General features: G+C 50.5%; 3 protein-coding genes and 1 long non-coding RNA gene across 14 annotated transcripts; 1 reads left to right on the forward strand and 3 right to left on the reverse strand.

Moving 5' to 3' along the window:
• The first annotated feature begins 221 nt into the window (after nt 1-221).
• LOC122387003 (glycine-rich cell wall structural protein 1.8-like) lies at nt 222-3,274 on the forward strand. Its single transcript, XM_043376785.1, has 2 exons — nt 222-385; nt 656-3,274. Exons 1-2 carry the CDS (start codon nt 371-373, stop codon nt 2,882-2,884), a joined length of 2,244 nt encoding a protein of 747 aa, XP_043232720.1. The 5' UTR covers nt 222-370; the 3' UTR covers nt 2,885-3,274.
• A 1,213-nt stretch (nt 3,275-4,487) lies between these two features.
• On the reverse strand, nt 4,488-14,334 carry LOC122387004 (microtubule-associated protein RP/EB family member 1-like). Of its 6 annotated transcripts, none has more exons than XM_043376792.1 (7): nt 14,121-14,334; nt 12,110-12,280; nt 11,217-11,323; nt 8,273-8,492; nt 5,979-6,076; nt 5,385-5,558; nt 4,488-5,039 (listed from the first exon to the last, which is right to left on the reverse strand). In XM_043376792.1, exons 2-7 carry the CDS (start codon nt 12,267-12,269, stop codon nt 4,974-4,976), a joined length of 825 nt encoding a protein of 274 aa, XP_043232727.1. In that variant the 5' UTR covers nt 12,270-12,280; nt 14,121-14,334; the 3' UTR covers nt 4,488-4,973. The 6 variants fall into 6 exon arrangements, with proteins under 6 accessions (XP_043232727.1, XP_043232725.1, XP_043232721.1 ...); XM_043376790.1 differs by having other exon boundaries at nt 5,979-6,079; nt 14,121-14,299; XM_043376786.1 differs by lacking the exon at nt 8,273-8,492 and adding an exon at nt 8,684-8,906 and having other exon boundaries at nt 5,979-6,079; nt 14,121-14,282.
• A 5,447-nt stretch (nt 14,335-19,781) lies between these two features.
• Nucleotides 19,782-30,629, reverse strand: LOC122387005 (cytoplasmic aconitate hydratase-like). 5 transcript variants are annotated; one of them, XM_043376796.1, is made up of 18 exons: nt 30,493-30,629; nt 29,494-29,548; nt 29,108-29,203; nt 28,486-28,655; nt 28,034-28,179; nt 27,657-27,726; nt 27,031-27,354; nt 26,480-26,651; nt 25,956-26,173; nt 25,444-25,603; nt 24,686-24,906; nt 24,125-24,281; nt 23,660-23,788; nt 23,259-23,365; nt 22,394-22,530; nt 21,521-21,791; nt 20,862-21,053; nt 19,782-20,427 (listed from the first exon to the last, which is right to left on the reverse strand). In XM_043376796.1, the coding sequence occupies exons 2-18, from the start codon at nt 29,504-29,506 to the stop codon at nt 20,317-20,319; spliced, it is 2,694 nt and encodes an 897-aa protein (XP_043232731.1). In that variant the 5' UTR covers nt 29,507-29,548; nt 30,493-30,629; the 3' UTR covers nt 19,782-20,316. The 5 variants fall into 5 exon arrangements, with proteins under 5 accessions (XP_043232731.1, XP_043232729.1, XP_043232728.1 ...); XM_043376794.1 differs by having other exon boundaries at nt 30,027-30,592; XM_043376793.1 differs by having other exon boundaries at nt 30,486-30,512.
• A 1,465-nt stretch (nt 30,630-32,094) lies between these two features.
• LOC122387006 lies at nt 32,095-35,345 on the reverse strand. 2 transcript variants are annotated; one of them, XR_006257473.1, is made up of 3 exons: nt 35,109-35,345; nt 33,702-33,823; nt 32,095-32,974 (listed from the first exon to the last, which is right to left on the reverse strand). It is a non-coding gene; the product is annotated as an uncharacterized LOC122387006 (long non-coding RNA). The 2 variants fall into 2 exon arrangements; XR_006257474.1 differs by lacking the exon at nt 35,109-35,345 and adding an exon at nt 34,370-34,496.
• Between the last annotated feature and the right edge of the window lie 35,163 nt (nt 35,346-70,508).

The raw sequence follows: 70,508 nt of genomic DNA on the forward strand, positions 1-70,508 counted from the left end.
GAAAGAGACATAAAAAAGACCCAAGCTACAGGACAAAGATAAGTATTGAGATGAGAATCCATACAAAGCCCCTAGGCACATGGAGGCAACGAACAGCACAATTGACGCGAGTTTCTGCGTGAACGGTCTCTGCTGATAGCTTCCATACTGATAACCGGCCTTGAGCAGCCCGGAGTGCACAACACAGCAAGTGGTGACTGGGTCACGTTTGGCGTCGAAGAGCCGCGTGGGGGAGAGGGGGCGTGGCGTGGCAGTGGCTCTCCCCAGCCGTGACCGTCTCTCTGGGCCGGCACTATATAACGGCGGCCCGCGGTCGGTGGCGGCACAGCTGCACTCAGCGGCCCAAACAGCCGTCCAAAGCAGCTCCAGCATGGCCTTCAGACAGGTGAGCCGGCACCGCAAAAACATTTCGCGCCAGGCTCCCATTGATACTTTATCATCTAGCCTGGCTCTATTTCCGCTACGTCAACGTAACGGCAAATCCAGCACTGAGAACTAATCAATAATGTGTTTTCATTCAGTACCAGGGATCTTACTGCATCTTTACTTCTAAATAAAGCGTACATTTTCCCCAAATCCAAATAACTCCGCCATACCTAATAGCCCTCAAAGCACCACCAAAAGCATCCTCTTACAACGCCGTGCTCCTTCTCAGGTGTGCACGGTGGCCCTCCTGGCCGGCCTTTGCCTGGCCGACGGAGGAGGACATGGCGGAGGAGGGTTCTCCGGAGGCGGAGGACATGGCGGAGGAGGATTCTCCGGAGGCGGAGGACATGGTGGAGGAGGATTCTCCGGAGGTGGAGGACATGGCGGAGGAGGCGGCGGTGGATACAGCAGTGGAGGCGGCGGAGGCGGCGGTGGATATGGTGGTGGCTCCAGCGTCTCTTCGGGTTACGGAGCTCCCAGCAAGGGAAGCGGAGGCGGCGGTGGATATGGTGGTGGCTCCAGCGTCTCTTCAGGCTACGGAGCTCCCAGCGTCTCTTCAGGTTACGGAGCTCCCAGCAAGGGAAGCGGAGGCGGCGGTGGATATGGCGGTGGCTCCAGCGTCTCTTCAGGCTATGGAGCTCCCAGCAAGGGAAGCGGAGGCGGCGGTGGATATGGTGGTGGCTCCAGCGTCTCTTCGGGTTACGGAGCTCCCAGCGTCTCTTCAGGTTACGGAGCTCCCAGCAAGGGAAGCGGAGGCGGCGGTGGATATGGCGGTGGCTCCAGCGTCTCTTCAGGCTATGGAGCTCCCAGCAAGGGAAGCGGAGGCGGCGGTGGATATGGTGGTGGCTCCAGCGTCTCTTCGGGTTACGGAGCTCCCAGCGTCTCTTCAGGTTACGGAGCTCCCAGCAAGGGAAGCGGAGGCGGCGGTGGATATGGTGGTGGCTCCAGCGTCTCTTCGGGTTACGGAGCTCCCAGCAAGGGAAGCGGAGGCGGCGGTGGATATGGTGGTGGCTCCAGCGTCTCTTCAGGCTACGGAGCTCCCAGCGTCTCTTCAGGCTACGGAGCCCCCAGCAAAGGAAGCGGAGGCGGCGGTGGATATAGTGGTGGCTCCAGCGTCTCTTCAGGGTACGGAGCTCCCAGCAAGGGAAGCGGAGGCGGCGGTGGATATGGCGGTGGCTCCAGCGTCTCTTCAGGCTATGGAGCTCCCAGCAAGGGAAGCGGAGGCGGCGGTGGATATGGTGGTGGCTCCAGCGTCTCTTCGGGTTACGGAGCTCCCAGCGTCTCTTCAGGTTACGGAGCTCCCAGCAAGGGAAGCGGAGGCGGCGGCGGATACAGCAGTGGAGGAAGCGGAGGCGGCGGTGGATATGGTGGTGGCTCCAGCGTCTCTTCGGGTTACGGAGCTCCCAGCAAGGGAAGCGGAGGCGGCGGTGGATATGGTGGTGGCTCCAGCGTCTCTTCAGGCTACGGAGCTCCCAGCGTCTCTTCAGGTTACGGAGCTCCCAGCAAGGGAAGCGGAGGCGGCGGTGGATATGGCGGTGGCTCCAGCGTCTCTTCAGGCTATGGAGCTCCCAGCAAGGGAAGCGGAGGCGGCGGTGGATATGGTGGTGGCTCCAGCGTCTCTTCGGGTTACGGAGCTCCCAGCGTCTCTTCAGGTTACGGAGCTCCCAGCAAGGGAAGCGGAGGCGGCGGTGGATACAGCAGTGGAGGAGGCGGAGGCGGCGGTGGATATGGTGGTGGCTCCAGCGTCTCTTCAGGTTACGGAGCTCCCAGCAAGGGAAGCGGAGGCGGCGGTGGATACAGCAGTGGAGGAAGCGGAGGCGGCGGTGGATATGGTGGTGGCTCCAGCGTCTCTTCGGGTTACGGAGCTCCCAGCAAGGGAAGCGGAGGCGGCGGTGGATATGGTGGTGGCTCCAGCGTCTCTTCAGGCTACGGAGCTCCCAGCGTCTCTTCAGGTTACGGAGCTCCCAGCAAGGGAAGCGGAGGCGGCGGTGGATATGGCGGTGGCTCCAGCGTCTCTTCAGGCTATGGAGCTCCCAGCAAGGGAAGCGGAGGCGGCGGTGGATATGGCGGAGGCTCTAGCGTCTCTTCGGGTTACGGAGCTCCCAGCGTCTCTTCAGGCTACGGAGCTCCCAGTAAGGGAAGCGGAGGCGGCGGTGGATATGGTGGTGGCTCTAGCGTCTCTTCAGGCTATGGAGCTCCCAGCGTCTCTTCAGGTTACGGAGCTCCCAGCAAAGGAAGCGGAGGCGGCGGTGGATATGGCGGCGGCCCCAGCGTCTCTTCAGGTTACGGAGCTCCCAGCGTCTCATCAGGTTACGGAGCTCCCAGCAAGGGAAGCGGAGGCGGCGGCGGCTACAGCAGTGGAGGAGGCGGAGGCTCCAGTTACGGAAGCATCCCAAGCTCCAGTGGCGGTGGAGGAAAGTACGAGCCAAGGAGGTCATCATCTCACTACTCTGGATAATTTTGCCTACACTATGGTGAGCTCCAGGTCATGGATGAGGAAGGCTCCTAAGGTATTAAGCATTTCGCAAAACCTGCTGACTCTTGTCGGCGGATGCAGTTATCAGATAACCGTCAACACCGGCGGAACATAAATGGGCGCTTATGAGACGCATCAAACCGGAGTACCTTTCATACCTTCAGGGAGTGTGTTTTGTCTTTCATGTGTATACTATATCTTGTTCGGTTACTGGTTAGCGCAAAAATGCAAGGAGCGTAAAAAGTGATGTCGGACTACTTGACTCGATAGCTACAGCTGAGGTGCTCAGTCCCGGTCAGTTATGCATGAGGGATGTTTTGCATGGTGCGTAATTTGTAAATAAACATGTTTACAGTAGAACAGTGACGAAAAGGTATGTGTTTACGCTGCACTGAACAATCAATGAGCATAGCTAGGTGTGCACAAGATGCGCACAGAGATGACCACCTAGAACAAGTCAAGTAGGGAAGGAGACTGTCTGAGGCTCGTCGAATGGTCCACTCGGAAATCATCCACCGTTCCCTCTGTCACAACAAAGGAAAGCTGTCGTCCACTTTCTCCTTTCATTCGACGCGACTTTCAGCAATGAAAACGGCATCCGCGTATAAGACAATGCTGTCATCGTTTCGGTATGCGCTGCTGTAGCTCGGAAATGCCTGGTTTTGTGACACAACAATTACAGCTTTAGGACCCGGCGTGCGCTGCTTTGTAAACACATCTGATACGCAGGTGTCATGAACAAACACATCAAACCGCTATCGAGTCGGCCAAGCTAACGTGCGCGCGCGACCATGGATAAAACGTGCTTTTCAGTTCCGGGGAAAGCACCACGCTCAAATAAAACAGTGATACAATAGCATAGCATAGAGACAGGCCCAAGCATCAGTCGAATCGCCAATTCCCCACACAAGATCTAGGTATCCGGATCCGGCCGTATCTCAGCAGCCAGGTACTTTGTAGAGTAGCTACCGGTGGAGCCAGAGTATATAGAAACAACGCGAAGCCAGCCATCCGGGACGGACACTCTCAGAGAGCGGCGACACCCCACGACACGGCAGCGAGGGTGGAACGGGGCGGGGCGGGGCTGCTCCCGAAGGTAGGTAGGTGGCGGCGCGGATGGAGATAGATGAAAGTACCCAGATTGCATGCTATATTTCCGCCATGAAGTGGGTTATTAGCAGTAATGCACAATACTAAATCACGCCCCGTGCCCACATCTATTGAAATTATCATGCGATGGAAGGGCACGCGAGCTAGTCTGTTAACGAGGAAAAGGTGACGAATTTCTAGTGTAAACTGGTGGACGCGTCGGCGTAGGAAATGTTTCCGGAAAATGGACAGTGGACACTCTATCTAAAAACGATTAGGTTGAAGACTAAAGAATGGAACATAGGAAGCATCCTTTCCAATACTTGTGGATGAAGTTATTACGAAGTTAGGTTTAACTCCAACTTTTCAAGATAAATATCTTTAAAGCGAATCCCAAATGCAGGATGCCGATTGTGCAGTTTGGAAAAAATAAGAACTTAATTTCTTTCCATGAATTGTCTTCTTTAGAACAAAATGGATATGAAAAAGACGTCTCTGTACAATGTAATTATATATTTCGATAATTAAATTAGAAGGCTTAAAGCGCCGCCAGTAAAACGGTGGCCGACACAACATGGCGCCCGTCGGCCGGCCCGGTCGGGCTCGGCGACGGGCGCAACCTCACAACCACAAACACACACGGCACACGGGCGGTAACGGCAGGTGACCGCGGTAATATCGTCCTCTGGGCGGCGGCGGCGGCTGGGCCGGGCCACTGTCTGTGAGCGGTGTTAGCGGGTTAGCCGCTGAGGCAGGCGGACGGCGGACGGCCGCACCGGGCGGCCCACACTGGAATGGCGCCGAGCGCGAGACGGCCGGCCGGCTCAGATCGGAGCTCTGCGGGGCAGCATGGAGTGACGTCTCCGGGCAGAGCGCAGAGCTGAACACGCTCCTCAGTCGGATAGAGCTATCGGGCAGTCCGGTTGAGCTGAGCTCTCATGCTGAGCCGGCCCTTTGGAATGCAGCGGCGGTCGGCGGTCGACTAGTATTCGTCGTCGCCTGGAGGTGGCGGGACCTCCTCCTCGTCGTCTGGCACGGCGAAACCGTCCTGGGGAGGGTATAATACGGGCCTTAAAAAACGTCCCGGGGAAACCGCACTGTGGATAGAACACACAACACGACAGGTGTGGAAAGGCTCTTAGTAACTGCACCACACACTGATCACCAAACGGTCCTGAATGTGGAACTACAGAGTTAAACGCGCTAAGTTTCGAGATCCTCCTAGCGGGAATTCGCCACCAACGACGCGAACACATTGTGAACTGTATTAATCCTACCCTAAATTTGAGACAATTTCAGTTTTCAAGCGTCATTTCAGCTGATAGTTTGTCAGGTAACTGCCTCGGCTCCCTTGCGTCATAAATGCCGGAGAATCATTCGCCCGGGTACGTACCGCTGTGGCGTACAATATGGCGAGGATCCTCTGGATGAGGTCGCTGTTGGTGCCTTCTTCCTCTTGGCAGATGACTTCAATGTCCCTCAGTTTGCCGAAGTAAAAGTCTCGCTCCTTTTCCAAGTCCTCCAAGGTCAGTTGCATCGTCTGGACTTGTGTTGTCAGCTCGTCCACCTGGAAACAATGCAAAATTGCTGAGCTGCCAGAGAGGTTAAAGACCTCGAAAGCCCGTTACCCCCGGGACAAGTACCAGACACAAATGGATAAAACGGAAAAGGGCAAACTCAAACAGTCGTTAATAATAACCTGCACAATACTGCATTCTTCAAGCTCCTAGACAACTTTGTGTAATTCGTAAAGAGACATCCGCCTTACGCAAAAAACGCCCTGTTTTAAACACAAACGCGAAAACCGCATCTTGGAGGGCCTGAAGGCATCGCCCACACGCCGCATCCGCCAATAGAGACTCACCAAACCTGTTGTAAGTATTGCCCTGATTATACCTATCCTCCTATCCCTAGCTCCGCTATCCCGGCCCAGTACCAGTACCTCTCCGTCCCTCTAGCGTCACCCCAACCCTCTAGCGTCACCCACCTCCGCCTGTCGGCTGTCACCGGCGGCTGACCTGGCGGCAGGGGCCGCGCGAGGCGCTGCAGGTCGAGCAGCCGGCGCCGACCGGGCCGCCGGGGCCGCTGCTGCGGAACGACAATCGGTCACAGACAGGGAGAGGGCGAGACGGCACGCGAGACAGGCATCAAATTCAGGCAGCGGGTCTGACTTGCCACGCAAGCACTGCAGCGCTTGGTAGCTGTAGGTATGGTGACTAGGTATGGAAAATAGAAACAAACAGAGCGAATGTGAAGGACCAAATTTTAATTTAATTCATTTTAGGTAATGGCCACAATGGTGTAAAATCCATTTCGATGGTTTTTATCCAGAACACAATGCGGCTAATTGGTGCTGGGCAAACACGCATCAGCACGTGCACACAAAACATATGCAAATATACTACCTGGCAGTGTCTACAAAATGTGATTGCAAGAAGAACAAGCATGCATAATGCATATTAGCTCCAAATCTATAAACATGTTGAGAGAACGGCCAATACCAAGGTACCTTACCAAAACTAAAAAGAAAAATACAAGGAATTAACTACGAATAACACATTTCAAATATGCCACCCGAGTCACTGACAACCTGACTGCAAACGCCAAAAACAGAATGCATATTGCCCAAAGATACTGAGACCCCATACCTAGATGAACACTGATAAACGGTTGAACACATTTATACACAAGAAGTGAACATATTGAGGAGCCACTAATCAACGTTTTGAAATACAGAACAACTTGCAAGACGCCCAGCACAAACACACCATTCCATCATCAATTAATTAATTCAACTTGTGCCATGTGCCAAAGAAGAAGCGTAGGAATATGAGAAAGCCTCCGCAGAATGCGTTGGTAGTTAGGCCCGGCGGCAGTCGGTAAGAGGCGGGTGGCGGACAGGGCAGCGACAGGACAGGACAGCGTACGAAGCGCAGTGTACAGCACTAGCCGGCAGACCCAGCTATAGGACTGGTTGTCAAAGTCCCTCACCCTTCCCAGCAGCATTAGTTAAAAGCAGTTAGCGCTACATGAAATGGCGCGCTAAAAGGGCTTATCGAGAACGAGAGACGCTGATAGATGAGTCAGGGGGTAAGCTCATATGATGATCTATGGACAACTCTACGCCATTTACGCCAGACTTGTCGCATTTCAAGCAGAATCCGTTTCATAAAGCTGAAGAGCGGTATTAGTTACACCGACGTATATGAAACGAGGCCCTGGCATTGCGTGCCAGGGCCTCGTTTCGTGTGACCGCTGACTAGCCTGCTTCTACCCCATGGCGAATGCATGCACCGTGGTGTAAATTCACTCACCGCTGACCACGGGAGCTCCTGCTATCAAAACCAATATATTGATGAGCCGGAAAGTCAACTTCTCACGGCAAGGCCGCTCCCTAAATGAGCGAAACAACGAGAGCATCTCAGTCTCTCTCTCTCTCTCTCTCTCTCTCTCTCTCTCTCTCTCTCTCTCTCTCTCTCTCTCTCTCTCTCTCTCTCTCTCTCTCTCTCTCTCTCTCTCTCTCTCTCTCTCTCTCTCTCTCTCTCTCTCTCTCTCTCTCTCTCTCTCTCTCTCTCTCTCTCTCTCTCTCTCTCTCTCTCTCTCTCTCTCTCTCTCTCTCTCTCTCTCTCTCTCTCTCTCTCTCTCTCTCTCTCTCTCTCTCTCTCTCTCTCTCTCTCTCTCTCTCTCTCTCTCTCTCTCTCTCTCTCTCTCTCTCTCTCTCTCTCTCTCTCTCTCTCTCTCTCTCTCTCTCTCTCTCTCTCTCTCTCTCTCTCTCTCTCTCTCTCTCTCTCTCTCTCTCTCTCTCTCTCTCTCTCTCTCTCTCTCTCTCTCTCTCTCTCTCTCTCTCTCTCTCTCTCTCTCTCTCTCTCTCTCTCTCTCTCTCTCTCTCTCTCTCTCTCTCTCTCTCTCTCTCTCTCTCTCTCTCTCTCTCTCTCTCTCTCTCTCTCTCTCTCTCTCTCTCTCTCTCTCTCTCTCTCTCCTAAGGCAGTGCGACTTAAAGCCTCGCGGATTGTTGAGACAGCTATCACAAGCCCGTGGGCCGTGAGGCCTACAGGTAGAGAACGCCCTCCACCAAAGCACCACTAAAATAACGTCAGCTAGCAAACTCAGATATACCGAGAACAATTATTTGTCGGCACACTACTATGCCGGCTATGCGCCGTCCCAACTTCACCAGTGGCTCTCTGACGCCCTCTTCCCTCTCTATCAGCCGCAGAGATAACGTCGGCCGACCGACTACCTCTGCCGGACTACATCCCAAAGTTTGTCTACGTTTCTGACCGGACGCTGAGCCGGTGGATCTCGAGGAGCCGGTTCGGGCTACGTTGGCTCGCTGCTGGCTCCACAGGCGACCCATCACAGAGCCGCCCCTCGCCGACAGCGCGTCGTACTCGGCTGCCGCCTGTGCGCCCCCGTTGGCTTCGAAGAACCGATGGAACCACTGGCAAAACTCAAAGTTGTCTTGGAACTTGCCCCGCACCAGCTGTTTGATGCTCACCACCTATCGCGAACAGGGTCAGCGGGGTGAGAGAGTGCGTGAGCGGGGACAGAGCGGTGTCAGGGTGTCAGTGATGTCTGGCTACTGAGTGCGCGTGCCGGCAGTGCCCAGCATGCAGCGAGCGCGCGCGCGCGGCGCGCCCGGTCCCGACATGCACGTTAGCGTGCGGCACGCGGGGGCGCCGGTCCGGTTACCGGGTCTGTGAGGGGCGCGCGCCGCCGGCCGCGCCATCTGACTGCGCCGTGGCGCGCCGCCGCCGCCGCCGCCGCCGCCGCCGCCCAGCGGCAGGCCGCCGCGCGCCTCCAGCGCCTGGTACTCGCTGCCGTCGTAGTTGGAGTCAAAGAAGCGTTTGAACCACTGCAGGAACTCAAAGTTGTCTTGGAACTTGCCCTTGATCAGCTTGTCAACGGGGATGACCTGTAATAGGGGACCAGGGCGCTGAGGATGTCGACCAGAGCTCACGGCGGAACCAAATAATGCTACGACGAACTGACTAAATCAGCGCCTACGGGAGAAATAAGGAATGTCCCCCATATAAAACGAGCCCGTAACGTAATGCATTATGCAAACGTGTTCAGTGAAACACTTCGATTTACTACTGCAGAAGTATTGTAATAACTGAAGGCTAACAAATATAAACGATTGAACCCCACAGCCCCATAATCCACTCTATAACTACAACCCTTGCCGGGTGCAAGATAAGATAAAACCGAGTCATTAAAATGTACGCTAGGTCCCCGTCAAATACAACGTAAAGGGTGCGGTGCGCAAGCGAATCGTGACTGAAATTGATTTTTTTTTTTATAAATTTAGTCCGAACCTTTTGATAGGAAGGATTCACAAGGACAAAGCCACCGCTAAGCGAAGCTTGTTGCGGTGACCCTGCCCTCTACCCTCCGGTCGCGCAATTCCGGTACTATGGCAGAATTTAGAGTCCAAAGTTTAACGTGCGCACATAGCCGCGCACGGCCGGTCCCCTCACTGACTTCGCCTGGCTACGGCCTGCCACCAACCGCAACCATACCTGTCAGGAGGCCCATAAATGTCAAGCGCCCGTCGCGCTTCGAACCCGGACTGTTATAACCGGGAACGCGTGCTCTCACCACGCGGAGTCCAACGCTCTACCAACTGAGCTACGGGACCGGCGTAGCGGCGATACAACAATTGTCCAAACGCGACGGATGCGTGAGCCACCTGAACAAATGTGTCATATTTCATAACTGCATTCAAGAACGTTTATTCCCTTTAGCATCAAAACTCATAAGCCTGACAAACCACTTGACGAAAACCCCGTCACCTCTCCGCTATTGGTAGCTTTGTAATCTCCCAGTACTCAACACCCACCTACCCACCCCTTCCCCTGCCGTAGCTGGTCGGACTCTCGCACTGCACACGGGCCGCGCCGCTGTGGCCAATACCAGGGGTGAGAGGTCGGCACTGCAGACTCCGAGTGGCGCACTGACAGACGACCATCGAGGTCAAGACGGGGGGGGGGGGGGGGGTGCGACAAAGGGTGGGAGGTGGAGACGGGAGTGTCTGACGCCCCATCAGGGACACCCCATCGCCTCACAGTGTGAGAGGAGAGGACGGCACGCCGCGCGAAATGTGGCCTTGTCTGAGGATGTCGGGCTTTGGGGAGTGACTGGACAGTAAGCGTCACCTAACCGGCCGTCAATATTGGCCGTACTTACTAACGAAGGCCACCGTCGCAATCAAAATATTACGCTGATCGAATGGTCTAGTTGAAGACCAGCCGAGAGGTATCTGGCATCGGGACCAAAAGATGTGCGTTAAATTAGAGCAAACTTCAGGCGCGCTACCAGCCATTATTGCTCATTATGTGAACAGCTTCATACGCAAAGTTAGGTACAGCGCGTAAAACTTTTGTTCAGCAATGCACTACTTTCAAGATATGGTAAGAGACATCCTTTAACTTCTTTCGAATCACTTGGTTTGATCGCCTATCACCAAAACTTTCGGTGAGAGATCACTCAGGGCTGCGGAGTCGGAGTCGGAGTCGGAGTCGGTCGGAGTCGACAGTTGTGACCGGAGTCGGAGTCGGAGTCGGAGTGGATTTTAGAAACCCGAGCCGGAGTCGGAGTCGGAGTCACCGAAAATCTGTCGACTCCGCAGCCCTGCTAGGTCTGCGGAGTCGGAGTCGGGAGTTGGAGTCGGTAGGAGTCGACAATTCTGCCCGGAGTCGGAGTCGGAGTCGGAGCTGGTTTTTGAAAGCCGGAGTCGGAGTCGGAGTCGGAGTCGCCGAAAATCCATCGACTCCGCAGCCCTGGATCACATACATAATACCTATTCCAAATGGAAATTAAAAGCAAGGTAAGGTTTGATGCAACATATAGTATTTATGGTGGCATTGCAAGCATGGACAATACTGATTTGCAGCAAGCAGAAACCCTGCCACTAAGGGGGTCTACTTACCACACGGGGCTGTTTCGTGACAGTGTCCCGCCTGTTATACTCAGCCCCACCCCGTTTTCGTCCCGGCTGGCCAGCTCTGCCGGGCATGCCGACAGAGCCTGGGGAGGCAATCCGCCCAGCCAGCCCAGCGCAGCGCCAAGCCGCGCAACACAACAGGCAGGCGAGGCGCAGCGGCTCGCAGCATCGCAGTACAGAGCACGGCGTGCGATTATATACAACTCCGAGGGGCGGGCGGCAAAACACACGGCAACTCTGCGGCACAGCGCGGCAAGCAGCCGCGGCCCGCTCACTCACCTTGTCCACACTCATCTTCTTGAAGGAGGCCTGCAGAGTTTTGAAGTTTTGGATGTACTCGTGCTCGAGATTTGTTTGGAATTTAACCTTCTTCATCAAGACGGATCCTGAAACATAAAGCGTTGCATGAAGCAGCGTGTTCGTATGACACTCGCTGTATCGTAAGTCGATGCAGAAAGATAGGTAGCTAGAGGTCGCATTGGTCACGTCTGTGACGTTTACAATTTACATCGAGTATACTCGATTGTAATAAACGAAAACTACGAGCTCAGTACGAAACAGTCGATATGTGACTAAAAAAGCAGCATGATGCAAGTAGCCACAGTTCATTCCAGGAAACAGACAGCGATGCAATCTGACTCCACCCAGCAACAAAGCATTGTAAAAATAATCGTGGGACAATCCAGAACACCGGTGCCTGCGAGATGACTGCTGGTGAATCAAAGGTCAGAACCGAGTTCCACAGATGTGAGAGGTCACCCAGTTGAAGGACGATGATTCAGCATGGTAACCAAGTGTTTGCTTTCCATACAAGGGAACAATGGACGTTTCTGGGGCCACGTCGACAACACTGTAGCCTGATTCAAATGTATATTCAAACTGAATTGAATCGCGAAATATTTAGCGCATGGTAAATGTTCCCTGTGTATTGTAAATAACCACTGCAGTGATCTGGGGGTGCGGATTCCATGTTAGCGTCTTGCGAGCTAGTTTCTCAGCAGCCCCAATCAGTCTGATGCGTGGTCAGAAGGTAGCTCGAAGTTCAGCAGAAAACGTATCCGCTACATCTCAAGTACATGTCAGCTTACTTCCAAAGACAATTGTGACCTACACAATTTACAGTTAAGTGCCGATGGTCACTGCAAAACCGACCTCCTCTGCCACTGTCTCACCTGGGAACATCATGTCCATGAACTGGCAGTAGGCAGCGCCCGTGCAGAGTTCCTCAATCTTGCCGAAGTTGGCCTCCAGGCAGTTGTTGACCCAGGCCAGCATGTCGTGTCGACTCATGTTGTCAGTGGTCTGACCGGTGGCGTACACATTCACGGCCATGGCGACTGGACCTGCGAGAGAGCACACAAAGATGAAACAGCAGATCAGCTCCCTGGCGAGGGATGGATTAATAGCTACGTCTGCAGTCAGCAGCGTGCGCTGGTGGGAGCACACACAGAAGGGGAAACCCTCCTGTTCTCCGGGTTTAATCGCGAGACCTGCTGGCCGCTCAGGGCCGCGGTAATGTTTTTGATGCTCACCCCAGTCAGGATACAAAGTTAATAGTCACAGGAAGCTTAGTAGCGGCCCCTGAATATACGATACCAAAATTAACCCTGGCCTGTGGGCGGTGTCTTCCAGCGTCTAGCGTGTCACGGAACGGTTTCGGCCCTGCCGTTGGGCCCCTGATGAGCTACAGCTTCGCGGAAAAAAAACAGCATGTTGGCCGTGACGAGAGGAGGCCGATGATACCCGATTTTAAGGTCATAGGTCATTGACTGACCTTCCAGGTCAGGTGAATGACGCAAGAGTCGGGAAAATCGGATTTGGGACACATTAGAACCTCATAAGGTAAGATTGTTTTCGGGCTGCTGATCACAAATTTCATGATGGTTTTGATCAAAGATGATGTCTTAATGCATTTAGGCCAGGTCGGGTCAAGTCAACCAGAAGACGTAGAACCAGGTTATCATAAAAGGTGTCAACTACACACACAGCTTTGTAACATGATACAAAGGCATCAAAACTACTTCATAAATGTTCAAATGGACCCATCGCTGGTCCCTGTAGTCCACATCAAGGTATACAAAAAACTTGGCAATGATCTGCATTTCCCATGGTGCAGTGCAGATTTTGAGTGGTGGGGCCTAAGCCAGCACTGCGTTGTATCACCCTGATGGTGCAGCCTAGTCAAACGTAATGGCATACATGATACACTTATGTACGGTCAACCAGGGAATATTTACATTATTTGAAGTTTTTTTTTCTCACCAGGAACAAAAGGGTCTTCAAAATTTTAAAGTAATTTTATAACCCTTGCTCAGAGCAGCCTGGTGTAAATTTTGAGCCTGGTTCTTACAGGCTTGTGGCTACCCAGTGCAGGCCATAGAACCAATGAATCATAGGGCTGAGGGCATATTGATATGCCATATAATCAATGAGATTGAGTGAATGCATGTTGAAATGTACCTGCTGGATTTAAATCACAGCAATCCTAAAATCAGCTGCGGCTTGTTGATCCCTGCCATGCTTTGCAGTCTGGGGAATGGCCAATGGAGATGACTGATCACATTCAGAGGGGAAGTCAGACATGCAGCAATTGCAACACATGTAATGTACTGCACAGATTTGATAAATATGAAGATCAACAAAAACTCATCCCCTTAGGTGCAGAGGGGTCTGAAATCTGAGGGGTGTTTACGGACACCGCAAACTGCTGAGTGTGGTATGTGCGGTGTGTGCAGCAGGCATGGGGGTAGGGGATGGGTAGGCAGTTATGAAGTCATGGCTGTGTGCGGTGGAGAGTCTGCTGTGGCCAGTCCCGAGCCCAACCGGCCACAGCGGTCGCTGTGTGCAGTGACGAAAGGCTGTCGTAGGGGTGCAGTGGGTGGAGCTCGGAGGCTGTATATGGTCCGACCGCACACAGGGCCCGTGAAAAGCCCTCTGAATAATGTGAGTAAGGAGAGATTACCGCAAAAGGTCTCGGTCACATAACATAGGCAGGCACCATGCTACCTAGGATATGATTATGATAGACCGAAGAAACTGAAATGAAAAACCATATTTAATTTTTAACAATTCTTAGTTAGAATCCATCAATAAAAAATGACGTTTTGATTGATATTCAATGATAGATCAAACTGATTGTCACCTATAGCAATGCAATAGTTCCAAAATCCAACCTCGACTTACTTTTTGACCTAGCTGGGAAAAATAAATATTATTTGATTGAAAATACTCAAACACTTGAATATGAAGCAACTTGAAAGCTAGAGACACGCCTATTTCCTGAAAATCGTTCGCAGGTGTCGCGCACCGCCAACTTGAACTTCGAGAAAAGCGCCGTTCCAGTTCATTTCAAAACAAAACACGCCCATTCATTTCGTGAGAACAAGGATTTGAGAACAAGTGGTGAGGATTTCCGTAAAACACTTCTGTGAACTAATGACGTCACAGATATCAACCAATGAACGCACGTCAGAGCGTAGTTGTTCGATTGCACAGTGGCCCTTTTTCAGAATTAGCACGCATAAATTCAAAATATTTTTTTCTTCTTTTGAGTAACAAGCAGTCTAATCGTGTGCAAAACATTCCAAACTATCCGATGGTGCCATTTTTACCTCCTAAAAAATAATTATCTTTGGTAAAACTGACCGCAAAATCGAAGTTTGTCGAGAGGCGCGCGGACACCACCGGCGGACCCTAAAAAGTAGGGTGAGATGAACATCAATTTGTAAGGCTTTCGGTGAGAAAATATTAAAAATTAGTGGCATGGCTGTGAAGCTGAGTTTACGTAGAAGCCCTAGAAACCACAATTTTCATTGTATAAACTTAAATAGACCACTTTTGCCGAATATTGTGGACACAATAACAGGACAATTATTAACTGGAGATGGCGGCATACATATGAAGCTTTATGTTAAGTAACACACTCTGGGACATATCGTATTATACATCGTTCGAATCGCCGATCTCTTCTGACCATGTCCACCAAAGGGCATCGCGCCATTTTGCGCCATTTTGCTTCTACGGTGAATAACGTGAGCCAGTTCAGTCCGCGAGCGGCTGTGGCTCCTATTCGATACGACTAAGCTCATTGACCTGGCTCGAAGCTGGTGTCACCTGGTGGGCGCCTAAATGTGGCTTGACTTTTGCCATAAGATGTGCTTATTGAAATGTCATATAGGCATAACGCTGTGCTCAAGAAAAACTGTCCGATTTCTTGTCGCGTTTGATGTCCAAGCCGCACAAGTCCCGTGGTCGGCTTAAGATCTAACGTCAAAAGCGCCTATGTGTTTGTATTGTTCGCGTCGCGCTGACCTTAGTTGCTGCCCGGCCGGGGCCGATTAACGGTGGCTGGCAACAGCTGCAGATGCGGTCACGTGACGCCCTGAGGCGTCCTGGCGGTCAGTGCAGCGCGGTCGGCTGGCGGGCACGCCACACTTGCGTTCGGCAGTGGCGGCGGAAGGTAATTTTGGATGGGGGTGCAAAGTTTTCTCAAGGGGCCCCTCTGGAAGTTGTGGGCCCCCCTTTACTTTTTTTTGAGTGATTATTATTGATTTATGAAAAACGAAGATTTTGGAAAACTATCCCCATCCACACAAGTTCTCTAAAAGGTTTGGAATTGCAGTGCACCTACCTATCTCAAATAATGAACGCATAAAGAAGCAATCAGCTAGTTTTTTATCGGCTAATCTTTTAGTCTAGCCACCACCCGCAGCGTCTCAAACCTCTTTTCTGGATCCGCAGTGGACCATTGAGGGCCCTACGAGACCGTTCCAAGAAGACCGTGTTTAGAAGCCCCTTGGAAACCGACCACATAGAGACTCCTCCAGAGACTTACATGACTCCCCAGACTGAATGAGCCCTCCGATCAGGGTCAGTCCCTTGAAAGTTGCTGAAAGGTTTCAGAAGGCAGTAGGTATAGGCTCGAAAGCCTTTTGAGGGCTCTCAGAAACCGGCATCGGACCCCAAAAAAGCCTGTATGGAGGCCCTCCAAAGCCGGGATGGAGGCCACAGGAGCCGATGTTTATCCTTAAGAGCCGGTATGGAGGACTGAATAGAGGAAAGGGGTCTCAGTGGGGCCTTCAGGGGCAAGCGTTTGAGCCCAAAAAGTATGCGTGGGGTCTTAGAGGCAGGTAGACCCCTGGGGCATGCAAGAGATCCCAGGAGTCCAATATTCGGCATGCGAGTCCTAATATTCGGCTGGCGGCTACCAGAACCAGCATGGGGATTCTTAGAAGCCGCTTAGACCCACATTTCATGGGTCATGAGTCCCAAGAGTCGATGTAGGGGCCATAAAAGCCGGTGTAGGGCCCATGGCCCAATAAGTTCCGACATTGAGACTCTCAGAGGCCGGCGACGGGGCACCAAGAGCAGATAAAGTGCCTCAACAAGCCGACATTGGGCCTGAGAATCAGTGTGGAATTCCAGGAGCCTGCGTGAGCTCTCGGAGACCTTCGTATTTCGTAAGGTCCACAAAGGTCGTTGGGTCCTCTGAATCTGAGCTCTACGGGACCCTCAGAGGCCAGCATGTCTCCTGGCACCTGCCTGCGTTGAGTTGAGACCCTCCGAGACCGTCGTAGGGTTCTTCAGAGGCCAGCGTTGGCCCTTGAAGCCTTCGTTAAGCCCTAGAAGCCGTCAAGAGGGCCCTCAGAGGTCAGCATGGCCCCTGGAGCCTGCCTGCGTCGAGGCCCTCAGAGGCCGTCGTGGGGCCCTCAGACGCCAGCGTGGGCCTTTGGAGCTTGCGTTGGGTCTTAGAGACCATCATGAGGGCCCAGAGAGGTCGTCGTCAGGGCCCTCAGCCCCTCAGGGACCGTCCTGGGTCCTCAGAAGTTGCTGTGATGGCCCTTAGAAGCCTTCGGAAGGATCATCAGAGGTCGTCATGAGGGTTCTTGGCCATAGTGAGGGTCTTCATGGGCCCTCAGACACCTTTGCACGGCTCTCAGAGGCCTTGGTAAGACCGCTAGAGGCTATCGTTAGGGCCCTCAATAGACCGTTGCAGGGCCCTCAGATGCCAGCATAGCCCCTGCAGCCTGGTTGTGCTGGGCCCTCAGAGGCCGTCGCTGGGCCGTCTGAAGCCAAATGGGCCCTCAGACTTGAGTTGGGTCTAGGGCCGTCACGAGGGCCCTCAGAGACCGTCGTAGAGGTCCTCAGAGGCCAGCGGGGCCCCTGGAGTCCTGTGGAACCCTCAGCGGTCGTCATGAGGGCCCTTCGTGGTCGTTATAGGGCCCCAGGGGACATAGGTCGTCCTCAGAAGTTGGTCGTCCTCATAGGTCATCTTCATAGGTCGACGACATAGGTCGTCGTGAGAGCCCTCAGAGATCATCGTAAGGGCCCTCAGAGGCCGTCATAAGGGCCCTCAGAGACCAGCGTGGCCCCTGGAGTCTCCTTGGGGCCCTGGAGTATCTGTGGGACCCTAGCGATCGTCATGAGGGCCCTTAGTGGCCGTTGTAGGACCCCAGGGGACAGAGGTCGTCGTGGGAGCCCTCAGAGATCGTCATAAAAGGGCCCTCTGAGTCCGTCGTGCGGGCCCTCAGATGCCGCATGGAGCACCAAGCGCGGCTCGGGACACTTCTAGCCGGTGTGGGGGCCCCAGACTAGCATGGGGCGCTCCTGACCATAATTGGACATCCCGGATGATTCCACATCAGTGTTCGTTTCCCGATCCCTGGTTTTCGGGAGAAAATGTATTGGATGGTGCGACGGGCCCCTTGTACGGATTTTGGGGGTGCAAAAAGATATGTTTGCACCCCCATGTTTTTCGATGGGGGTGCAGCTGCACCCCCTGCACCCCCTATTCCGCCGCCACTGGCGTTCGGAGCGGCCTGGGCCGGCGGGCGAGCCGTGCGAACGTGCGCCAAATCTTGGGCCGAGCGGCCTGTCGCTGTTGGGCCGAATCTCCTTGGGCAGTTCGTTTCTTTTCTTGTCTTTGCATTGGCAGGGAATACGTCCTTGATCACGTGGTGATGTCTTGCACCACTTTCAGGTAATGTGGGAATTAATGCGTGCTAATTCTGAAAAAGGGCCACTGTGGATTGGTTAAAGGGACCCTCCCACCTTCAAAAAAGTTAATGAATTGGCACGAAAGTGATGTCGCTCGGTTCAGAAAGAGCGAAAACGAATATCTACCAAATTTCATCGAAAAATATTCACCGGTTTTCAAGATATTAGACTTTTTACTTTTGTTTACTTTTTGGGATCTCCGCTGTTCCTAGCGACTTTATTTGAAAGTGCGGCATTTGTTGCGCGCAAAGCAGCATATACCACCGCGTGCTACCAAACGTTTTAGTAAAAGATTTAAAAATCGTTAGATCTCCGCTGACGTCACAAATTCTAAGGGGGCATACCAATGCACTAGCCCCTTAGAATCCGAAAACTGCAAGTTTGAAATTCCATATCTCCGAATTAAAGCATTTGTCGATGTTGTGAGTGCCCAAACCGGTATTTGCAGGCCATGGCCACCAATTTGGCTATCTCAACTCAAAACTAATGTTAAGGTGGGAGTGTCCCTTTAAATCACAACCACCTCTTTTGCTGAGCTAATTTCTAGTAAACAAATGTGAATTAATCGTGATTCTTACGTTTGTTTATTACGAAATACGTACTAATATTTCCGGTTATCCTGCCAGGCGTCAGCCAAAATAATCACCCTGCCCTGGAGTCGTGACCGGCGGCGCAGACGAGCCATTTAGGCGACGCTATCTGGCGGCTCCTACTGCAGCTGGCCAGACGCGATCGCCGAATCCACCTTCAGTGGGTCCCGGCCCGCTGTGGTCTGCCGGGCACCAAGCGGGCCGACATATTGGCGAAGGAGGTCGCCGAACTCGAGCAGACCAACGCCCCCCTGGATGTCAAGGGCATCACCCGCGCCGCCGCCAGGTCTGCGCGCCGATCATGGCAGGAGAGCTGGCCCGGCGGCTGGTACCGTTCTATCTTCCCGGATCGGACCCTGCCTGCACCGGTGCGACTTGACAGCAGAGAGGCAGCGGTGGATATCCATCAGCTACGGGCCGGCCACTGGAGCGTATCAACAGTCAACACCACATCGGCCTCCACCGCATCGGCCACCGGCCGACCCCCGACTGCCCCGGCTGCATGGACACCGCCTGCCCTGCCGCCCGGTATCTGGTGTGCGGGGAGGACTGAGGAGGCGGACACCCCGCAGCACGTCTTACTGCGCTGCCCGTGCCTGTGCGGGGTCCGCTCCACGCACTAGGCAACATTCACGGACGCTCCACCGACCTACGCCAGGACGACGTGGTGGCGGCCTTGGCCGCTGGCTTCCGCTCATACCAGAGTCGGACGACTACGCCCCGATGACGGGGCCGAGGGGCACAACAACAACTACAACAACAACTGAGGCGTCAGCCGTTGCTTCCATCGACGGCAAAGCAGACCCCATCCCACAACAAATGTCTCTACATGTCACGCTGATTTATCTCAGAAAATCACATTGAAGAGTACTTCGCAGTTGTTTCACTAGGAAACGATCATCATTCCTATTTCCTACTTTCGGTTTCGCTGGTTTCCACCGAGCGCAGGGCAATGACGTTGACGCGACATGACCGGCGCTATGAAAAAAGGTAAAACGATTCAACCAGCATGCCATTCAATGACAGCCTGGAAGACTCCGAGCTCTGACCGACACCCATACAGAAATAGTCGCCGGTATATTCCAGAAAACACTGTCAGGTTTACCTGAACTGGCTACGTCTATTTCAGACATTGTGCCCACGCATCCACTGACGATATCTATAAAAGCAATTCGGTACGAGAGTCAAATAGGCATGAAGCGTTGAAATCGCAAATCCTCGAGTTACTGTCGCGAGTCACCGGTAACAAAGCTCTACCGCGCAGTGCCAGATGCCGTGTATTGAGGCAGAATTCAATCTCCTGAGTCGCCAAGGTTGTCCCAGCTCGGACAATTATTGTTCGAAGATACAAAACCCACGGTGTGACCTCACATTTTTCAAAAATATATAAAAACGCATTACCACTTTCCCAGTAATATCATGCAATAACAATCGATAAATGATGCTACCTTTCAGACATCCTAATCTACTCCTATAGTATGACATTCCAAAGAATATAGACTAAAATCCTCAAATATGGAAAGTTGAATCACAAATATTCGCTTTCATCAAAAAATCAACCATCAGGAACAGAGTTTCAGTTCAAACCGATACCGCCCGTCAACAGTATACACACGCCGAACCGTCACCTCTAATCCAAACTAGTTCCCCAGCATTCGATAACACTCGCAGTGTCCCATTCGGTAACCATGTCAGTCAGAAACCGATGGCACGGGGCCGCCGGGCGGCGTTTGTCTCTCAGCACACCAACTCTCCCGGTTGGTAAATTTTGGGCCAATGACGTCACGCGGCGCTCAGAGCATCTTGCGCACCATGTAGTTGAGAATGCCGCCGTGCCGGTGGTAGGTGAGCTCCACCTCGGTGTCGAAGCGCAGCACCACGTGGAACGTCTTGCCGTCTCCCGTCTGCAGGGGGGGGGGGGGGACACACGAGCGTCAGGGGTGAGGTACCGCCTCGTCCTTGGATCGCAGCTCTACGAATTCACCCAGCTTATTGGGAACTCGGAGGACAACACTCAACTCCAGCCAGACCGCCACCGGCTACAACTCCATCCAGGAATACATTTACAAAAAAGAGAGTTAGCCTCAATAACTTATCGATTTATAACTACGTTGTAGCAATTTCACTGACGTCATAAAAGTATCCAATAAATCATGCTAGTAACGCAAAGAAGAAAAGTGAAAATGACAGCCAGCAAAACTACCATTCACGATCAATGACATAACAAAGCGTGAATGCACCCAGACTCCATCAATAAAACGCTAACAGCGGGCCTAACCACACCACCCGCCGCACACATTGATTACCCACCCACGGCGCCTCCCCCTTCCCCTCTCACCGTGACGGGTACGTCCATGCCGGGGGTGAGCCGGTCAGCAGGCGGCAGCTGCACCGTGAACGTCTCGCGGCCGCTCAGACCCAGCGAGTCGGCCGATTCGCCGGCGCGGTACTGCAGCGGCACGATGCCCATACCGACCAGGTTACTACGGTGGATACGCTCGTACGTCTCGGCTATCACGGCGCGCACGCCCTGTGAAGGAACAGAGACAGTGTGTTGGCATAGGGCAGCACAGAGCACAGCACAGACCACAGGACAGAGCACAGGACAGATCACAGCACAGAGCACAGGACAGAGCACAGCACAGAGCACAGCACAGAGCACAGCACAGAGCACAGAGACAGAGCACAGTGTGTCAGCAGGGGAGGTGTGGGGACGGCTGGTGATAATACAAACAAGTCGTCAACGGCGTGAGTCATGAGACCATCAAACAGCCCAAAACAGCCGTCATTTAAAGAACCCTTGGAACCAGCCTACTCGACAGATGATGTCAGTGCAGGCACTAGCGGCCAACAAATGAAATCAAAACACCACCCATATAATCAATAAAACAAATGCATCAACTGTTCGAAGAAACTTTGCAACAATAAAATTTGTATCTATCCCATGTTTAACTTCACCCACCCGCTCCCGTCCCCTTTCCCGCCCCACCGACTTACCATGAGGAACGGCCCCTTGGCAGCCCAGTCTCGCGAGCTGCCCGAGCCGTAGTCCTTCCCTGCCAGAATGATGAGCGGCCGGCCCTCCTGGCGGTAGCGGTCGGCCGCGTCGTACACATCCATGGTGTCTCCGGAGGGCACGTGAACGGTGCGCGGCCCGGGCGCGTCCACCAGTCGGTTCACCAGCCGGATGTTAGCGAACGTGCCGCGAGCCATCACGGCGTCGTTACCGCGCCGGGAGCCGTACGAGTTGAACTCGCGCGGAGTTAGCCTGGCGGGCAGGTGGCGAAGTGGGAGTTAGGGTCGGAGAAGGGACAAGAGATATCTTGAACCGCATGAAGCGATCGTGGGGAGAGATCTACCGCTATCCCAGTTTTCGAAGATTTATGCTATGGCCAGCAACATATTCAGTAGTGATAGCAGCGAATACGTGGACATTCATCACATGAATTGACAACTAAGATAAGTGGCCGATATTCTGGTCGCGTCATTCACACAACTGGTCTCAACGGGGTTCAACAAGTTACTCACTGCATTCATTGATATGCATGGCTTACTGAACTTCGCGGTACAAGGACCCATGACTGAGAGTTTCTCGGTTCGTTCGTCCCGCCGCTCCCTAAGCGCCCCTAAACTGACCCCCTGGCGGCTAGGTAGCGCGCCGCCGGACTGTTGCGGGAAATACTGCCGGGTTATCGCGGGAAATACTGCCGGGCTGTTTGGGGAAATACTGCCGGGCTTTTGCGGGAAATACTGCCGGGCTGTTTGGGGAAATACTGCCGGGCTTTTGCGGGAAATACTGCCGGGCTGTTTGGGGAAATACTGCGGGGCTGTTGCGGGCGATACTGCCGGGCTATTGCGGGAAATACTGACCCCCTGGCGGCCAGGTAGCGCGCTGCCGGGCTGTTGCGGGCGATACTGCCGGCCGGTGAGATGTGGTCGGTGGTCACAGAGTCGCCGAGGAACAGCAGCGCATGCGCCTCCTGAATCACCACTGGCGGTGGCAGCTCCTGGGCGCAGAAACGTCCCGGTCAGTGGGAGAGGTCACGGTGGGGCAGGGTCAGGGCATCAACTGCTGTACCTACAGACAGACGGGTCACAGACAGTAACAGTCGGGGTAGAGGAGCAGGTATGGTCTGTGCTGGAATCCGTAAGGTTAGAGACTTTAACTGTGGGCCTGACGGGTGCGATAAGAGTATGATCGTACGTACAGCCCACCGCTAAAGTAATGTCCGGTTTTATCAATCTCAACGGATGGCTTTGACTGCCGATTTTTAAATGCGGAGCGATTGAAAAGAAGACGTCAATAGATAAGGTTGCAGCTGCAAGGGTAACGATACAGGTTAGCTACATTCAAAGTTTCATTGTGGTCTGGCTAATCATTCCTAAGCTTCAGAAGCAGAACATACCCAGGACTGAAACCGCACATTACTTATGCAACTGTGGACTGTACATTGTCTGAATTCGGTGATGGACAGGTATTGGGTGGTAAGGAACGGGTTAGGTCTGAGCTCGGCAAGATGAGACAAGCAGCACGGAACAGGATAATCAAAGACATGTCTCAGCAAGAGCTTTCGCCTAAATTCTAGCCGAATTACATTCTGTATTTGAAAGGAGATTCAGCACAAGGCGCCTAATCCAAACAGTAGAATAACACTAAATTAGAAGGAGTTCTCACATCTCTCACTTCTCTTCCATACATTCTCATTGAAAAATAGTATGTGTGAAACACACGGACCTTGGTCATGCCCTGGAAGAAGGGCGGCAGCTTGATGTAGGTGGAGTTGTCGTCCCACGGGTACAGCTTGGTCTCCGGCGTCTCCAGCGAGTTCCAGTTCTCGTTGCCTGGCAGTGATGAAACAATGAGTATGAGGAATACACGCAATTTCAGAATCCGATCTAGAAACAGCTGATGAACGATGAAAGACAACAGCTGCTTTCATCAGAGATATGTACCCATGTAATTGTCACATGAATGCCAATTAATGAGAGTATACACTTTGACAGACTGCATCACAATCATAACGCGTTATTGGGGCCGGTTTCACCGCATGTCAGCACACTGACCGTGCACCGCATCTCCCAACAACACTGACTGTTACTTAGCTCCAGTTGGGGTGGTGACGGAGCGCTACTCACCCTGTGTGATCTTGGAGTAGACCTGTTTAAACATGGCCGGGATCACCGACTTGGCCTCGAGCGCCTGGATCTCCTCTCGTGTCGGCCAGATGTCGCGCAGGTACACCGGATCTCCGGACTCGGAGGTGCCTACACACACACAGGGGAGCAGGTGAAGGACAAAGTTGGCCGGCATCGAGCATAGCATCGGATGCTTCACACCAATATACTACTTCACGACATAGGTATTTGACGAAATATGCTAGGTCTACTCGGAAAGCTACAAGACATATTTATTCCAACAATTATAACCGTTGTACTTTTCTAACAGTGAATGATCGCATAGCATTCGAACGTCCCTAAAACACAAGTTACTTTCACTCATAGAGGAAAAACTAATACCTTTCTACTATTTCAAGCATCATTCACATTTTTTTCTATTTCCATGCCGTCCACGCCAGCGGTACGACGACGCCCCGTTCTCACCGAGCGGCGTCGTCTCAAAGTCGATGTCGACGCGGCCGGCCAGCGCGTAGGCGATGACTAGCGGCGGCGAGGCCAGGTAGTTGGCGCGCGAGTGCGGGTGGATGCGGCCCTCGAAGTTGCGGTTACCGGAGAGCACGCCGCAGCACACCAGGTCACCCTGGGGTTGGAAGGGGGAAGGGGTGAGTAAAGCTGTTCAGGTTAAAGTCACATGATTCCCTACGAGCTGAGCCGATTGCGCTCATAGTCGCCGGTAAAATAAACAGACCCTGTTCAAGGCAGTTATGATCTTAGACTGCACGTGCAGGGCACAATATTACATTCCTTCGGCCATCACCCAGAAGGTACCGTAAGTTACCGGTTTAGAATTTAAGACTGAGAGGTGAGATGCATTATGACTACGGTGAAAATAAACTTCAGCCTCGACTGGATTGGCGCGCCGTTTTCTGTTGGGAGAAATTAGCAGCGCAGCATTTTCTGTGTCCATCCCATATTTTTGACACACCTCTACCACCCGTGCCCATCCCTGCCGCTCGCACCAGTTCGTCCCTCTTCCCTCCTCACCTTTTCGATGGCCTCGCTGACGGGCTCGGGCAGCGGCCCGCTGTTGCCGATACAGGTCATACACCCGTAGCCGACCACATCAAAGCCGAGCTGCTGTAGGAACGGTAGCACACCACTGTCCTCCAGGTAGTGGGAGACGACGCCGGAGCCGGGGGACAGGGACGTCTTGATCCAAGGCTGGACCGACAGGCCGCGCTCCACCGCCTTCTTGGCCAGGATACCTGTAGCGAGAAGAGGTGGGGCAGCGGGGTGACTATGTAGATGAACAGCAAGGGACGGCACGACGTGGATACACACAGATGGACAACCCCTTTACGACAGTAGTTATTCAGCAGAGCTGTGGTCGGGTATCACTATCAACCGAATTTACTGAAAGCGCAACGGTGCTAAGTTATGCAGATCGTTGTTTTTAAGCGGAAACGTTATTTAGCACCACAAGATGCGTCACCAGTTTCGGTCTTTCTCAAATTACCTAACAGTGGCATCCCTCAGGCTTCCCAATGCTCCGAACAGAACGTTGCAGTTGCTGGCCTTGGCGTCTGTAACTGCAGCCGCGTCTCACGGTCTCGCCTGCCCCTGACGTCACGCTACGGTTGGTGTTGGTGCAGCTGGTGATGGGTTGCTGTTGGTGTCTGTGTTGGTGCCTATGTAGTGCCGTGTCTGTCTCACCTGCTCCCAGCATGACGCTCGGGTTGCTGGTGCTGGTGCAGCTGGTGATGGGTTGGTGTTGGTGTCTGTTGGTGCCGTGTCTCTCTCACCTGCTCCCAGCATGACGCTCGGGTTGCTGGTATTGGTGCAGCTGGTGATGGCGGCGATCACCACCGAGCCGTGTCCCAGGCTGTACGTCTGTCCGTCCAGTGTGAACTCCTCCCTGTGAGATAGCCGCTCCGGCGCCAGGCCGTAACCCTTAAATCCAACCTGTGGACGCAGCCAGCGGAGGAAAAGGAGCGCAGGACGGTCAGACTCTCCTCGGAACATGCATTCAGATGTCGTGGTACCGTAAAGCTTTGTGTTTGAACGTCAAGTGCTGAACAATTGCCTGTCTCAATAAGCCAAAACGTACTCATGGACATGTAATCATGAATACCGACAAGCTAAATATGAATCACATGAAACATTATGACATGCTGAGCATGCACAACACAATTACATATTCTGATGTGGCTCAAAATGCGTGTTTTATCCACCATCATCCGTTAGAGCCCCCCCCCCCGCGCATACTATAAATTCTGTCAGACGTACTTCTCAATCGGAAATCACCAATGCCCACCTTATTGGAAAGACACTGCAGAAAATCCTCCTTCATTCCAGATGCATCCACGCGGTCGTGGGGCCGTTTAGGTCCGCTCAGGGACGGTACCACGGAGGCGAGGTCGAGCTCGACCACCTGTGAGAAGGTCGGGTCCTCTCCAGCCGACGAGTAGTCGCGGAACAGACCGACGCGACGCAGGTACGCCTCGGTCACCGCGATACGCGCCTCGTCACGGCCTGTAGGGGGCGGGGGGGGGATTGTGACGGATGGGGAGGACGGTGGTGAAGTGAGGGAACACGCAGAACTCGGGTAATACCTAAGCTTACACAATTATTTACTTAAAAGCGTGAATTACAGACCTGCCCTATTCCATCATACTTGTCGTTCCCTCCCTCCGTTTCAGGTAGCCCCTAGTCTTACAATCTTTCGTCCACTCTCTCCCGCCCCAAATCCCGCATAGAACACACAGAATGGGCGTTGACACAGAAGTTCATGCAGTGAACCACCCTGAACTCTCAATTATAAATCATCAGTCCACTGACCGGTCTGTCTCAGATAGTCGATGCTCTTGGCGTCCACTGGGAAGAAGCCGACGGTGGCGCCGTACTCTGGACACATATTGGAGATGGTGGCTCGATCAGCGATCGACAGCTGACTCACGCCGGGACCGAAAAACTCGACAAACTTGCCCACCACGCCGACACGACGCAGGTGCTGACGGAGACGGAGGTCAGGTCAGATACGGTGAGTCTTCTTTAGAGGTTATCGCATCAAACGTAACATAAACCTCCAAATCAACAGCATCAACATAATAGCAATAATCAGAACAATCAACAGCAAAACTTGGCACAAACTTCCCAGAATCATCAATGTAAAAAACTTCTAAATCAGCAGCAACAACATAATAGGTAACAACCATAAGAACAATTAACAGCAAACTTGTCACAAACTTCTTAGAACCATCACGCTGTCACCACAGCATCAGTCAACCCAAACCTGAATCATTACTCTCCCCCCTAGCCACACTCCCTCCCTCTCACACTCCTCACTCTCCCCTCCCACACGCACCACTCTTCCCTGTCCCTTCTCTCACCTTTGTGATTGTGAGCACAATATCGGTGGACGTCGCCAGCGGGCTGGCCGTCCCTGTGATCTTATATCCGACCACGGGAGGCAGCACCATGCTGATGGCCTGTCCCAGCATCACCGCCTCTGCCTCAATCCCGCCCACGCCCCAGCCGAGCACGCCCAGGCCGTTGATCATGGTGGTGTGGCTATCGGTGCCGACCAGAGAGTCGGGTCGGAGCAGGCCGTCCGTGTCGAACACGACGCGTGCCAGGTACTCGAGGTTCACTTGGTGCACGATACCGGAGCCCGGAGGCACGATCAGCATGTTGCGGAACGCCTGGGAGCCCCACTGTGGAGGGGGAAGACGGGGAGGGTGAGTGGTGCACAGTGTTGTATGCTAGTGTGAGCGTTGAACAACACAGAAGATCCTCGTTTGGTCTCCTATGACACCTTAACTTTACCTCCAAATTTGGCACAATAGCGAAATCGCTACCTCAAAGCAGTTCAACCCCGATTTTCAAATGCCACCGACACCTAGAATAGCCATGCTATGTTGTAAACTAATAAAATACGATTATTTTTAAGCCCCTAGCACCGATAAGGATAACAATTGTAGAGTAACCCACACGTTCAGCCACCATCGTGCCGTACCTTGAGAAACTGGAACCGTTCCTTGTTCCGCTCAAACTCCAGAGCCTGGTTCTTCTTCAGAGCGTCAGAGCTGGCCGCAAGAAAAACGAAAAGTGCGTCAGCTTCGAGGGAACACAACGACCTTGTCAATATAGCAGCTAAAGTACACAAGCATCATCATAATTACACGAGCAAACCACGTCCCAGTCCCCGCTGTCACCTCAGCAACAGGTATATCGCCTTCCACTGCACCACAGACCTCTGAAAAACACGTTAAAATACCTGCTACTAATCAGACACACGAAACACTCAACCCCAAACCAGTCAACCATTCACTAACACCTCTCTCATCTCACCCCACCTGGCAGCTACCTGTCTGCTCCCGTCACGAAACTCACGTGCGTGTGAAGTCGGCCTGCACCGAGTGGTCGATGACAAGGTCCGACGGACAGACGGGGTTGATTTTGTCCGGGTCCCCGCCCAGGGAGCGCACTGCCTCGCGCATGGCGGCAAAATCCACCACGGCCGGCACGCCCGTGAAGTCCTGGAGGGGGCGGGAGAGAGGGACAGTGAGCACAAGCGCTAAAAAGCGGTACGGGAGAGATATGAGCATCAAAACATAGCGATACAATGGTTGAGAGCACATGGAAATGGAGCGCTCACTACAATACTTTGCAGACAATAAGCAGAGAAAACTGAATGACCTTCAGGGATGAACAGATCCTACTTACCCACTTACCTAATAAAGACCACGACTCCCTCTTCAGCTAATCAATCTGACCTCTGCCATCCCCCACCATACCCATTCTCTCAGTGGTTCCTCCTCCCATCCCCTCCTCTCCCGTCCCACCTGCAGGATGACCCGCGCCGGTTTGAAGGGCACCTCCACGGCCGCAGCGTCGTCGGCCGTGTTGGCTCGCCAGTCCAGGATGTTGGCGACGTCGGCACTGCGCACCTGGAACTCGTCACAGCAGCGCACCGCCGACTCGAGCAGAACGCGCACGGAGAACGGCAGCTGGTCTGGGGGAGGAGGGAAATCACACATAGTGGTGGCAGCAGGCATACAGAAAATGACAATGCAGGCAACAGAAAATGACAACTATTTTGGAAAGGGAACAGGAGAAGAGAGGCTAGAGATGGCTGGCAGGGCAGCACACATACAGAGGAGTTTATCGAAATCTGTCATACAGAATCCACAGATAGGTGTGCAGTACCTCTGACTCTGGCCTGATAATGACACCCACTGGAACTTTGACACCTGGCATCCCTAAATACCCTTATTACAGTGAAACGATTTAGGTCTGCACTCTGCAGCCTTTTCCTTTGGCTTAACATTTCTTAGGAGTGGACATTCAAAGTACATAGCACACTTGGTTCAGGTGCAGCTCTGCAGCCTGCGCCCTGCACTTGCACCAGTCTTTAGAAATACTAGACAATATAGTGGATGTATTGATGTTAAACACTATACTTACCATATCTCGGGTCATTTAGAGCTGTGATGTCATAGTACTTGTAGGCGGTTTCCCCCACAGTCAGCTCCTTCAGAATGTTGTCATATGGGTTTTTGCCTGCAAGAACATAATGCATTAGACAATATAGACATCCCACTGTAAAACAAGAATCTTGCATCACATGAAGAAAAAGCAACAGAGTATTAGGCATGAATAAGGTAAAGACAATCCAACCACACTAAAATATCTACATTATTGCAGCTTGCAAGGGTCATTAATGTGCCAATTACATGTGAAGCACTGAGGTTATGTAGAAAAAAACCTAAATCAAAGTGCATGCATACTCAGCAATGCCAATTACATTTGTTGTGTGATAAAATTTCCAGTTTGACCGGATTCCAACTCACCAGTGCAATCCATTTTTCATGCCAACCAAACCAAGCTTGATTGATGTTCTTATTTCTGAAAATAAATATAAAGACAGCATGGACAGTGAAACAGTCAATCAACACGTTTCAATTCATGGATAGATTAAAGGATGCCAGTGAGCCAAACATTACAAAAAGGGTTGTAATTTTAAGCTTCTGTGAGTTGTGAGTCCAGAGTTGGAATTGTGGCCTCTTTCTTAACCCAGCATTTTATCCTCCAGGTGGGTTAGCCCCGTCCAGCATTCAGCCTTTCGGGACCCGCTCCGGCTCAGGAGCTCTGTTGGGTCGCTAGTGTTTTTAAATCAGCATGCTGTTGGTTTCCCATATAAGGAAGTTATTGCTGGCACTTTTTGGCCTCTCATTGGTCTAACAAAACGACCACTTGAATTCCAGCAATGAGGAGCCAAGAAGTAGCAGCATGATCGCAGCCTGCTGATAGATAAATGGGGGCGAACAGAACTCCTGATTCGACCTGAAGCCTGATGCACCTAACCTAAAAATATTTGACTTACCATTGCTTGCAATCTATTCGTTTGAGCCTTTTCCTTTTCCTCAGGTATGCAAAAATCAGTGGATGAGGTTAGGGAATAGGGGTACCTAAGGGTTGGTTTATGGTTATGTTCTGACTTCGTTGTTTTTTTTTAGCTATTTCACCCAATTTTTGCTATTTTAACCATTTTCCATTTTTATTTGTGTTTGGACAAAGAAATGCAGTCTTAAAATAGCCACTCAGACTATTATATGCTTTTACAGAGTCCTTTAAGTTTATCTAAAATTTGGCAGTTCAAGTTGGCACAAACTGGAAAGGTAAAAAAGCTCCTAAAATACCGAGCCAAACTCCAAAGCCATAGTAAGCCTAGAAACCAGATATGAGGTTACTTCATAGGACACTTTGAATTAAGTTGAAGTCCCTTAAGTCTGTAAAAGACATTATTAACAGACTCACTCCACCCTGACCCAACTCCACCCACCACCCACCAGTCAAACGCGAAGAAAAAATTGCGATGTTTACACTTATGACCTCGGAAATGTAACATCTGCGTCATATCAGCAATCAAAACAATGAGATCGTATGGTGCTGCCAGGGTATATTGAGTGAAGGTGCTGCCACCCAAGGCCCTAAATACCACAGTGTATATAAATACAGTGTCGGCAAATGAGCCTGGTCACGTGACCGGCGGACTCGCTGTTTTTCGAGGGATCCGCACGTGCGGTTGTGGCGGGGGCACCTCCCGGTAACTGTGGTGCCGACTCGCTCTCGGCCCCCATAGGGATACAATGGGACCTACTTTTTGATTAGCTCTCCTGACTAAACTAGGACGAATTTTTCAAAGATACAACTAGCACCACATGCAGTCGTGTGTAAGCTTTCTAACGGTACCAAAAATATATTTTTATCGGCAAAATTGAATAAGTACAGGCCCATTTTAGGTTCGATTCGCGCTTATGACGGAAGAGAAGCCACCACTAATTATAAATACAACGAACAAGTGTTGAAAACCGGAGTATAAATGCAGTTTTGAATTACATTAAAGCCATTTTCAGTCACTGCAACCGATGAGTGGAAGTGATCGGTGTATTAGGTCACCCGTTACCGTTAGGTATTACTTTTTAACTACCTACCAACAACACCCATAGGTATTGTTCTGATCTATTCCAGACAACAAACTAAGGTTTTGTGTTGAACTGTGCCAGAAAGAGCAGTTAGATCAAATATGGATACGAAGGTAAATAGGACTATACGAGCATCCATGTTGATACGTTTATGCTGGAGCTAGTAGTTGATAGGTGTTCCGTTCTATTGATGCGGGCAAACAACGAATCGGGGTTGTCATGGGCGAATCTATAGGTATAATTGTGTCTTGTATGAAACATGCACGGTATCTGCAAATACTAGAATGCTGCTGCTAAGCTGAAAGAAGGCTCAGCCGGACTTTTATACTATGAACCGGCCATGTTTAGTTTATGCCGGGCTCGAGGGTGCAGTGTTCGTCACGGGCCAGCCAACCCACAGAACACAGCCCATCCCAAGCGGGGCCCATGGGCGCCGAACCCAGCCCAGCTCAGGCCCATTGAATTTCACACGCTTTTGAGGCTTTTATGGCGGTCGCCGGAATATGCAAATGGTAGATCAACTCTTCAAAAATTGTTTCAATATCTACTTCGCTGGGAGGAAATGAGCTTTGATTGTCAAAAAATGCAAAACTTTGCATTTGTTACAGGCACAACATCCGAAATGCAACATGTGCTTACAGTTGTACGCCCGTCCTTAACATGGTTGTCATGAAAGTTGGGGGAGGGGGGAGGCGGCCGCACGTTGAGGGGTCACAGTCCGGTATTTTGACGCCCCCCCCCCCTTTACCGCCTGAACGGGAACCTTCACTCCATCCCGTCCTCTGTATTAACCGCCTTTAAGCCCGCCCGATGACCCTGCCGTTTTCAAAGCCAACCTGAGCTGAGCAAGATAATTCGGTGTAAACGTCGACAACTGCAGTGAGTTGTGTGCAGTCCCGGTGTTCCGCTACAACATTATTGCACCTCTCGTTTTCGCCATCATCGACGCCGTGCACTTCCGAAACATGGATGCTCCGGGACAGTTTGAAACAAGTAGATGTCCTACACGGACGCTTTGCACATCCAGTGTCTATACATATTTCCATATTTCAAACAAATCGAGCAGAAAATATTATAACGAAACAGTGGCGTACAGCGTACAGCGTACAGCGGGGATATCTGAACAATGCACCATACATGACGAAGAGCCAGCAGACCCTGGTGCAGCTCAAGACGGCGGTCGTTGATACCACTCTTGTGCCTGCGCCCAATGCGCGCCAACGTTGGCGGGGGGGGGGGGGGGGGAGCAGTGAGTCATTCAATACGTTGAGCTACTTTGAACATGTTCCATAGCGGCCTGACAGTAGCAAATGTGTGTTGGCTAGCTGCGCAACTGAGTAAATTTTCACACAATTTTACTTCCTTTGATTTGCAAATCCTTTTATCTGGTAAACATGCTTTAATTAAGTAGAATGATAATGAAGTGATTCAGTTTTTGGAAACGTTTCAGAACAAAACATATTAAAACAATGTATCATACGTATTATCAGAATAACAACAAAGACCGCCGGCCATCGGTCATGAACACCGTTCACCTGTCACTATCACTGCCAGTGGAAACGCACACACACACGCGCGCACACGGACACACACGTCAGCCGCAGTCAGTTACAGGTAAGTTCCCAGAGGCCTCTCCGACGGCGGCCGGCCGGCTCCCAGAGGCTGCTCCGACAGCGGCTGGCCGTGGCTCCCAGGGACTGCTCCGACGGCGCGGCGGCTGTCGCTACCAGGGGCTGCTCCGACGGCGCCTGGCGCGCCGCTCGCAGATCCTCCTTGGAGTTCTAGCGCGCTGATGGTGGCTGTGTGATCCGCTTTCCCTTTCTGAGCTTGGTGTAGCACAGGCGACCTGCAACCACATCACAAAAACTGAGTTTGTGAATTTGAATCAACTTTGAACTGAACCACAACTATTATGTTTTTATGAAGATTTACCAAACCAACAATTTCAACTTCCACACTGCGCTGACAGGTATACACATAATACACAAATAAAGGCTAAAACCGTTTTTCCACTTCTTCCACTTGTCATCAATACATTTTGCCCAAGATATGAGTGTGCAACAAGTAATACATATGACTAGCCTGCTGCATCGCTTTGATGGCTTCGTGCAAAATGTAAACCTAAAAATTTCGCTCTTTCTGATTTATGGCACATCACTTTTATGCCAATTTATTAACTTTTTGGAAGGTGGCATTGTCCCTTTAACACAGGCAAGCCCTTGCCGAGCCCGGCATATGCCCGGCCTCCTCGAGCTTAGGCCCGGCAAAAGTCCGGCGGGTCCGATTTTAAGCCCGACACCGGGGCCCTGTTTCACCGGTGATAGCAGCACGATGCTTTTACACGTGTCAAATTGGGTTTCCATGGAGACATGAACAGGCCCATTGCTCCAACACTACCACAAGTGTGACGTCAGCTCGCGCAATTTGATAGCAGCGTGGTAGCAGCGTCCCGTGAAACACCGCCCGGGCCCGTAGGCTCAAGACTTGCATCATTACTATGCATATACTGGTATGGTAAGCAACCTGGCATATGAGTTGGACTCAAACAATGAAGTTAAGTGGCTAGTGCTTACCGGAAATGAGCAATCTGGTACCCGATGTCCCGTTGTACTGGAAGAGTGTTGGGATGCAGCTGCCCTCCTCAAAATGACAGGAACAGAGCTGGGAAGTGCTCCTGGGAACTGCATCTGCACGTCTGTAAATGACAGATGCAACAAATGTAACAACTGGCATACTGTTCTTGCACGTGGACTTTTACATACAAAATGCCTTGTGTTTAGAGGTAAGATATTGACTCAGACAGCACAGCCACAGCTTCTAAACAAGATGGTATCACTGACACTGTATCATGTTATTTTGGCTCCAGAATCCAGAATCAGAAGGTTGACATCCTCACCTAGCAATCAAAATGTAGTTAATTGGCTTTATATCAATGTGAGGTGCTAAGAGTGAACAATTATGATTATTTACAATGCTTCAGAACATGGTCAAACCTTAACTAACCCAACCTACAGTGGTTCGCTAGCAACATTCGTAGCACGTCTTTTTTGTACATAGTAACTGGAATATATGCTAGGTAAGAGTACCTACATCTTTTCTTTTTTTGTTAAAGAGGTATGCATTTGGCCTGTAGCCTATAACACACCTCTTCAACCAAAAATATTTTCCTTACCCATCCCAACACATCCCTTAGAGCTGCCTGCGGCATTACACTCAACGGATTACCAGGTCAAAGCATTACCTTCATTAGGTAACTTGTGGTAAACATGATAAGCTTTTAATGGATTTCATGTTCTCTTTCCTGTAATTAGTTTTATGCAATGGATTTGATTTGTTATGCTCATTATGATCAGCACAAAAATAAAACTTTTATATAAACAATATTTTCTGTATTTTAATAAAAGAAGAACTATATTTGGTAGTAGTAAAGCAGGCGTCACACTTCTTTTTGCAACCAAGGAGAGGTGCTGTAGGTTAGGTTGTAGGTTCTAAGTTGTAGGTACCTAGGTTGTAGAGTTTAGGTTGTAGGTATGGCTAGGTCAGGTTTAGTTAGGTTTGTTTTGGCTTGGTTCAATTAGAAAGCATCTCTGGGTATAGCACCTCTCCTTCATTGCAAAAAGTAGTGTGACGCCTGCTTCACAACTACCCAATATTCTATAGAAAATATTGTTTGACGCGGAAGCTTGCATTGATTAATCATGTTGTAAAATTCAAACCCATTGGCTGTTAGCAGCATGCCAATGCTGATTAGCTGACGATGACATGGCTGCATTCCTCAGCAAATTCCTCAAGAAGGCACTTTTCAGGACGAGAAATGGAATCTTTGCCTATGGTGATCATTGGGCTGTAAAAGCTCCTGGTTTGTGCTTGTCATTACATAACATTTATTACATTTATCATTACTACATAATGTATTGCATTTATCAATACAGCTAACAAGGACACATCTGGATCTTACCAAGGACACATCTGGATCTTACCTGACAGCCCTCACCCGAGCGACCCTCATCTTCTCCTCTCTTGGAAACCTCCTAAATGTACCTACATCTTGCAGCAACACAAAACTGAATCAGAGTAAGAGCTCTGCAATCTGCAATAAAATACTAGGCAGGTCACGGCAAAATACAAGAGAAAAGATTGAAAATCTGATACAAGCTTAAAATTGTATAAGATTTGGAGCAAGCAGTTTGTTGACGCCATCAAATGTATCAACCGCGCAGTATTTGTCATCAAATTTTGGTGCCGAGTCAAGGTCAAATGTCACGTGACATTTGGCCGACAGTTGCTAAATACAAGGTTGCACGGACTTATTTCTACTAAACCTACCAGAATATAGTTTCACGGTTGATTATTTAAATAATTATTCAATCAAAATTTCTTTATTATTATCTCGTAATCATTTATAAGCAATTTTATAAATCAACTTTCAATTTGCTTGCCTTTTACTAGCAAAATAACTTTTCTAGTATTGGGTCAACATAGTGGTGTAGCAGTAGGAACCACATCTGGCAAAACCCCAATGCCTACATACAGCAGAAAAGCAGCCACCAGGTGTCGCCACAGTCGCCACTTGGTCGCCAAACAGATGTCGCGCGCGTCGCCAATCGCCACACTACCGATTTCCATAAGGACGCATATGTACGGATATGTATAGGAAAGTCGCCCTTAAGGATTACGCTTACATCCTTTGCTTATGAGGTCGGTGGTTGGAAATTGGGAGGGGCTCAGCTATTTTCGACCACAGATATGCCTTTATCACATGATGAGGAACATGCTGATAAGCGTTTTATGCGTCATAACAGCACAAAAGTATTTTTAATCATTTTTCAAAAATAGCCGTTCTGCCGTATCTTTCAGTGCAAGGTGCTGTCGGTCATCCCCGACGTGACGTCACGCAGGGAATTTGCCAGATTTTCCTACTAGACTTCGACACCCCCTGCTGCCACCTATACAGTTTATAGAAAGTAATCTTGGTTTATGGTACCTAATAAAACTAAGGTAAAAGGCAAGTAAAAGGGGTAAAAGGGTTACGGACCAGAGGCGCCCTTTTTCGATGTCCGAGAAGTTAGCCAACATCCAACACAACAGAATTTGCAACGTTGAGTTGAGCTATAGCCATAAAAACTGGGTCAAATCGACCACGCTGGTCATGAATATCACCCTTAAAATTCCATCAAAAGAACGGAAACCAGGGGCCCGGGAACGATTTTCAAGTTGGGGGGGGGGGGGCGAGCCTAAAATACCTGACATGATGCATATGAAACAGTGGCGTATAGCTAGGGGTTTAAGGGGACACGTACCCCCCCCCATCGGGTTCAAAGAGACCCTCGGGTCCGAGGGGCCCTGCGGCGCCATTTGACCGCTGAGGGCTAACGATTGTCATATTTTGACTTAGAATGGCCCCATGGGGCTCGTAAGAGTACCTCATGGGCCCCAAATAGCCACACTATAATCTCCATAAGGGCCCCACGCCGGCTTCTGAGGGCCTCTTATGGCTTTTAAGGCCCCTCGGTGGTCTCGAAAGGCCCGTTACTGGCCTCTTGAGAGTTCTTACCGGCCTATGAGGAGCCACTTTTAGGGGCATTTCCCGCCTGTGATGGTCCCGCACTTTTTTCTTAGGGCCCCATAACGGTAACTGTGGGGCCCTCATCGGCGCCTATGATGGCCCACGGCCATATCGGTGTCTCTGAGGGTTTCACACCCCCAACTCTGAGTGCCTACACCAGTGCCTAAAAGCCCTATATCGGCGGCTCCGAGGACTCAACCAACACCTGCGCATCTAAAGGCCATCCACTGGTTACTTTTGAGGGCCCCACACCGCCGGTGACTCTGAGGGCCCCACCGGCGTCTGACAGTACCATGCCGGTCTCTAAGGACCCCACAGGACTTCTTCTGTCGGCCTAAAGGGCCTCTTGCCGGTCACTGAGACCCCCTGCCGGCTTGTAGAGAGCTCGCGTCAGCAGCTCTAAAGGCCCCACACCCGTCTGTAACGGCTCCACACCAGCGTCTATGAGGACCTACAGCAACGCCTGTAAGGACCCTCACCGGCGCCTCTGAGAGAATCACACTAGCAGCTCTGAGTGCCCACACCGGCACCTGCATGACGGCCCCACACCAGTGCCTCTAAACTCTAAAGGCCCCTTACCGGCGGCTCTGAGGGCCCTGCGCCGGTTATTCTGAGGGTGCTACCGATAACTGAAGGCACCACACAAGCCCTTAGTGTCACTGAACTTTAATCCCATACCGGCCTTCCGAGGGCGCCACGTCAGTGCACTCATTGCCCTACACCCCTCCCTCACACCCGGAGCGGGTAAACTGTGAGATACCTATAGCAACGATTTTACCACCGTTGTATGTACGTTATGTATCTCTCAAAGTTGACTCAAAATGGTCCATTATAAAATCTGCCCTGCCAAACTTATGGCTAAGGTCAGGCTCAAACCAAAGCGGGATGACAATAGCAGATATTGTCAAATCGATACTGTGCCAATCAGCAGAAACCATTCAGATGGCAAGGAAAATGCCGTGTGTTGATGTTTAGATGTATATAGGAAGGAAGCAACAAGGAAAGAAGTGCGGAAAAGGGATGAAAAAATCCTTTCTCGCTGCCTCAATGTTGAGGGGGCGCCGCCCCCCCCCCCCGACTCCCAAGTTGGGGGGGCAAGCGCCCCCGCTGCCCCCCCTGTTCCCGGGTCTATGACGGAAACCCCCAAAATAAAAAAACCTAAAAAATGAGTAATGACAGAGTGTACCTTTTCCGGAGAGACGGTGCATTGTACGGCGTTGCAAATGGCCCCATATGAAAGAACGCCTTAACCCTCGCCCGTATAGGGGGAAGGGTTCGAACGGACACCCCCCTCGGTTTTTCGCGAGAATAACTCGCGTAAAAAGCGGCCGATCGCGACGAAACTTTCAGTACCCTCGCGTTAACCCGCGCCGGGCCGGTCCTCTGAGATTCCGCGCCGGGCCGGGGGGGGGGGGGGTGTCTGAACACCCCCCTTCTAACTCGGCTCCTGGGCCACGTAGCGACACGCGGAAAGCGGCACTCGAAAGAACGTCCAAAATAAGGACGAAAACACTTCGGTCATTTTTTGGGTCAGGTCAAAGGTCAGGTCACCAGAGGTCACCAAAGGTAAAATGTTGACTATTTCAACATTTTGGAAACTGCCAACGGCTATCTCGGGAACCGATAGAGCTACAGCGCCGCGGAAAAGCGCATTCGATAGCCCTTTTACAGACCTTTCTGAATAATGTTCTCAGATTTGACCTCAGGTCAACGGTTTAGCCTCCAGAAGGCACAAACTCCAAAAATAGCCGTTTTTACTAAAAACGTTTTTTCCGGCAATAACTTTTGACCCAAAAAGGCCATGACATTACTTTTGCCAGCATCGTGTTCCTCTCGTCGAGACGCGTCGAATGAACTATAATTTGACCTTGAAAGGTCAACTTGAAAATTTGACCTCAGGTCAAGGTCATGACCTGACCGGAAAAGAAAGGTCATGTTGCATATCAGTCGTCGATCCGCAACGTTGAGCCGAACACATCTAAGGCGTTTTCAGCGCTCTAGCACGCCTCTATCAGAAGTTATTAGCGAAAAACTGTTAGATTCTGTTCGTGACCTGCGATGACCTCGGGGACATAACAAGGGGGTCACAGTTACCATTTTCTGGTTCAGTGTGTCACTTTTACCTATATCTCGATGTTTGAGAGTGTCTAGAATAGCGTTCGTGCAAAACAGACGCTTTTCAATTTTCTCCCATTGACTTATAACGGAGAGGCCGCAAAATTGACCTGACCTTAGGTCACCAATATCAAAATTCCGAGATATAACATTTTATAGATAGTGTTGCTCTATTCAATCGCTGAAAGTTTCAAGGCAATCGTTCAGTCGGTGTAGCTATGACGAGCATTCTTATTTTTTTCTGAGGTGAGGTCCCTTGGCGTGACCTGGTGACCTGACCTAAGGTGACCTGGGTCTGAAATTTTCACAACATGTGCGGAAAAGATGCACAAACAGGTGTGCAAAAAACGATATCTGCGAGATATCTGATATTTGAGATATCTGCGAAAAACCGCAGGGGGGAACACCCCCCGGCCCGGCGCGGGTTAATCAATTTTACACCTACCCTGAAATTTTCATTACCCTGACTCTAATGACCTTTGACCTGTGACCTACTTTTCGAGACCATGTTTGGCCGGAATCGCGATTCGGCGTATGTCGGCTCGCATTAGCAGCGCTTTTGCAGTCTTTTCGTGGTTTTAAGCGTTCAAAACATGGGATATGATGTTGCTCCCATGCATGAGGGTGGGTATCAAGGTCACCGGAAGGTCAAGTTAGGCCATTGACCTTTGATGACCTCGGTTCACTTGTTCGACTTTTACATGTTTCTAAGCCAGTTTTTGGAGCTGAATTCGAATTTAGCAACCATTTGAATATCTACGAAGTAGTTTTGGTGCCTTCGTAACATGTTACGAAGCTGTCAGAGGCGGTTGCCACCTATTACGAATACCCTTACTGGTTGACATGACCTGACCTGACCCGACCTGGCCTAAATGCATGAAGACATCATCTGTGATCAAAATTAACATGATATTCGTGATCAGCACCCCGAAAAAAACCCATAGCAGCCACGCTTTACGACTTTTCTAACAGTTCCCGATTTTCCCGACTTTTGGGTCATTGATCTGACCTGGAAGGTCAACCGATGACCTACGACCTTAAAATTGGGTATCATTGGCTTCCTCTCGTCACGGGCAACACGCTCGTTTTTTCCGCGACGCGAAGCTCTAGCTCGATCAGGGGCGAAACGGCAAGGAGGCCCCCCCCCCTTATACGTTCGCGGCTGAAAAAACACCAATACGGGCGAGGGTTAAAATGCAGTTGGTTCATTTTTCCGATTTTTATTCAACCCTATTAGTGGCAGGCTCCTGGCTATTAGTGGCAGGGGGGGGGGGGGCTGTTTACGACCCCCCCTGATATCTCGAGATCTAACGGGCCGATTTTCAAAATTCAAACGGCATTCGATTTCGCTCAACGTGATCTAAATTTTTAAAACATTAAAATTAAAAAATGTCAATAGGGGGGTAGAGGGGGGTAAAAACGGGCAAATTGCAGATACATTTTAGACTGTTTAATGTTTATCACGGCCAGGTTTCTGAACCAATCTTAACGCAACTTTTGCCGATCGATAGAGAATGAACCAGGAATTCACATGGATCCTAAAAATATGCATTTCCAAAAATCATAGGCGGATACAGATCATTGAGATTGGGGGTACACAAAAAGTATAGTAAATAAGGTTTTTGTTGGTACTGTTTCTAAAAAGGGTGGTAATGGTCTTGTTATGTTACAATTTTCTTATGAGAGAACGACTACAATTGTATTGGTCATGCATAGGCGGTGTCAGGGCACCTATGTTGGGAGGTAAAACATAACCCCCCTTTTTGGACGCCTGGATCCGCCTATTATAGCAAACACGTGTCAAAAGAGGATGCACAATAACTTTGTATATGTTATCACATGATACCTTTCATTCACTGTTCGTAAAACTGGTGCATACCTACAGTTATAATACATCAGCATCGTGATCTTCGCCCAAATGGCTCGCTTCACGAATAGGACCCCCCAATTCCCAGTGCTCTGGAGCCGCCCCTGGTAAAGTTATGAACTTGAAATTTTCAGGGAATGTGCCCAATTTAGTTTTAGGAAAAGTCAGAAAATTTCAGCATCGTAGCTTCAGCGGTTTCGGAGATATTCCCGAAAAACCTGAGGGGTGGATGAAAACAACCCCCCCTGCCACTAATAGGGTCTTAAGGGACCCTTGTCCCTTAAAAAAATAAAAAATTCCCGAAAAACCTGAGGGGTGGATGAAAACAACCCCCCCTGCCACTACTAGGGTTTTATGATGACAGAAATGACAGAGTGTACCTTTTTCCGGGAAAGCGGTGCACTGCACGGCGTTGCAAATGGTCCCATTTAAAAGAACGCCTAAAAAAACAGATAATTCATTTTTCCGATTTCTAATTTAAGGGACCCTTGTCCCTTATTAAATCAAAAACCCTAAAAAATGACAGAGTGTACCTTTTTCTGGGAAAACAGTGCATTGCACGGCGCTGCAAATAAATCCAAAAGAAAGAACGCCTTTAAATACAGATGTGTCATCTTTCCGATTTTTTATTCAAGGGACCCTTGTCTAAAAAGTTAATTGTTTTCAAAACGGGCTTCGCTGAGGAAAACTAAATATTATAACCAAATATTTCGGCTTTATTGATCAGCCTTGTTCACTGGTTTGAAATACATTTTTCTCAAAAACATGACCTAAAAATTCAAATATTCATATCGTGCCGTCAGTGATGACGATCTTCTAGCTTACGAAAAACCGAACAAATGAATCGTGGTGAAACACATTTCAAGGCACACTGTAACAGGCAAACGCACACATGTTCCTATCTCAACGCAATGTCCCAAATAGGGCTGATGGTGACCTTTCCGACCCCCCTGTTCATTGACGAATTGTGCACCTTAATCTCCAGTGCCTCACGGATAGTCCTACGCTTCCAGTTTCTTTCAACTGCCAATGTTTTCGCGTCTCTTGGATTTATTGATTTGTTGCATGAGTAGGCATGCTGAGCTGTTGCTGACGTGTCTGTGCGGCCATGTTTTAAATCAGCCATGTGCTCCTTCATTCTGGTTGATTTTGGACGTCCACTTTCTCCTATGTAGGACTCACCGCACTCACATCTGATCTGATAGACGGTGCCTTTTTTCATCTCAGGTGGCACTTTGTCCTTCACCTGCATTAAATGGTCTCGAAGTGTTCTTGACTTGTGTCCCGTTTTGATGTGGTGCTGCTTCAAAAGTCTTGCTATGGGCTCACTTAACCCCTTTACGTATGGAAGCGAAATGTATGTTGTGCGGGACAAGTGGACCCTTGTCCCTTAAAAAATCAAAAAACCTCCAAAAATGACAGAGTGTACCTTTTATAAGGAAAACGGTGCATTGCATGGCGTTGCAAATGGTCTCTCTCTCTCCCTTTATTGTGCCGGGCTCTATCGAGCATTTACGCACAGGTTCAGGGTAAGTCAAAGAGGTCAGACACACACGCACAACATCACATCATGCGACATGGGGACTGCTTAATGCCTTACTTTGACAAAGGGATGAGTAACACATTGAAACAAATGTAATAATGCAACAAAAGTCATAAGGGTACCTAGTCGTTCATGCGTTTTGTAGATATCGGTCAGTCAGAACTGACGGCTGGCCAATGCAGCCTTGAATGAGTCGAGAGAGGTGGCACCCACAGTTTCCTGTGGGAGATTGTTCCAGAGGCTGATGGTTGATGGGTAAAAAGAGTCTTGGTAGCATGGTCCCGTATGAAGAACGCCTTAAAATGCAGGTGGTTCATATTTTATTTTGCACGGCGTTGCAAATGATCCCATATGAAAGAACACCTTAAAATGCAGGTGTTTCATCTTTTCGATTTTTTATTCAAGGGACCCTTGTCCCTTTTAAAAATCCTAAAAAATGACAGAGTGTACTTTTTCCGGGAAAACGGTGCATTTCACGGCGTTGCAAATGGTCCATTTTCAGCCTATAAAGATGCTTGAAATGATCTCACGCATGTCAAAGTGTTTTTATTTTAGGCATGATGAATCTCTTAAACAGTAAAACAAGCTTTCGGCACTGCGCCATCAAGCTTTCGGCATTACGCCATCCGATGGCGTAATGCCGAATGCTTGTTTTATTGTTTGAGATATTTATGTTGTCAAAATAAAAACACTTTGATATGCGTGAGATCATTTCAAGCCTCTTTATATTAACGCCTGAAAATGGACCATTTGCAACGCAGTGCAATGCACCGTTTTCCCGGAAAAAGTACACTCTGTCATTTTTGAGGGTTTTTGATTTTTTAAGGGATAAGGGTCCCTTAACCTTCGCCCCAGTGGGGGGAGGGGTCATATGTTACCACCCTGTCGCGTTTTTTTGCGTGTGAATAAAAAACCGCGGCTCGTAGCGCCGCGCCTCTTGGGGTAGCTTTTTGTACATCAATTTTGGACAATGTGTGAAATTTTTGACCCCAGGTCATGTCAGGTCAGGTCACCAGGTCAAGTTAACTGACCAAGCCTAAAAAAGTTTGCAATCATGCCCAGCCTGCAGTGTATGTCACAGAGGTTTTAAACTTGGTGGATTGCATGATGTTATGGGCGCCTACAATTTGTATATCTCGGATTTTTTTTTATATCCGTGACCTAAGGTCAGGTCAGTGGCGTGACCTTTCCATTATAAGTCAATGGAGAAAAACGAAAATGCCTCTAGATCCGTGTGTACGCATAGAAACAGTCCAAATATTTCAGAATCACAATGATTTGGACCACCCGTGACGACCAGGGTGTTTTTTTGCTGATAGCCTCTAGAAAGGTCATCAGAGGTCATTTGAGGCTACAAACAGATTCTTGCCAATAACTCTCGATTGGAAAGAGATAGAACGCTGGGGTTGGCCTCATTGTGTTTGTCTTGCCGAGACGCATCGACTGATATGCAACATGACCTTTTTCGGTCAGGTCATGACCTTGACCTGAGGTCAAATTTCAAGTTGACCTTTCAAGGTCAACTTATAGTTAATTCGACGCGTCTCGGCGAGAGGAGCGCAATTTTGGCAATAGAAATGTCCTAGCATTTTTTAAAGTAAAAAGTTATTGTCGAAAAACACTTTTCGTAGAAACAGCTATTTTTGGAGTTTTTGCCCTCTGGAGGCTAAGCCGTTGACCTGAGGTCAATTTTGATGATGATCTTATCAAAAGGAGAGTTCAAAGGCTAACGATTGCTTTTCCCAGCGTATTTCTAGCTATCATAGTTCCTGAGATAATGGCATGTTTTCTGAAAAATATAATGACAATTCGCTAATTTTGACCTTTGCCCAGCCAGCAATTTTACTCCGGGCCCAAGCAGGCTAAAGTGCGGCTTGCCCGAGATTTTAGTCGGGCTAAAGTCGGCTAGGGCTTGGGCTAAAGTCGGCGTATGACACAAAAACGCCGACTAAAGCCCATGCTCCGCCGGAGGTATGCCCACTCTGCGAGCTCCGGACAGCCGTAGCTTAGCCCTAGTTATGCGACGATTGGCGGTAGCCCGATGTAAGCCCGAGCAAAACGTGACTGGCGCAGAAATGCGCATGCGTGAACAGCCGATCAAGTATGGCTCAACTCCGGCTTTACTCCAGTTAGCCAAAGGAGACAACCAGCTTGATCAGCCCGCGCTCCGCCCAAGTTGAGCCTGCTTTGATTGCGCGGGCGGATGTCAGGCTGAGCTGCAGCTGGCCACACTCGGGCATAGCTGCGGCATGCCCAAGCTCAGCCCAAGTAAAAAATGCGTTGGTTTTGATCGAAGTGGGCAAACCCAAGCTAAGCCCAAGCTGCCCGACGTTTGCCATAGTTTAGCCCAAGCGAATTGCTGGCTGGGTGATGACCTCTGGTGACCCCAATATTGCTCTAAGATGAAAAATGACCGAAATACTTTCAAACGTACGCATCGAGAGCTATTGACTGCTTTTTATCGCGTCTTTCTAGCCCTCTTAGTTTTTTGAGTTAGAGGTGGGTGGTAACATATGCCCCCCCCCCCACTAGGGTGAAGTTGGTTGAGACCGCCACGTTGGGGCGCGGGTTAAACTTTGCACTCTGAATTCTGCCATAGAACCGGAATTGCATAATCGGAGGGTAGGTCACCGCAACAATTTTCGCTTAGCGGTGGCTCTATCCTTGTGAATTCATCCTATCAAAAGGTTCGGACTAAATTTATAAAAAAGGTGAAATATCGAAAATATTTTTCCCACAAAAACGTATCTGTTAGATGCAGTTTGAGCTCAGGAACACGATGATGCTATTTATAGTAATGTACGATGTCAAAAACGTACTGAAAAATGGATTTGAAAAATCTACATTTGTGTAATCTTGACTACCTACATATGTATGTACTACCTACATATACATACCTACATATGTATGTATATACCTATATACTGCGTATAACTCAGTCATTTTTGAAGATTAGGGCTACAACTTTCAAAGGTCAGTGACATGACCTGACCTTCAGGTGACCTTGACACCTGTTACGTTACTGTCTGTTAAACGATAACGATATTTGGTTCGTCCCCTGCAGCACGCACCGCACACCAACCGCACACGACCGCGTCTCCGTCTCGACTGTATTTGCCTCGTCAGCACACGGGGATTCCAACTGAAGGGAAACTTTCACGTTGAAGGGAAACCCTTACGACACACCTCCCCCAGTCCCCGTGTCATAAGTACACGTGCCCCACCGAACCCGCAGTCGGTTCGGCACACGGCGAGTTCGTTCACTACGGCGCGGTCCTGGTGCCGACTGCCGGTCCGGCGCAGCTAGAAGGCGGCGCCGGCTCGTCCGTCTGCTCGGCAGGTCGCTGGTCGGCTGAGCGGCAGGCGGCACGCGTCGGCGGCGACGGATCTCGGTCACCGGCAGACGGCGCGGCGACGATCAGCGGATGGTGGCGCCTCAGGTAGCGCCGGTTGCGCCACCAGATTCTCCCGCTCGGGACTTTGATGAGGTAGTCGCGGCGTTTTCCAATTCCCACGACGATGCCGGTCCGGTCCCACTGTCCGGTCTGCGGGTCCCGCACGTCCACGTGGTCGCCCATTGCGAGCGGCGCTAGTGGCCTGGCGGAGATGTCGTAGTCCCGCTTCGCTTTCTTTCGAAGGTCGGCTGCTCGGGCGTCGCACACGTCTGCCGCCTCTTGCCACTCCTTGGCAAACGTCCTGTGGTGGACGGGCAGAGCTGTGCGGATTGGGTGCCCGAACAGAGTCTGCGCTGGTGAGCGGCCGTCAGCGCGGGGCGTGTTTCGCAGCTCCAGTAAGGCGCGTGCGAATTCATCCGAGTCCAGGTTTCCTTCGTCGGTCGCTTTCCGGACGAGATTCTTCAGCTTCTTTACTGCAGCTTCTGCGTGGCCATTGGCCTGGTGATGATGAGGTGATGATATACGGTGGTCCACCCCCCACCGCGTCAGGAACCGGCGGAGGATGCCTGAGGTGAACTGCGGGCCTCCGTCAGACCGGAGGAGCGCCGGCACGCCGGTGGCTGCGAACAGCGCCCGCAGTTCGGTCACGAGGTGAGCGGCGGAAGCCGTTCGGGGGCATGACGTCACGTATGGCCAGCCAGATAGACGGTCGACGTAGACGAGGAAAGTTCGTCCTCCGTAGTGAAAATAGTCGGCCGATACAGACTCGAACACCCGTGTGGGCGGCGAATCGTCCTGCCACAGGGGCTCCTTAGGCTGGGCAGACCGGTAGATGCTGCAGCGTGCGCATGACATCACGCACTGCTTGATATCGGAGTCGCATCTCGGCCAGTAGACCGTCTGGCGGGCTCTCCGGCAGGTGGCGTTGATGCCCTGATGTCCATCGTGAAGTCGTTGCAGTGTTTCTCTCCGGAGCTCTTGTGGGATCAGGAGCCGAGGTCCATATACGATGAGTCCGTCATCGATGGCCAGTTTGTCTCGAACGTTCCAGTACGGACGGACGGACGGGTCGAGACGGTGCTTCTCATCGGGGAACCCGTGAATGATGAGGTCTCGGAGCGCGGTGTACTCGGGATCTCGTGACGCTGCGGCTCGTACCATCTCCAGCGTCTTGTCTTGCAGGGGCGCAAGAAGTGTCCCTTCTGCATCGACGGCAGTAAGGGCCGTGACCACGGACAGATGCAGCGGGTCGGGTTCGGTGACTTCAGCAACCTCGTCCTCCATCGAGGGGTCGTCGACCGGTGCACGGGAGAGCGCATCAGGAATCTGATGGCATGATCCTTTCCGCCAGCTGGCGGTGAAGGTGTACGCCGTGAGTTTTTCTCTCATCCGCTGTAGGCGGCAGTTCTCAATTTCAGATAGCAGCTTGCTGTTGAGCACTGGAACGAGAGGGCGATGATCGACGATGACGTCAAAGTGAGGCATGCCGACCAGGTAGAGATGGCATTTCTTGATTGCCCACACGACACCGGCCATCTCCATCTCGATACAGGCGTACCGAGACTCTACATCGCTGAGGAATCTGGATCCGCACTGGATCAGTCTCCAGTCCTTGAGGCCGTGACACTGGAGGAGAGCGTAGCCCAGTCCTCCGGTCTTGGCTGCATCAGTGCATAGCACTGTGGGGAGGCTGGGGTCGAAGAAACCCAGAATCGGCGGAGAACTGAGCGCCGACTTGACCCTGTTGAAGGCGTTCTCGTGTACTGGGGTCCACAGCCACGTATTCCGAGGCTTCAGAAGATCTCGGAGGGGGGCCGCCTCCTGAGCCACCTCGGTAGAGAAGGAGCTGAGCTGGTTAGCGAGTCCAAGGAAGGATCTCAGGTCCGTTATGTTCTGTGGTCGCGGGAACTCCGAGATGGCGGACGTCTTCCTGCGATCCACTGTGTAGCCGTCCCGAGAGATCTGGTAGCCACAAAATTCGACACTTGTGCGGCCGAATCGGAACTTCTGGGCGTTGAGCGTGATGCCCTGTGCTTCACATTTCTGCAGAATGCGGACGACATGAGCGAGATGCTCCGAATACGTCTCGTCGTGAGCCAGGATGTCGTCAACAACTTTGACGGTGCGTGGCACGTCGCCCAGGGCCTGATCGCCTCGCCGGTTGTACTCATCTCCGGCCGAGACGAGTCCCATCACTGCACGGTTGAAGCGGTACCTGCCCCATGGAGTAATGAAGCAGGTCAAGTCCTTAGAGGAGTCATCCAGGCTGATTTGATAGTAGCCCATTGCTGCGTCCATGGTGGTCAACCACTGCGCGTCTGGCGTGATCGACGAGACCGCCTCATGCGGTGGACGTACAGGGTACGTGGGGCGTTTCACGTACTTGTTCAATCTTGTTAGATCGATGCAGATGCGCACTCCTCCCTGCTTTTTCGGCACACATACCAATGGATGGCACCAGTCGGTAGCGTGATCGACCTTGTCGATGATGCCCCTCGCGAGAAGGTCGTCCAGCTGTTGCTTCACGCCGTCGCGCCAGCAGAACGGAATACTCCTGGCGGCGGTGATGGCAAACGGTCGCGCGCCGTCAGCCAGGTCGATGTGCATCGGTCCGCCGGCCATCTCTCTCAGAGTGCTTTTGTTGTCGAAGACGCTCGCGAATGCACTGATCAGTTGCTCTTCGTGACGAGCTCGCTGTTGTGGTGTCGGCGGCTGGGCACTGGTCCAGGTCGGGATCGACCGGTTGTCGGCCGCGGACGAAACTGAGGTTCCCACTTTCTCCGCTAGAGGTGCTGGTGGACCCGTTGGATCCGGAGTATCCGGTATAGATGTCGCCAGCGAGCGATGATCGCGCTCATGGGAGCTAGCGGGCCGGGCAGGAGTTCCTGGTCGCTCCTGGACCGGTGGCATCTGACTGGCAGTGCAGGTCGATGGCGGCCGGACGGCCGTGCCCGACACTGCTGGTTGTGCCGGCCGGCGAGTAGTCGTCGGCCGATCACTGGATGGGCTGGGGGCGGTGGCGGCGTCACGTGCCTGAGCACGTGGTGGCTGGCCGCCGGCATCAGTGCGGCGCGTCGGTGTCGACCGCGCGGCCGCGGCGCGCCGCACGGGCGGAGCGGCCGCCGCACCTCGCGCTGGCCCACCGTCAGGTACGGCACTCCGCGCCGGCGGAGCGGCCGCGGCGCCCCGCGCCGTCTCGCCGGCGGGCGCGGCGTTCCGCGCTGTTGTTGTTCTGCTGCAGTCTGGAAGACTCATCTGGTGTAACTGCAGCGGGTAGTCGGCCGGGAAAATCCCGAGCTGCACGGAGTCCCACCAGGAGAGCAGTGCTCCTCGCAGCTCGCCGATGACTGCGATCTCCGTGGTTATGCGCCGGGAGCCGAGCTGGATGGTGGCCTGAAATGAGCCGACAGACGTCAGCGGATAGCCTCCTGCAGCTGAGAAGGTCTGGGGTGGCACACCGTTGTCATAGTCCGACACACCCAGAGCGGCGGCCTCCTTTGGGCCGACAACAGTGGCTTCGGCACCAGAGTCGGGGATGCAAAGCAGAGACCCACTGCCAGAGTCGTGTGTGACGAGCACTTTCACACGGGGAGCCGGGTGGGTCACACGACTGGTAGTGTGCACATCAGCTATGAGGTGATGAACATGACGGTGTTGAACGTACTGCTCCTGAGACTGGATTTTACCCAAGCACATGTTTTCAAAGTGGTTCAGTTTGGCACATTTTGAGCATTTGTGTCCACGAGCAGGACAGTCCTGCAACCTGCCATGCCACTTGTTGCCACAGAATTTACACATGTTTGAAGCTGAGCGCGACTTGGACTGTGACCTTGCACGGCTTGTGGACTTGTCTCTCTGATATTGTGATTTTCGTCCCACTCTCTGAACAGCATGGTGAGCCAAGGTGGCACAGTTTTTGGACGCAACTTCATGGCTCCTGGCCATGTCAAGAGCCTCCTGTAGTTTGAGGTCCTTGACATTTAGCAGGCTGCGCAACAAACTTTCATCCCTGACACCCATGACAATCTGGTCACGCAGGCGCTCATCAGAACATTCTGGGCAGAAGTCACATGGAAAAAATGCAGACAACTCAAATTTAAGAGTGACATGACATGTATATTGTATAAACGAAATCTACACTGACAATCGTGAAAGATGTCACTATAAATAAATTATGCATAACTAACCATTACGTACTCAAAAAACGTGGCTTAAAAACTATTAGAATGCAGTCAAGAAGACATTATTTAATTTTTGTTTGCATATGCCTGCTCCATTTTTTAGATTCGATATAATATTTCTAAACATTTAAAATTCTAAGGGCCCATGGAATAGCAGTATGATAGCCCTGCGTATTTGATGTTATCTCATGCAAAACATTGGTGCTAACCAGTGCTAACTAGCTTCATAACTAGCTTAAAAGCTGCTGCAGGTCCATGTTTTGCATCAAAATTGGCAGAAAATGACGTCACTATGACGTCATTTCTGGTCATCCTATGGTAGCTGCGAATATTTTTATCTGAACACAATGTGTCAAATTGATATGACCGGGGGCATTCTAAATTTCCTGCTCATACGTTCAGCGGTTTATTGCGGAAATAATAAGATATTTCAGAAAAAGAGCAGAAAGTCCTGTAGAGCCCTGTAGGTCATGCGCGGGGCCGGGCTAACATTTTAGCCTGGTAAACTCACTGAGGACATCTGACGATGTAATGTGAGAAATGTTGGCTGTTTTCATCCCAATGAATAGTTGTTTCAAATAATTGACATTCAATTACCCCAAGAGTCATTATCGTTGCACTTATCTTTAGTTGAATAAGGGCATTCGTAAATTGTTTTCTCGTTAACCGTTTTTGCATCGTTATCTTTTCATTTTTATTTACCATGGCTGCTTCAATGATGTAACTATAAAGTGGCAACGGCGGTCGGCGTGGGAAAAGCGCAACTCTGTACTAGTGATGTCAATTACAGAAAATCGGAATAGAATACCGATACCAAACCAAATACCAACCAAAACCGTGGGAAATACCGAAACCGAACCAACTTTGAAAGATGAGGGAAATATCAACTTTTTACCAATTTCTTAGCCTCTTATACATTAGTAAGGGTTCATAATACCAACAAAATACCAAACACATTAGGATTGAAATATACTACCAAGTTGGTATCGGTTTGGTATCGGTATACCAAAAAGTTGGTATCCGATTGACATCTCTACTCTGTACATTGTGCTTGTCTGCCCTTTTTATCATGTCCATTTCATATCCTTCGCCCCAGTGGGGGGGGGGGGGGGGCATATGTTACCACCCTGTCGTGTTTTTTGCGTGTGAATAAAAAACCGCGGCGCGTAGCGCCGCGCCGCTTGGGATAGCTTTTGGTACATCAATTTTGGACAATGTGTGAAATTTTTGACCCCAGGTAATGTCAGGTCAGGTCACCAGGTCAAGTTAACTGACCAAGCCTAAAAAAGTTTGCAATCATGTCCAGCCTGCAGTGTTTGTCAGAAAGGTTTCAAACTTGGTGGATTGCATGCTGTTATGGGCGCCTACAATTTGTATATCTCGGATTTTTTATATCCGTGACCTAAGGTCAGCTCAGTGGCGTGACCTTTCCATTACAAGTCAATGGATAAAAATGAAAATGCCTCTAGATCCGTGTGTACGCATCGGAACAGTCCAAATATTTCAGAATCACAATGATTTAGTCCACTCGTGATGACCAAGGTGTCATTTTTGCTAATAGCCTCTAGACAGGTCATCCGAGGTCACTTGAGGCTACAAACAGTTTTTTGCCCATAACTCGCGATTGGAAAGAGATAGAACGCTGGGGATGGTCTCATTGTGTTTGTCTTGTTGAGACGCATCGACTGATATGCAACATGACCTTTTCCGGCCAGGTCATGACCTTGACCTGAGGTCAAATTTTCAAGTTGACCTTTCAAGGTCAAATTATAGTTCATTCGACGCGTCTCGGCGAGGGGAACACGATTCTGGCAATAGAAATGTCGTGGCTTTTTGTAGTCGAAAGTTATTGTCGAAAAACACTTTTCGTAAAAACAGCTATTTTTGGAGTTTTTGCCCTCTGGAAGCTAAACCGTTGACCTGAGGTCAATATTGATAATGACCTTTTCAAAAGAAGAGTTCAAAAGCTATCGTTTGCTGTTCCGTGCGTTTTTCTAGCTACCATAGTTCCTGAGATAGCGGCATGTTTTCTGAAAAATATAATGACAATTGGCAAATTTTGACCTTTGATGACCTCTGGTGACCCCAATATTGCTCTAAGGTGAAAAATGGCCGAAATACTTTCAAACGTACGCATTGGGAGCTATCGACTGCTTTTTACCGAGTCTTTCTAGCCCTCTTAGTTTTTGAGTTAGAGGTGGGTGGTAACATATGCCCCCCCCCCCCCCCTCACTAGGGCGAAGTTGGCTGAGACCGCCACTGGGGCGCGGGATATGATTTTGACACGCAAGCACACAGAAAAAATTAAAAAAGTGTATTGAGCATTGAACATCAACAAACTTCCTTGATTTGCCGATGAAAGTGATGCTGTAAAATAAGTGCCAGGTGAATATTAGCCGTTCTCATGACGGCCATCTGCTGCACATTTGGTGTATATTAGGTGCACATTTGGTGAGGATTTGGTTCAAATCAGGTTCAGTGATCAGAGATAAGGTGCAGATTTGGTGAGAATCAGGTGCACTCGCCGGATAGCCCGTCGTGAAAACGGCTATTCTTTACGTGTCATTGACGATCAGTCCGCAGTCGCCTTTTCTTATTTCATTGTTGCTTTATCTTAACTGCCGAATACAATGCCAAGCATACAAGTCTGTTTCCTTGCGAACCGATGTCGTGTTATTTCGAGCGGCGATCTCCCTGAACTGCACATCTCCGATTACCAATAATGTGACCGGAATATCCGAGACCACCCCGCTGCCCCTTCCCGAGACGAGGCAGACCGGGGCTCGGAGCCCATTCATACCGCCGGCACTACTCCACCGTAGCGCCGCCCCCGCCCCCGCCCCCGCCCCCGCCCGGTCACTGACACAGTTCGTCCACCGACGACTCCACCTGGCCCCACGTGAAACACACACCGCCCACGCCGGGCCGCGACGGAGCCGACGCGGCTAGTTCGGGCGCCGTCCGCCGGGCGGCGCTGCGGTCGCTCCGCCCCCACTCACCTGGCAGGTGCTGCGCCGGCCGCGGCCACTTGCCAGTGGACACCGGCACGCTGCGATCGGGACGTCGTCGGTCTGCGTCGCTGAGCGGCGAGCACGTGCAGCCACCGCGCGCGTACCCCCTGTGACGTCATCGAGAGCGACCGTGACCGGGCGCCGGGTCGGCCGGGCCCCCGACAGTGACCTGCGCGCGGCCGCTGGGCCCCCGTCCGTGCGACAGCGGCTGGATGTGCACATCTGGAGGCCGGCTAACCGTTGCGCCCTGGGTTCGGGTCTCTGAGGATGATCGAGGGTCACAGGTGAGTCCCCACTTCCCACAGAACCGCATTGGCAAGTTGTGAATACGTGTCGGCCCGCGTTCAGTGTTCAGGGAGTTGGTGCAGGTCAAGAGAGCCATTCAGAGAAAACTTTGATCTACTTATCGGAACATAATTAAAGCCGTCAGAATTCCTTTGAAGGCCTTGAAAATGAGGTCGAAAGCCCATACAAATGGTTGAACATCAATGGGATTGAGGGAAAAATAAAAAAGTGTAGTTAGAAGTACGAAAGCACAAGGATGCATTTTGGCAAAAGTTTGTTTTGCCAATGCAGATGTTACGATATAGCTGGCCAAATTATTTAGCGACAGAACGTATCTACTGCAGGTTATATTTGACTTCAGCTTTAAGTATGATCAGATGCGAAAAAGCAGAACGATTCCCGGTTCTCGGTACTTTTTTTACTGGTCGCTGCGCTTATAACACCCGCTATTTTATTATATAAGTTATTGAACCCAGGGAAATCAAAGGCTCTTATTTGTCAACCGGCAGGAATTCAATAGAAAGCTCGTGTATTTTCTGAAGCTAAAAACAGGACACTGACATTTTGATTTAAAGAGCCGGGGACAGAAGAAGCTGCGCCTTGGCATTTTGCTGACATGGCACACAGTGCGACACTTTTGGGCTTGCTAATGTCAAGATATTGATTAACGGACAAGTGAAGGGTCGCGACACGGTTTTTTCGTCTCATTCAGCTCATTCAAAGGTTCGTTCGGTTGGTTTAGGTATTCGAAGGAGTACCGAAAATAGATGGTGGGGTATTTTCGAGTTATGGGTGCAGCTGCTTCTAGACAACCAGATCACGGCTTACCTTCATGAATAAAACCATCCTCAAAACCATCATCTAAACTAAGTTGTAATTCAAAGAAATGTCTTATCGTTAAACTGCAGAATTAAATCAACAGAGATAGAGATTTACCTTTGGACGGCGAGTTCGAGGAAAGACAGGTTAGATGCAAAGATTCTTTTAAACACTTCCATAATGTATCTGCTTTGGATACAGACCTTCAATATCAGCTTGTTGTTGTTGTTGTTGTTGTTTTTGTTGCTGGTGTTTTTGCCTATTATATTCAGTTGGAGGTCGGGACGATGTTAAGCTACTCGGTTTGTGTACGAAATCTAAAATTTACTTATCCCGCACCGTAGACAGTGTTTACAATTGCTTCACGTGCAAAGAGGGAAAATTATGAGATGTCGTTTAACTGATTTGTTAAACGTCTAGACGTTTAAAAAACTGTTAAACGTCTAGTAGACATTTTGTCTAGTCTGAAATATGTCGTATTTTTTACATAACATGCATGTTTTACCTTTAAGCGCCCGAAAGGTATCGGCGGTACGGGATACAATCATTAAACCGTTCGTAGGTAAAAAAAATCTTTTAAACGTCTCGCCTATCGGCTTGACGTTTAAAATATTTGTTCTACCTACTCGCGGTTTAATATACATATATTAAAATTGTATTTGAATTTTTAATAGTTCATATGGCTCCTTCAAAAATGCTTCAATTTTTCGAAGATCAAAAAGCCTTGGTTGAACAAATTTAGCTTGTAAACTCGTATTTCAAAAAATGTGAAAGTTTCACAAATTTAATGCAAGCAGTTTTACTCTTCAACTAATGTTACGAAATGGGTGCAAGCATAAAACTCTGCCTGTCATAGCGATTACCGCAAACCTCATTTTGCATTCAAATAGACCGAACGACAACAAAAAATCAACTGAAATTTTACGATTTGAAGTGGTTGAAAACATGGTTAGGACAAATTTGATGTAGGAATACTCAACACTTACTACATTATTCAACACTTATGTTTACGATTTCAGCGATGCAAATTCACGTGTTTACAACCATTTTCACTCACAGTACGTATGTACATTAGGGGCACATGATCAGACACTCGTTTTTGACCTCCATTTTCTCATGTCAAATCATTTGCTATCCCTCGGCCTCATCCCCAGTGCCTTCCAGTCCCTTCCGGCCATAAATCGTGCCTGGCTCGGGTCAACTCTGCCGAAGTTGCGCCGGCTGAACCCATCCACTCCATATGGCTCCCCACGCCACTGAGGTTCAACCTACCGCCCTCCCCCTCCGACCAACTTTGCCGCTGCAATGGCTCGCAGTTCGGCGATGTTTCCTTCCGTGGCAGCACGTCGGCGCGACGGCGCGGCCCATCGGGTTGTGCCCCGCAAATTTGACAATGAATGGCCCGGAGAAAAGTTCATCCGGTGTCGGGGAATGGTGTCGGTGGTCAGTTGCGTCGCGTTTGGAAGGTGTTCTTCGTGGGGATGTGTCGTGCGATTCGGTAAGAATGGGAAAACGTTTGTCAGGAGCCGCCCACATAATATTATGGGAAAGCATGTTCTTAGGTAAAAATGAGCTTATCAACGAACGTTCCAGCTTCTCCGAAACATGGTTCTAGCTTTCTAAACTCATGTTTTGACAAGAGACTAGGAGAGGAATGTTCATGTTTGCAGAACTGTCATATATCTACATTTGTGACAATTTCTTATCTTTTTACGGAGCGAGCGACGCGAGCGGAGTCTTTCCATAGATTAACGGAAATTTCTGAGTATGAGCGGCCGGCCGGCCGGCCGGCCGTGCGGACGCTTTTGCGAGGCTTATATCTCAGCAACCACTTGACCGATTTACACGCGGTAATTTTTGTAGGGTAGCTTCATTCCTTCTACCAAGTATTGGACTATTCCCGATGCATGTGGGTGACCCCTTATGCACGTGCCACGTGCAAAACGAAGAGGTGTCAGTTTTGTAATTGTTGCAATATCTCGGTAACTACTTGGCCGATTTCGCTGAAAGTTGGCATGTAGGTAGGCACCCACTAGGCACTGCATATCCATGTGCCAGAGTTGGGGTGCTGCTGCACGTGCGCACGTGCAGGGGTCGTTTCCAGATCTCGAGAACGGCTGGACCGATGGCGCTCAAATTTGGTACACGGTTAGGGACCAGTTAGTAGGGTGCCGTGCACAAGTCAGTTGGGACCCATTTTGCACGTGCGCACGTGCAGGGTGCCGCTCCCAGATCTCGAGAACGGCTGGGCCGATTGTGCTCAAATTTGGCACATCGCTAGAAACCGGTCAGTAGGGTGCTGTGCACAAGTCAGTTGGAGGTACCCCCTCGAAATTTCGCACGTGCAAGACTCACCCCTTGCTCGCTCCGTCAGTCGCCCCAAAAGGCGCTATACTGGTGAATACTAACCTTTTCAGTTACATGCTAACGAATTAATGAGAAGCTTGCATTAAACACAGATCCTTACATAAACGCCACATGGCTGCTCGATCTAACAGAACCCCTACCACCAGCGTCCAGCACTCGAACACACCACCACTGACGTCACAGATCTGGTCGTGACGTCACCGGGTGCTTGAGCCGCGAGCACAGGGCGGGCCGGCACCGCCCGCACCGAAAACGGCCACTCCGTCGATATAATCGGAGGGTGGACGGCCAGAGAGAAACGCGGCTGGTGAGGTCAGGTCGACAGAGCCACCGCAGCTGCCGAGTCGCGACTGAGCCCCGCCCCGACCCAGGGTCCCCGGAGGGTCGGAAAGGATAGAGCGAAGAAAGGTGCGAAATTTGGTCCAAATATCCTGACCGATGTGACGCGAGGCGATCGATGAAAAGTGCTTAAATCCGTGTTGATATCGCGCGTCTTATTGTAAAGCGGACATACATACAGGGTGTCTCAGAAATATCCGGACGCTTTGTTTTCTCGTATTTCTGCTCTCTCTGTTCGTCATGGAGCTGTATGAATTTAAAGGTTGGGTAAATACCAACCTGAGACCACCGTGCGCCCTACCCGTCTGCCATTCGCCGCTGACCTTGATCCGGCCGGTCAGTAGAGGTCGGGTCACCGAACAGTTCGTTGGTGTATCTGAGCGTCAGAAGGGTATGGCGAAAAACTACAGCACCTCGTTTCGTGGCAAAGCTGTCGGGATGGTGCATGGAGGGATGAGGCCCAAGATGGTATGCAGGCAACTCAGCATCAGCCGAAGCCAGCTTTATGTCTGGTTAAAGAGAGAGAAGCCATGGGCCAGGGGCTCGCCAGTCAGCCCGGTCGTGGTCGCAAGAGCACGCTCCATCCGGTGGTGAAGAGAGTGATCAAGATGGCGACTGGTAAACGGCATCAATCGACCCGAAAACTCTCGAGACGACTCACCAATGCAGGCTACAAGGTATCCCCTGCAACAGTTCACCGCTATCTCCGCGAAAATCTAGGGATGAGGCCGCTAAAGCTGAAAAAATCGCCAAAGCTGACTGTAAAACAGCGTGCTGACTGTCTGAAGTTCGCACGGGAGCGAAAAAACTGGTCAGTGGAAGACTGGCAGCGGGTCCTGTGGTCGGACGAGTCGCCGTACGAGCTGTACCACCCGCCAAACTGACAAAACGACCGCGTCAGGGTGGCCAGCAGCTCAGACGTGCAGACCGTCCCCACCGTCAAGCACTCTGCGAAGGTGCATGTCTGGGGAGTGATGTCCCACTGTGCGCTCTCCCAGCTGCACGTGGTGCCCCCAAAAGTTGTCATCAACGGAGAGTATTATCTACAGAACATCCTCGCCAAGGATTGTCTGGACGCCATCCACCGAACGGCTGAGACAGGCGGCGTTCTGAAGCGCTCTCTGATGACGGACACAAGCCGGGCCATCTTCATGCAGGACGGCGCTACACCGCACACGGCCCAGAAAACACAGCAGTGGTGTCGCCAGCACCTGTCCGACTTCTGGGAGCATGGTGTATGGCCCGGTAAAAGCCCCGATCTCAACCCGATCGAAAACCTCTGGGCCATCGTTCAGCAAGAGGTCGACAAGATGACACCGGCTACCAGCGCCGGCGAGCTGGCAGAGCAGCTCAAAAAGGCGTGGGGCCGGATCAAGCCCGATGTGCTGGAGAACCTGGTGGCGGGGATGCCCCAGCGTATGCGTGACTGTATCGCTATGAAGGGCGACTACATCGGAAAATAAACTGAAAATGCAATCTTCTCTTTTTTCCAAATCAGAGGGGAAAACAAAATGTCCGGATAATTCTGATACACCCTGTAGGTGGCGGAACGGGGAGGGCACCGGGGCACCGTGCCCCCTTTGATTTTGGCATTTTAACATTAGCCCTATGGGCGTTGCATGGAAAGAATGGGACCAAAATTCCACAGTGCCCCCCCTTAATTGAAGGTGTTCCGCCGCTACTGAAAGCGGACACAGAGCTGGAGCTTGTTTGGATTGAGTTAAATTGGTACTTACCTAGCTTGTATTTTTTTCACCGAGGAAAAAATGACAAAGAAAATGAATGTCTTCCGAATATCATGATCGTGTTCCGTTGAGGTGTTATGAGAGAAAGAAAGTGGGGAGAGGAGAGAGGAATGGGAAAGGGAGAGAGAGAGAGAGAGAGAGAGAGAGAGAGAGAGAGAGAGAGAGAGAGAGAGAGAGAGAGAGAGAGAGAGAGATAGAGAGAGAGAGAGAGGAGAGAGGGAGAGAGAACAGCTAATCGAAACCCCATGCTCTTATCCTTGTTAGGTGCCTCTGAATATTTTTTCGCAAGTCGTGGCATTGAAAGTCGTACTTATTTTATTCATTTTTAGTTTTATACGAGCAAAGCATGTTTACAATAATTATTAAGTGAACTATTATCACTAGTAACCATAGTTTCAATTTCACTCGCCGTTCCGATTCGGTGCAGTTCCTTTGCAACGATTTTCCGTTGTCCCAGTTCCTCCATTCCTCCATTCCTCCATTTCTAGGGATGATAAGTGGAATACAGTTATCTCAGGCATTCAAGTTTGTTTCCATAAATAGATCCAAAAGCCTAATAGATCAAATTTAGAATAGGAATTCTTGAATATAGGTAACGGTGCATACTCTTTTAAGCGAAATGCTCTTCTTCCTCCAAAAAATAAAAAGCACGTTCATGCACGCACACCTACATGCGAGCCACATCAAAGACCAATCAGCACCCCCCCCCCCCCCCCTCCCACCGCTCGTGAGTGCAGCCACGCTGTCTGGCTCTCGGCCAGGCGGGGTCTGATGACAACGGTGCACCCCATGCACTGTGCCAGACCGACTGACAGTGCCACTCACTCAATGGGAACGCACCGGACGGGGCAGGCCGCTGTCTGCTCGAACTGTGCGGCTTATATCAATAAACACACGCAGATGTTGAGAGGGTTTTGTTCGAAACGATTTTAGATGATGCAAAGTGCGGTTACTGATTGGCAATATATACGGCATGGCCCTATTCTGCCCTAATCTCCATGTAATAAAATTCAGACCTCCATGGAAATTTGGTATTTGGTCGGCTGTTTTCGTGTTGGACACCCGACACTTATTTTGAAATACCTACTTGTTGAAGAACGTGCAAATTATTACAGGTTGAATTATTATGCGATATGAGATTTTTTATGCACGTGAATCATGATAATAGCTTTCGACATGCCATATCAAGGTGTAGTTTGTGCGCATAGAACAACACCAGTTTGATATCTAAATTATGAAGCATGAGCCATAAAATAATAGCCGACACATCAAAATTAATTAAACGACTGGTCAGATGTCAGAAGCCGCATACTATAAAGCCGACCACTGACCAGGCCCTCTCAGAACAGCGGGATAACTCCAGCAACTTTTGTCGCTCCGACAAGACGTTTTCTCCGTCCACAGACTTGCGCGAATACAGTGCCTTGACGTTTACTCATATTGCACAAAGCCATGAAGCTCGCTAATATTTTTTTTCAGAAGTGTTACCCTGAATGGAAGAAAATGTTTTGTGATTAAAATATTGCAGGATGAATGTGTTGCATCATATTGCCTTTATTACAGCAAATGCAGGACAACCCCTCAGTCTTGAGCAGTCAACAGCGAATGTTATCAGCTTCAAATGTTCAAAGTTCCGAGGGCCTCCAAGTCCATGGAAATCTTTCGAGACCAAGGAGTGTTTCTTGACAGTGGAATGCCTCTGGAATCAGTTCACGGGGATGCCATCGGAATCATGGGGACTCAGGGGGAGACTCTGAAGACCACAAGGGGAAATTCATGGTAAGACTGGAGTGCCGCCGAAAACATGAAGTGTTTCTGGGATCATTGGTGGGTGCTTACGAGGACATTGGGCTCCTCCGGGACCACAGAGACGCCATTAACCCTCGCATGTGTAGGGGGGGGGGGGTCGGATGGACCCCCCATGGTTTTTCGCAAATAACTCGCGTAAAAAGCGGCCGATCGCGATGAAACTTTCAGTACCCTCGCATTGATCAATTTTACACCTACCCTGAAAATTTCATGACCCTGACCCAAATGACCTTTGACCTGTGACCTCTTTTCCGAGACCATGTTTGGCCGGAATCGCGATTTCGCGTATGTCGGCTCGCACTAGCCGCGTGTTTGCAAGCTTTTCGTGGTTTCAAACGTTCAAACATGTGATTTGATGTTACTCCCGTGTGTGTCAAGGTCACCTGAAGGTCAGGTCAGGTCATTGACCTTTGGTGACCTCGGGTGACCTCGGGTCACTTTTTCGAGTTTTACATGTTTCTAGGCTAGTTTTTGGAGCTGAATTCGAATTTAGCAACCATTTGAACATTTACGAAGTAGTTTTGGTGACTTCGTAACATGTTACGAAGCTGTCAGAGGCGGTTGACACGTACTACGAATACTCGTCACGACGCCTACTGGTTGACCTGACCTGACCTGACCCGACCTGGTCTAAATGCTTCAAGACATCATCTGTGATCAAAACTAACACGATATTCGTGATCAGCACCCCGAAAAACCCCTTAGCAGCCACACTTTACGACTTTCTAACAGGTCCCGATTTTCCCGACTTTGGGTCATTGACCTGACCTGGAAGGTCAACCAATGACCTAGGACCTTAAAATTGGGTATCATCGGCTTCCTCTCGTCACGGGCAACACGCTCGTTTTTTCCGCGAAGCTCTAGCTCGATCAGGGGCCAAACGGCAAGGGGGGGGGGTCCAACCGACCCCCCCCCCCCCTACACATTAGAAGCTGGCAAACGCCGCACACATGCGAGGGTTAAGACCATGAGATGCCTATTGCCTATGACACCGTAGTGCCAATGGGCCCGTGAGGTGCCTTCGAGACCGTGGTGTCTCTGGACCGTGGGAGGCTGTCATACGTTTACGTAATGCTGAGGTGCCGCCAGATCTGTAAGGACAGTTTTTAGAACGGTGCACCTACTGCCGCTAGGAATTGTGACTGTCATCAGGTCATTAGAGCGGCCGTCGACACCGTATGCGGTCACACCAGGCGCCGTCGCCGCCGACGCCGTGTTTCCGTCGCTCTCAGCTGGGTCTGACGGGGCACGCCGCGTCCGTGGCATGACGTCGGCCGCCGGAGGCAGTGATTCAGACCGGCCCGCCAAGCCGCCAAGATAATATTAGGGGTGAATCATGTGCGCCCCTGCCAAAACACACACACATACACACGCGCGCGTGCGCCGGCGGACGTCAGCGTCGCGTGCCGGTCGGTCCAAACAGGCCTCTCCGACGACCAGTCGGTGGACGGTCGCCCAGCCCGCGTGCCATGGGAGGGACCCGCATGACACCGCCGCTCAGGGTGGTCGGAAACTGGGGTTAGGATCACGCGCTTCGGCTCTCATTTGAGACGGCCTCACTCGGGCGTATCCAGCTAGATCGGTACCTTCCGGGCCACTGTCAATCGCCAGAGTCCTGTCGACCCCATGCCACCCAGTGCCTGTTGTAAGCTACCACGATCGAATAAGCCAACCGGCGTCTGTTACGTGCTAGCCGATGTCTGAGCCAATCACTCAGCGGCTGCTCTGCTACCCGTGAGGCCACGAGAAAGTCAGCTACCTCAGACAACGCCGCGTCCGTTTGTCGTTTTGTCGGTTGTCGGCCACAACTGCAACACCAATAAAACAAGCTATAGACCGGTGAAAACTGCTGCGGCAACAGCAGGGCATCAGGTGTTAGTTCACTAATATCCACCCAAGGTGTGATAGGTTTCATGCAGAGAAACCCATCGAATTGCATCAAAGTTTTCAAATATAACCTTATGTTCAATGATTGCGAAATGCAAAAGGTTCCAAAATTAATTACAAAATGAATATATTTCGGACACTGTCCTTCTTCAGTTCAGAATTGCAAATTAAATCATCATTCGAATTGCATCTAATTGAATTGAATTGCAACGTGATGTTTTTTTACGTCGGCTTACAATTGATTGGCTTAGAATTACAATCAATTTTAATGGTACCTACCAAGTCTTGCCTCAACTAAAAAAAAAAAACGAAAATTCGAAAGGAAAACAATAAACGACTAGAAACCGAAAACTGTAGTTTTCAATTGCTGTTGTGTGGCAAAACTATAAGTATAATATTGTGAAAATAATTGCAATTTCAAACACTAGGTAAATCAGAATAACAGAACATGGATTGAAAATCAGAATACGGCATTCTTTTGTCAAAGATAGACAGGCATGAATGTCTATCCAACGAACAGTTTTTTTTAAACAAGTCATTTACAAGCAAAATCTGCAGATTATAAAGTTTTAATTATAGTGGTGTTAATTTGAGATAATTGTTAAACCGAAGCCAAATCCAATGGGACCATGGAAATATAACCAAAACCAAATCAGTTTGGGAAATTAATTGGATTTCCAAGTAGGCATAGACAGCTTCCTAAATTCAATTAAATACACTAAAACATTTATGAAGCCAGAAAAATACCATTACAATTGTCTTAGCTAATTATTTTTCTTAGCCATTTGATGTAATATACCTAAATGCATATATGTCTTTTTCATTTTATCTAGTAGTAGTCCCCTTGCGAACAACAAATGCTTGAAATCAATTGTATGTCGACTATTTCCACATTACATAACTTATGCTCTGTGTGCGGTGTGCCTATCATTGTAAAAATGTCAAAATGTGTTTGGAACGAACGTGTGGGATTGTCTTGTTAGAAATGAGAGAGCAACCTGAATGTGATTGCGTATGACTGTTCGATGGATGGATGCTGGTCATCGTCATCGTCATGCGTTTTAGCAAACATCACCAAGGCCATTCTTTGGCAACTGTGATTGTGTCGCATGAATATATGAATGAATATATGAATCTATCATTTGCATGTTCATTTTACCTACAGTCATGTTAACAACCATGCCAGCCATTCATAAAAAAGTTAACAAAGAACGTTAGCCCTCGCGGGCCCGGGGGGGGGGGGGTTTTCGCCCCCCCTGGCGAATATTTGCGATAGCTCCCGAACGCTTAGGGATAGGAAAGCGAAACTTTCAGTACCTTTTCTCCCATCAATTTGACATCTTCTGAAGTAAAAAATTTGGACCTAGTCCCATTGATGACGTCACAGGGTCGATTTTTCTACACCCCTGCATGGCAAACTTCGGCGTCACAGACGCGAACTTAAAATAGCTGCCAAAAATAGAGTTTTAGAGATAAAGACAAATTACGAGCACGGTTGTGTAGCGTTTGACCTAGAGAAAAATAGCAAAATAGTTTGGGTGACCTGAGGTCACAGGTCAGGTCAACGACCCCGAGCTGTGGTTTTAGTTTTTCGCAAATAACTTCAACAAAAATGGTCCTAGAGCTACGGCAGTGGTACCATCGCATTCGCCTTGTCAAGCCGCGTCGAATGATATATATTTTATTTGGAAAAGGTCAAGTTTTATGTTGACCTCACGTGACCTCGAATGACCTCTGGTTGACCTTGACACATGAAAGGTCATTTATGATGGATTCGTACCCGCTGATCACGAATCTGGCATCTATTTTCCTCTAAGCCTTCATTTAGAGCCTGTGGATGGCAAAATTGTCTTATTTATTATTACCAACTTGAATCAGTGAAATAGCCTCTAGCAAGGATACTCTTCTGTGACCTTGACCGTTGAGCAGCCTTGTATCGTAAGATGAACCACAAATAGGGACCTGATAAGCCTCAAAACATTTCAAAACATCTTGGAAGTTAGCACGCAAGATGTACGAAAAAGTGCAAAGTTTGAGGTCAATTTTAAGCATGACTTTGACCTTGACCTTTGATATTGAGCACATTTTCGGAATCCTCAGATTCTCTTCTTTCGTTTGACACCCAATTTTGCCGGTTTTATGCATCCTGCCGTCGTCTAGAACGCTTACTTTGAGATCACTACACATGTGTCGGTTTTTGCCTTTGACCTTGACATCTGACCTTGAAAATTGACCTGAGGTCAAAAATTGTGGGTGCTTTAGAATCGTCTCATAAGGACCTTTCGTTTGGTATCGCTTTTGTTTCCGTAGCTCCCTTATTTACGGAGTTAGACAGGGGGGGGGGGCGAAAAACGCCCCCCCCCCGGGCTGCGGTGGTTGGGATTACCCCCCGGGCCCGGCCGGGTTAGGCGCGAAATGGTCTAATGTCCGCAATAGCGACCTTCCAGACAGGCATCGGTTTGTTGTTGGTAAATTTGCCGTCGACTCCGACGGTCGTCGGACACTCGGACCAGGGGAGAATCCCTCATGGACAGACCCATTAATCTCTCACCCAGCGGCGGAGTAAGGAGGCACTGCAGGGGGAGACGGGCCGGCCGCCACGTCCAGGCGCGCCGCAGACGTGCCATAAAGCACGAGCGGCGCCCGAGCCGCGGCCGTGTCCTGATCCCCCTAACAGGCAGCCCCGGACTCGTCCATGCAGGACGAGACCGGACGGCTGAACCCCGGGCTGGGCCGGGCCTGCCAGCGGACAGCAGCCGGCAGGAAGGCGTTGGGGCCAGTGGGGCCCGCCGTGTAGAGCGCCACCCTTCACTGGGAGAAACCAACCGACGTCTACCCCGGCACACTCTGAATATCGGTCATTCAAACGTTCGCTCTATCGTACCGAAGCTTAATGAAATCAATCAACTGTTAACGCAACAAGATTTGGACGTTTTATGCGTGACGGAAACATGGCTCTCAAAACCCGTTCAGAGCAGAATCTTAGCTTTCCCCGGATATCAGATCATAAGAAGAGATCGGCTATCCCAACCCGAAACGGGGCAGAGAGGTACTGCTCGTGGAGGTGGTGTGGCTATCATACATCGTGAGGAGCTGACTACTAGTGTTCTGCCAATCCCTGCAGCCGGGCCTTGCGAGACTCTCTGGCTCAGCATCAGCGGCAGGGGTCTTCGCTCGGTCACAGTCGGCGTGGTGTACCGAGCACCATCCACATCGGTGGCCAGCGCTGTCGACGACCTCCAAGATCAGCTAAAACACGCGCTCGGCTACGGAAAGCCAGTTTTTTGCTTGGGCGACACAAATATAAATTTATTGCAACATGACGCTCCTGGAGTACGTCAGTACAAAGCCGCCTTGAACGAACTGGGTCTAACTCAACTAGTCACCGAGCCAACACATCTAGAACCATCTACTTCACTCATCGATCACATCATCAGCAATGTTCCGGATCAAAACGCTTCAGTCCTAACATCATCTGACCAAATCGCCGATCACCTCACCATCATCGTTCGAGCACAGCTCCGTCGTCAGAGCCGTCGGCCGTCCCCGTTCAAGGCACGTCCCTGGCGGAAAGTGAATTGGGATGCCGTTTGCCTATCTTTGCTACTATCAGACTGGGGTGAAATGTACAGCGCGGATAGCGTGGACAAGAAATTAGCCGCTTTTCTAAATCTGTGGTGGAAGGTTGTGGACACTCACTGCCCCCTAAAAACTGTAACCCCTCGTCGACCACGGTGCCCCTGGATAGAGGATAATGAAGAGCTTAAACAACTCATGCGTGAAAGAGATACGGCTTTCCGTACATGGCAACGTTCTCGATCCGTCGATGATAGAGATGTGTACCGGAGATTGCGGAACCTTGTGAAAGGGCATCTATTAAAAAGTAAACGCGACTTTTTGTCAGCTCACTTGTTATCTGATCGACGATCTTTTTGGCGCAACATATCTGAATTTGCGGTGCGTCCTGCGTGTGGGGGTAAAAAAGGCATATGTGGGATGCCGACAGAACAGGCAGATGAGTTCAATCGTCATTTCGCCACCGTCGGATCGAAAATTGCTGCGGAGCTGGCCGTCAGCGGTCCCTCTCGGCTCCCGCCAAGGCCGCCGCGTGTGACGTCAGCGGGTCTGCGCCTGAAGCCGGCTACACTATCAGAACTGTCTTTGGCGTTGCGAAAGTTGTCTGCATCTAGAGCAGTGGGGCATGACGGTGTGCCACTACACGCAATCAGAGCATGTTTTCCTGTGATTGGTCCACACTTGCTGCATATCGTGAATGCATCGATAATATCATGTCATTTTCCATTATCATGGAAACTCGCGACCGTCGTACCACTTCATAAGTCCGGCGACATAGATAACCCGAGTAATTTCCGGCCCATCTCTCTCCTGTCGGTGCTCTCGAAGTTATGTGAAAAAGTTGTTTGTATGCAGCTGTCGTCCTTTCTTGCTACTAATCACCTGTTGGTCAATTCGCAATATGCATATAGAGCTGCTCACTCGACGGAGGATGCTTTGACCGATGCTGTCGAGTGGATGACGCGGCGCATCGACGAGGGTGACATCGTAGCTGTAACTTCAATTGACTTGAGCCGCGCTTTTGATAGCGTTGATCACGACGTCCTCCTTACGAAACTCTGCTGGTATGGAATAGATCCGAATTGGTTCCGAAGCTACCTGTCTGGTCGGCAACAGGTAGTGAGAGGTGGGTCTCTATCTTTGCCTCTGTCTCACGGTGTTCCACAGGGCTCCTTAGTTGGTCCCATCCTCTTCAGCATCTTCACAAATGATCTTCCAGCATATGTTCCCCACGGACGCTTGGTTTCTTATGCCGACGATACACAGTTACTAGATTCCACCGACCCCGCATCTCTGTCTACCCTAAAAGCGAGACAGGAGGAAAGCCTCAGTGCTGTTCTCAACTACTTCACGTCAAACTCTTTGAAAATGAACCCATCGAAGACTAGCCTTCTCATTTCTAGCACCCCCCAGAACCTGAAGAAAGCCTCAGCTTTCCATTTAAACTTACCGGGACATGTACTCAAGCCATCTTCTCAAGTGAAGATGCTAGGTGTAACCATTGATCCCAGCCTATCCTGGGAAAAGCACATTTCCAGTGTCGTCAAAAAATGCAATGCCGTCCTTATTTCTCTCTACAAAATTCGACATCACCTCTCAGCTGATGTTTTGAAACTTCTCATTCAATGTCATGTCTTCCCCCACATCATTTACTGCCTCTCAGTCTGGGGCGGGGCTGTAGGTTGTCACCTCAAGCGGGTGCAGAAAGTCATTAATTTCGCAGCTAGAATCGTATCTGGGGCGAAACACCGTGATCACATTTCCCCCGTGTTGTCTGCACTGGGCTGGCCCAAAATCACGGATTTAGTCACCTATCGCGACAACATTCGTGTTTTCAGAGCGCTGAAGGACCCGCTCGCTCCCGCGGCATTACGCACTTTGTTCACAACACGGGCGGCTGTGTCTGCGCGCGCCACACGCTCCACGCTGTCGGGTGCATTAGAGTTACCAAATTATCGCTTATCAATGTCGAGACGAGCTTTTTCCTACCGAGCGGCAACCTCCTGGAACCACCTCCCACCCACCACCACTAGCTCTGGAACACACGCTGAGTTTCTTCGCCACCTTGCTGCCTAGCGCTTTTGCCTTCTGTCATATCCGTGAAAATTGTGACGCGCTGGCTGCTCTGCACTCATCAGTCTACTGCGGCAGTGTTTGTGCATGTGTGCGTGTACGTGTGTGTGTGTGGGGGGGGGGGGGTACCATGTCTTTTGTGTGTGTGATCGAATCAAATACTAAACCATGCAATGGAATGATTCGAAATACATTGAACTTGTGAAAAAAACTTGTGAAAAAAGGCACTTAATGCTGTTGAAGCAATTTCAGTCATTCAGTCATAAAGAATCATGGCCCGAAACGGCATCACACGACCCATTGCCACTTTCTTCGCTCTCCGATCGCTCACTAGTTTGAACCAGTTCACTCTCCTCACGTGGGCCCAGCACACTGACAAATCCCTACGCATCATCGCACTGGGTCTCCTACTGGGTGTCGCAATTCTCACACGAACTTTCCAGTGACCGCTCTCAATTTGGCGGAAATTCAGACTTGTCCGGTGCGAAAGGTCAGATTTAGGCGTAAATCTTGGCCAGTCCGGCGGCCGCCCCCTCGCCGGAACCGACGCGCGCCCCCGTCGGCTCCGACGACGGACGGCGGCGGCTACTCGGACGGTGCGACGCGACGACAGACACGCGGGGCTATCGGGTGCCGGCGCCCGCCCAGGTAATGGCAGAGTGACGCGGTCAGTAGCGGATCTGACCCACAGCGCACCCACGCCGCACCGTCTCGTCGTCATCGACAGAGTACTGTCGGGTGAATCCCACGCAGCCACTTCGGCCGACGTCACAGCCGTCGGAAAACTACCGCCGGCTCGTGAGCGGTCGTACCCGCCACCTCGGCTCGGAGGAGTGAGTCGCAGAGGCCGAACTCGTTAACCGAGCGTGGTGTGTTGCAGGTCACCCACCTCCGCAACACACAGAGACCGTGGGAAAATCTGGAGGGCGTGGGAATCAATGCCGTAATCGATTTCCAACCGCTTCTCCGATGCGGATCCGAACGTAGGCGCCCAGGTATCGACAAAGCTCCGCAATTCCGCCGAGCTGAGGGCAATTCCGGCGCCCGCAGACGCATATCCGGCGGAAGTCGGCACCGGACCTGGCTCCGTCGCCGCCGACGCTGCCACCGCGCCGCCACCCACGGGCGGAACCTAGTTTCCGACTGCAGCGGGCCGGCTGCCATCGGCTGGACATCAGAGAGCCGGCCCGGCTGCTGGCGGCCAACGGATGCTGGCGGCCTGTAATGATGCCATTTGACACCCACCGGGCCCGCTCGTCAGCAGCCAGACACTCACCGCAGGCAGACGACTCAGGAGTGTGACAAAGATGACCTCAACAAGAGGCATGCTGGAGTGGCCTGCTGGGAAGTTGCATAGATAACCATGTTCCGATGAACACTGAACACGAGCGATATGGACTTCAAGTTACGCTGCGGCCCGAAGGTTGGGACTTTGAATTGTGAAAAACGCCCGCCCGCCGCAAAACGCAAACACCGCAAAACGCGCAAAACGCATGCCCCAAACGCCAACGCAAACGTTGCAAAAAAGAAACAAACAAATAAACGCCCGCCCGGCGCAAACCGCAAAAAAACGCAAAACGCCGCAAAAAAATAAAACCGACCGCATCTCACGCACGCTAACCGCCAAACGAAAACGCCTAAAAAGCGCCCAACCGCCGCCAACCGCAAACAAATTGAACACCGCAAACGACGCAAAAAAAAAGAAAACGGCCCGCATCGCTCAACCGCCCGCCGCCAAACACAAACACCGCAAAAAGCACAAAACGCCCGCCCGCCGCAAAACGCAAACACCGCAAAACGCACGCCCGAAACGCCAACGCAAACGTCGCAAAAAAAAACATACAAATAAACGCCCGCCCGCCGCAAACCGCAAAAACGCCGCAAAAAAATAAACCGCCCGCATCGCACGCACGCTAACCACCAACCGAAAACGTCTAAAAATCACCCGCCCGCTGCCAAACGCAAACACCGCAAAAAACGCCCGGCCGCCGGAAACAAAAAAAGAAACACCGAAAAGGACGCAAAAAAAAAACGCCCGCATCGCTCGCCCGACCGCCGCCAAACACAAACACCGCAAAAAACACAAAACGCCCGCCCGCCGCAAAACGCAAACACCGCAAAACGCGCAAATTGTACGCCCGAAACACCAACGCAATTAAGACCAAAGTAACGCGAGACGTTACATGTGTATATATGCGTACCTCACAGTAATTTATTAATAGGTACATGAAACTGATCAAAGATTATTTAATTTTAGCCACTTTAGGCAATTAATGGCGCACTAGAGACAAAAATGGCGCACAACAGCCTATTTTATGCCTCGCTTCATATGTGGCGCAGCCTAGTTTTGTGCACTACCGTTGCAAGTTTCGACGAAACCGGCCCGTCGAAATAAATATGCGTAATATTCCTCAAGTTTAGCCACTGTAGCTAAAATGACGCACTAGAGACCAAAACGGCGCACATCATATTGTTGTATTCGTTGCGCCGTATGTGGCGCAGGTCATTTTAATGCATCAATGTTCCAAGTTTCGTCGAAATCGGCCCATAATTGGCAAAGTTGCGGCCAAAACGTGTTACATTGAGAGCGCACGTGGTCAATCAAGGTGGGGTGCCACGTGCCACGTGTGGCTTAAAGACATAAAGTGACCACCCTTTTGTACCATATAAAAGTGGTCGTCAGTGCCATTTGGGCATACTTTTGGGTGCGCCACCAATGCCTCTCAGCGGCCGATCAAACTTCGTCAATCTTTAAATGAGGGCTTACCTCACTATCGGTCACTATATCTCCCGAATGGAGAA

The sequence above is a fragment of the Amphibalanus amphitrite genome, unplaced genomic scaffold (genome assembly GCF_019059575.1).
Source record: "Amphibalanus amphitrite isolate SeventyFive unplaced genomic scaffold, NRLGWU_Aamphi_draft 000270F_arrow, whole genome shotgun sequence".
In the NCBI taxonomy this organism is placed as follows: Eukaryota; Metazoa; Arthropoda; class Thecostraca; order Balanomorpha; family Balanidae; genus Amphibalanus; species Amphibalanus amphitrite.

Coding starts and splice junctions, on each gene's coding strand:
- LOC122387004 (XM_043376786.1), bottom strand. CDS start 12,269: ATGGCCGTGAATGTGTACGCCACCGGTCAGACCACTGACAACATGAGT. Junction 6,080..8,683: donor GCGCGCCCCTCACAGACCCG/GTAACCGGACCG, acceptor GTCGTTCCGCAG/CAGCGGCCCCGGCGGCCCGG. Junction 5,040..5,384: donor CCATATTGTACGCCACAGCG/GTACGTACCCGG, acceptor TACCCTCCCCAG/GACGGTTTCGCCGTGCCAGA.
- LOC122387005 (XM_043376796.1), bottom strand. Junction 27,355..27,656: donor AACGGTTCCAGTTTCTCAAG/GTACGGCACGAT, acceptor CCCCCTCCACAG/TGGGGCTCCCAGGCGTTCCG. Junction 20,428..20,861: donor GCATGGACGTACCCGTCACG/GTGAGAGGGGAA, acceptor CCCCCCCTGCAG/ACGGGAGACGGCAAGACGTT.